Below are 60,948 nucleotides of genomic sequence, written 5' to 3'. Positions count from 1 at the left end.
ATTATTCTTATTCTTAACTATTACAAAAAATTTTGCTCCATTTTGTTGTTTATAGATGTCCACAACTGAAATATCTTCAGGTTGTTATTTCTCACTGTATCCTTTCAGTGAAATAATACAGATTTGATTGTTTAAAACTTAAACTTAATCCCTTTTGCCCTCAGATAGTGTCTTGAGTTCTGCCTGCACACCGCCTGCTTACTAATACATACTGATAACAAAAAGTCCTATAATGAGTGCAAGGAGTGGTATATTACTCTCTTACCTTTTATACTTTCTCATACAGTCAAGGATTTGAGGACCAGCCATGCTCCTGCAAGAGGAACCGCAGCAAGTTCTTTGCTCTACCACGTAACCGCGGGGAGAAGATAAATTTCTGAACTTGTGGTTGCCAGTGTTGCAATGCCAAATGTCCCTGTTTGCATTTGCCACACTGACTGTGTCGCGCAAGCTCAATTCCTCTCAGCATCCAGGTACTCAGCTTTAGGCAAACCACTTTGAAAGATGTTCTTTGCTATTTTTTTAAACACCTTGGATATCTGCTAAGCAGACCAACTCAACAAACAGGTTCTTGTATTTTAATTTGAGTGCTGTGCACACAGGCTGGGTGCTGCCAGTCTGAACACATGCATCTCTGTCCAAGTACCTCCGTGGCTGGCCTTTGTGGACGGCTGTTGTGAGAGGAGAGAGGAAACGCTTGGCCTTATGCCTGAGCAGCGTCTTGGGGGACTATCTGATGCAAACTCCAGGTAATCCTCCATGGCAGCACATCAGTAGGAGGCTATGGTCAGCCCCACCGTGCCAGAGCGGTCCCGCAGGGCAGCCCGCAGCCCAGACTGTCAGGCAGCTCATGGAGATGAGGCAGGTCTGAGGTCAACCTGGAAAGTCAGTCTGCAGGTCGGGGTCAGGATCAGGCCAGTGGTGGTGACCGGGGTCAGACGCAGCCCAGTGATGGCCGTGCAGGTCTGTAGTGACAAGGCGGAGCCAAGGCCAGGCCAGGCAGTCAGTCTGCAGGTCAGGGTTAGAGAGACCCAGGGCTGGGCACGGCCATGGGCACGGGCATATCGATGAGAGCACTGGAGACAAGCGCACCTCCAACACAGCTCAGATGGGGACTGAGGGCCCAGGGCTGATCTGAATTGGGGCTCCTGGGCAGGGCTGGGGTGCAAGCCCCAGGTGAGGCTGGCCAGAGCTGTAAGGGCTTGTTAGCACCCTTGGGGCCCTGAGAACAGCTTCACGGGCAGGTACAACAGCAGCATGATCATAGTGAGTCTAAATGAAGCCAAAGGTCTGCCTCCCCCAGTGTCCTGATCTCCAGGAGTGATGAATAAAGGGAGACCTTCCCCCTTCCCTCAAACATAATTCCTGGGCAAGCAGAGGTGGAGGGGTGTAGGTGCTGTCACTGCTGCTCCTTCTATTGACACTTCCCCAGAGCTTCTGGAAGAAGGAGCATCGTCCAGCGCTGAGACTAGGAGAGAAGCTGAGGAGAGGCAGGTTGATGCATGGGAGAAGCTCAAATCTCACCACCAGTGGTGCCAAGTCCTTGGGGAGCAAATTGCCTTTCATCTCAGGGAGACAGACTGCAATCATCTGCCAGAAAAGCGGGGACCTCTGACTGGCAGCCAGTCCCTCCTCATGTCCTTAGCACAGACCACAGCAATTTCACGCAGGCCAGTGGGCTGCAGCTGGGATCCACGTGAGGAAACGGGATCTGCTCAGATCTACCTTACGCAGTCACCATCAAATTCATTTGAAACCTGTTCAGGATCTTCTCTGCTGGCATACGGACATGGTCTGCACCAGCTTCACATTTTGAAGGGTATTTTATTTTTAATTTGATATTTCAATAGCTTTCTTTACCATGCTTTGTAGCCATACCAGCCTATTTTTAGTCTTTTCCCTCCTGGTGATATAAACTGTTCTGAGCCATTTTAGCAATCTCCGTGCTTCTTACAAGCATGTTATCCTTTTGGCTTATTCATTTTTTAATAAGCTCTTTTGGGAGGAATTTCTTTGCTGCTGTTGTTCTTTTAATTATACCAGATTGAATACATTATAGTCACTCTTATACATAGCTTTTTTAATAGCACGGTTCTGAATGAAGCCCCTCACACATCTCAGCGCTAAACCCAGTCACTTCTTTTATGTTCTCCAACCAGCTGCTCCAAAAATCAAGCCTTTGTGGTATCTAAAATGTAGCAACTACATCATATGCTGATGTGACATTTACTCACTCAATGTGGGGGTAATTGGAGACTCTTCATTATGGTGATGTTTTCTGCCTTGGCAGTGTCTCTGATCTCCTAAAGATATCACTGTCACCACCACTGTTTTTGAAGACTGTTCACTACAGTAGTCCTAATATTCCCCTTTGCCTATTTAGGTGTGAATTTTGTAACTACAGGGGTTCAGCATTACACGTTGGAAGATTAAAATCGTGTAGGCACATTGACACCGAGGTTTCTGTGGCATCCAGCATCATTCCTCCACAAGCACAATTTAGTTGGTTCTTCCTGTGTAATCTGTAGCTTGCTATTGCAACGTCCCACTGATTATCTGCCTTGCACCAATTTCTGATAAGGTTGTTGTCAGTCACAACTGGGTAGTCCAGTTGTTCCACCTTGGCTTTTGATTGCTCGAATTTGTACAGAAGCACATTTGTGGCTGTTACCCAGTTTCGGTACTTTTTAAGCCGGACTTCATTTGCTCATCCGCCCATTTGTCATCTCCTCCTTCTTCAGTTTTGCCAACCTCCATCCCCATCTTTTAACTGAGAGCATTTTAATGACTTAGGGAAGGATGACCCTAAATTTTGTGGGGTTTTGCACATCAGCCTTCTTCACTCGGTGCAAACACTCCCCTGTAACTTGATGAAGGGTTGGCAGCCCGACTCCTTCGCTCTCAGCCCGTGTCCGTATTCCCACGACCCGCTCCTGGCCGCCTGCCTGGGCTCCTGCCAGCGAGAGCCTGCGGCCGCCCCCGGTCCCGAGGGTGAATTGCTTCCTTCGGGCTCGTCTGCGCGGGGGAACGCGCCCCAGCGCAGCCCCGGCCGCGGCTCCCCGGAGCCTCGGCGGAGGGGGCGGGCGAGGACCAGCGGGCAGCGCGGGCAGGGGCGGGCAGGAGGCAGCGCAGGCAGGGCGGGCAGCCAGCGGCGCGGGCAGGCGGCGCAGGCAGCGGGCGGCGCGGCAGCAAAAGTAAGCATGCGGTCCCACATGGTCTAGCGGTTAGGATTCCTGGTTTTCACCCAGGCGGCCCGGGTTCGACTCCCGGTGTGGGAAAGCTTGAATATTTTCTGCTTTCAACCAGTATTTTTTTTTCCCTTCTTATTTGTTAATTCTGCGAGATCCCTTCCACCACCTTACACCGCAGCGCAGGACAACACGAACGACTCCCACCCCCACACCAGACCCTCTGTGTCTCCCCAGGGACGTCTGTTAAGTGAACGCCCTGGTGCTCATCGCAGATTCAGGTGATGACGAAATACAAGCGATGGCTGGCGTTCCGCCCACCGCGCTGCAGTGAGAGCCAGTCTCTCCTGTGGATCAAGCCATCCTGCAAACGGTAAAACTTTTGTTAGGAAATGTGTTACTGAGAGCTTCCCCCAGCCTTCCCGTCAGCGTCAGAGCTGAATCCAGCCAGGCGCATAGCGACCCCACCAGCAGCCCCGCAGAGCTGAAGGTCCACAGCCGGTCAGCCAGGACAGCACTACGACACACCAGGACTGGCACTGGACATGGAGCTTGGGCAGCTGCTTGCCAGTCAAGGTCCCTCATTAGCCACCCCCGCCCAGTCTGTAAGCACCAAGCCCTCCATGTGTTGGGTTCATCCTTCCTCCCACACCACCCCGGCATCAGCCAAGGGCGAGGGGTGTGTTAGTGGAGTAGACAAAAAAAGACACATCCGTGGCCTTCTTCCAGAGCCTGGCTCCATAGGCAAACAATGGGAGAGAAAACCCTTAGGGAAATCCACCAACATGAGCCTAAGCACATACTTAAGTTGCAATCATATGATGAGGGAACAAGGAACACAGAGCTGGTTAGACCTGACCGTTGGCGGCTGACTGGGAGCCGCACTAACGAGCGGCAAGCAATGGCGGTGGGGTGAGGGACATGCAGCCGGTGCGGTGCTACAGTAACGACCACAACAAACCTCATTTTGTTTGTGAGCAAATTATTAATTTTGTTTACAACCAACCTGTACAAAAATGATTAGGTTGGAATAGACCTATTATATTCATGCTTTTTTTTTTTATTTTTAAACAGCTCATTTTTCCTAAATGTCCCAAACTCAATTAAGTTGACCAGTTCAGCTTAGAAAGACTTGGAAACTCTGTGCAAGAGCTTCAGGATCTTTTTAGGCTATTAACATTTCAGGAACTTTGTTAGAAATGACATTAAATGACACAGTAGCCTGGGAGTTTCGCGAAAACAGGTTTTCATTTGCAAATCTGTGGGCCTGAGTTCTTATACCTTAATTAGTTTTTCTATATGCAATAGCAAAATTATCATTTCAGGAGGCAAAGTTTGTTTGGAGCTTCTGTTTACCTTGTTTCAGATTCGTAGGACAAAAAAGAAATAAACCCCCCAGCCATTATTGCTTATCTCTGCTGACTTCAGCAGGAAACCCACTCAATGTTATCGGTACTACATTGAACAATTGGGCAAAACTTACTGCGTATTATTAAAAAGTTAAATACAAATGAGCCATTTTGTGGGCTCCCAGGGGAAACAAAGCACTGTTAATGAGACAAGCGGGTTTTGTTTCGCAAAACACTACTTACTTTCTGAGTTACACCATTCAGCTTCAAGGCTCCAGCAATCTGCGGGGGCTTGGGCCAAAACCTGCACCAGAACGCCATAGCACTACAATTTAAGTTATACTTGGGACTATAATGGCTGAAAAGCTCTCAGTGGTGGCCCACTAAGGGGGGGGTGGGTGTAGTTTCTGGCAGAAGGGTACAGCCGTAACACCTTCAGATGCTGTTACTCTTAAACTTACTGAATCCTGTCAAGCCCTCAGCCAAAGGGAGTAAGCTCAGAGCACAGATGCTGTTAAATCGTCACATCAGAAGAACCAGTCATGAAGGAACACAAACAATTTCACCCCGCTGCCCAATCTATGACCTAACCTGCTCTATCCCTCTCTCCGACAATAAACAGCAAGCTTGAAACAGCAAATCTTTAACACTACCCCACACCATCATCCATTTGGCCCAAGACAAGATGAAAGTATTTCAACAAGGTAAGCATGTGCAGTGCTTGCTCCTGTGCTCTCAGGCTCCAGCATCAGCAGCTCAGGGGCTTCCTGACCCAGACACGACTGACACACATCGTGTGTTTGTCACAACAGTTCCATTCTTTTCACCTGTTGAAAAGGCAACGGGCTTTCCTCCTCTGGCATGAGATCCCCGATGCGATTCTCACTTGGCACTGCCACCCAAGATGTTGTGTTTACGCTAGAAATGTTAGCATAAGGGTCAACTGGGATCCTGAGAAAGGTGTTAAGTTTACTTTTACAGTAAGTGTAAAGTTATTTGATGTAACAGGTGTGGGTAGAAATCTGGACACCAAACGGCCTGTCTGCAACACTCCCATTATTGCAATAACTGTACAGTGCAATAAGCATTTAAAGAGCTAACACAGCTTTTGGACTATAAGCTAAGAGACTAGAAAACCACTTATGGTTACATGGTGCTCAAGAAGGGAAAAAAAATAACACTTTCCTTAGCAAATAACCCTAACCGGAGCAGGGCACCTCCGTGTGGCCAGGACAGAGGCTGGGGTGTACAAGAGAATAAAACCCGGGGAGAGGAGGAGGCGCAGCAAGTTTGCCAAAAGGCAGGGGACCGTGAGAGGGCTGTCCCCGCGCCGGCTCGGTGTCGGGGCCCCGGCCCCCCGCGACACGGCTGCTCCCGAGCGGCGGCGCCGAGCCCGCGGGCCCGCCGCCTGAACGATCCCGCGGGAGGGCGCTGGGCTCTCGGACAGCGGGGACGCCCACCGCCCCGCCCCGCCCCGCCCCGCCCCGGCTCGGGATGGCGCCCAGGCCCGCACGGCTCCGCGCAGGCGCCCGGGGGAGGCGGGCCCGGGCCGGGCGAAGGCGGCAGCACCCCAGCCCTGCCGAGGAGAGGCGGACAGCTCCAGGGCGGCGCAGGATGCGAGTGCCGGCCCCGGCAGAGGCGCGGGCAGCGCTGCCCTCCGCCATGGTGGGGGCGGGAAGCCCACACCGGTCACCTTTGACCTTTCCGCCGCGCCCGGGGCGTGCGTGCGCTCTCGCGAGAGCTCAGAGGCGCGTGACGGCCCCGCCCGCCTGCCCAAGTCTCGCGAGCATTTGAGCCGCCCCTTCCGGGCGCGATGTCTCGCGAGAGGCGGCGGGCGCGGGCGCGCGGGGCCTTGTCTGGCCTGGCTCTCGCGAGAGCCCCTGCGCCGCGCGGTGGGCGCCCCCGTGCCGCGCGCCGAGCTGCCAGCAGCGAGAGGCGGCGGGCGCCATTTCGGGGAGCAGCCGCCGGTGCTAGAGCCGGGGCCCAGCCCGGGTCCGGGGACCGCTCGCCTCGGCTGCGTTGCCCCTCGCCGCCTGCCGCCCCGGGGCCGGCTGAGCGGCGCCGTCCATCTGTGGTCTAGACGCCTGTGGAGGGCTGCGGAGCCCTCGGGCCCATCCCCCACCGCCCGCGCAGCCGGCGCCGGGACCGGGAGCCGCCGCCGCCGCTGCTGGACCTCGGGCGCCCGAACGAGGACAGCGCCCGCCCGCCGCGCAGGTAACTGCCGGCCGCGGGGCCTGGACCCCACCGCTGGGCGAGCCGCGGCCTGCCCCCGGCCTGCGGGCGGCCTGGGAGGCCTGCGCCCCTCCCGCCGCCATGGTCGCCCGGCCCCGTCCGTCGCTGCCAGGGGCCGCCGCTGGCCTACCCGCTGGTGTCCGCCCTGCGTCTTGCTGGGGTCGGGGCGCCCGGCGGGCTGCTCCCGCCCCGAGGCCGTGGCCGGGCCGTGCGGGATTTGGTTGTTCCTGAGGCCACGTAGCGGGCGGATCCGGCTGTCCCCGCCGCGGCGCTGTCCCTCCCCGGGTCCCCCCACGATGGCGCTGTGCCGGGGCTCCGGCCCTGCTGCCGCTACCGCGGCCGGAGCCGGCAGGGCCCGAGCGGAGCGGCGGGGAGCGGCTCCGGCGCTGTTTACGTTGGGAGACGGGGCGGGGAACGAGGGGGGGGGGGGAGCGCCGGGCCGCCGCGGGCGGGCGGCTCTCGGGGCTCGGCAGCCGGCGGGGCGGGCGGCGCCGGGGGCGCGGGGAGTGGAGGCCTCTGGAGAGCGTGGGGCTCGGGGCGGCTCGGCTCGGCTCCAGCCCAGCGGCGTGCTGCGGTCGCCGGGCTCGTCTGGTTCCGATGGCGCGGGGAGCGTGTGGGGGGTTGCGGGTGGGAACCTGCCGAGAGGTGCGTGTTCTCCGAGAGCTGAGCTCCCCTCCCGAGGCCTCGGCGTTCTCCCTGAACTTCCCTGATGCTTTTCCAGGAGGCAAAGCAAGAGTGGAAGTGTCATTGCTTAGAATTTCCAAGGCAAGTGATTTCGAGGAGACGACCTTTTTAAATTCCTTTTATGTAATATAGTAGCAAAAAGAGATGGAATCTGCCTTCAAAATACTGGCTAGATGAGTGGCAGTAGATTTCATGTCCATTTAGGTTTTCTCTAGACCCACAAAGTCTAGTTCAAAGTGTAGTTCATTCCTTGTTTGTTTTGACGTTTTGGGGTGTTGTTTGTTGTTGTTGGGTTTTTTGTTTGTTTTTTCTCTACAGAGATGTCAGGTATATGCAGCTTTTTTGAGCAAGCTGAAAGGCTTTTATGAAAATTATCTTGAGCTTCTTCAGTGTTTAATGAAAGATACTTGAAAATCTGTCATGATTTTCTACTTGTTTGAAATTAATAAGGACTCTTAGTTGTTTTGTTTTGAAGAATAACTTTATATGTAGCATCATTATATGCATTACATGAATTACAAAGTCGATAGTAGGTCTGTGTTATGTGAACAGAAAGTATTCTGATTAAAGCATGGTATTACACCAATGAAAGTGTTTTGTACAGAGTACAGAGGGCACAGATTGCACGGGGTGAGACCAAAGGTCCATGTAACTCAGGATCTTGTCTGTGATAGTGGCCAACGATAAATGGCTGAGAAAGAACAGAAAGACAGGGCAATCGTACAGTGATACTTCTCTCTGCGTGCTCTTAGTCGTCAGCTAGTTGTGGTTCAGGGTCACAAGGCATGTCTTTGTTTAATGAAAAGCTTTTTCTGTAAACTTTAGCGCTTTTTTGTTTTGGGTTTTTTGAACACTGCATGTGGTTTTTTTTCTTTGTTAGCATCCACAGTGCTCTGTAACAGTGAATTCCATGGCTTAATGCCGTGTGAATAAGGACCTTTGTTTTGAACCCCCCAGATGATAGTTCATTCACTCTTATTATTTGGGTGAATGCAGTAATAGTCATTGCCTATTCACTTTTCTATGCCACTCATGACTTGGCTGTTCCTATTATGGTGTCCCCCCCCCTTTGGCCACCCCCTTCAGGATGAAGAATCCCACCCCAGGTGTAGCTGGATATGTTAGCTAAATTACACGTATGAAGATGTAGTTGTGGGTGGGAGATGTCACTGGTGGGAATTTTCTTGTAGAGTCCTGGGTCTGGCCTGGTGCTTTTTCATGGTCCTTAGTCATACTGATGTACTTGCTCATACCAAACACTGGTAGAGCAGTGGTGAATTAAATCATATGCATCTATGTAGATGACTTGAAAAGCTGAATGTAAATACTCTAGTAAAAAGTAAAATTGAGTCATTACACGTAAACTAAGGATGATCATATTTGTAAGTGATAGCACTATAGCCCAAGAGGTAATAACTTGCAAATGAGGTTAGTGTGCCTTGGTTAAGTAATTGAGTATGAACTACCAGTGCTCTGATATTACTAAAGGATTATGTTTTATTCTTGATTGTATTAATGGGCGATGGTTGGATGTGGGTGGGGGAGTGAGTTGAATATTACATGTGGTGCAGCTCTGGTATAATATTCTCAGTTATGAGCTTATGAGTGAACAGCTTAAAGGATCTTGAAATGTTGGAGCCATTTCATTATGCTGGCCAAGTCTGTGGACAGCACAGTTCCTGCAGCAATGCCTGTAACCAAGGTGCAAGAATTAACCTGTGTGATTAAAAAGCCATTTTATGGCACACATGCAGCAAAATCATCACTCTTGGACTGTCTGACTTGGATCTAGAGGTCTGGCCATTTTTGAGTTTAAGAAAGACAAAGGAGAGAAACTGTTGCATTAAGAGATTTGAGGAAGTTGAGTCTCTGTACTTTAGAGAGTCTTGGGAGATTCTTAATAGCATACCTGCATAGGGAAAGGAAATCTAATGTCAAAGGGATTCAGAGTATAGAAAACACAAAATTACATTAGGTGGTTGAAGTGGAAAAATAAGAGGAACAATTTAAAAAAAAAAAAAAAGTTTGTGGTGACTAGTGTTACACAGCATGGTGCATCTTTTTTGCCTGAAACCTCAAGTTCCAGACTGGATGGATCTCGTGTATGATTTAGTAGCATACAATCATAATTGTTTCTTCTGTGGCCCCCATTATGCAGGAGGCCGCGTTTCTTAAAGGACCATAATGTTCACTTTAAGTCTTCAGATCAGTAAATGTGGTGGTAGCAAATGCTAGGAAGCTGTGAACAGATTTGCCTGAGTGTTTGTTCTGTGTTCTTTACGTGTGTCTCTCGGGTCCTTTGGTCAAGCCCTAGTACTTCTCAAGATGGCCACTAGACCTGTGTTTCTGTATCATGAATGATCTGTGCTCTTTGTTTTGAAAGAAATAGGTGAAATAGCTCTGGGGCTTCCATTGATTAATTGTGTTCAATAGCATTTTGTTGTTCGCAGCTGTAATTGCTTTGTGTCACGTTCTTTATCATCTCACTGGGCAAAGCTTCATTCCAGTTCTCGTTGGAAATGTCTTCTGAGTCACTGCTCTGTGAATTTGAGCCAATGCAGTGATGGCCTCTTAAGCAAAAGCCTTTGGAATATAAAACACAAGGGTGTTTTCCATCTCAGGTGGATTTTGCTTCTTCTTTCAGGTGTCCTGAAAAATGGCTGATGATATTGATATTGAAGCAATGCTTGAAGCTCCTTACAAGAAGGTGAGAAAAATGTGCCAGTGAGGTCCTGTTTACCTTAATTTAGCATTATTCATGAAACTACTGCTGAACTGTAAACTAACATCCCTGGAGCCCTCATGATTTATCTTATTGGAGATGCATTACATGTAACTTACAAGTAAATATATACTGTTAATGTAATTATATTGTGCAGTAGTTTCACTTCAGAGTGATGAATAAATGCCCATCTATCTCTCTTTGTAGACTTGCCTAACGATATCTCACCTCTACTCCCATGAATTCACCTTTGATTCCAGTGTGAACTGTCAATCATAAGGTAGTAATTGAGTGACGTATCGCTGTACCGTGGTCCCCTAGGTTTTTTAAAAAAAAAAACAAAACAAACACAACAAAAAACAAACCAAAACAAACAAAAAAAACCAACCCACCCAAAACCAACCAACCAAAAACAAAACAAAAAACCCAAGAAACCAAAAACCTCTCCTAAAATTGCCAGGTCCAGTTTGGTATAGCAACAAGGTGAATGCAGTGGTTTGGGAAAACAGCAGGGTTCCAAGAATAACCTTTTCACCAGTCCCATGGCAAGTAAATATTTGAACAGTCTGCTCAGTGCAAGAAGAGTGAGACTTGCTTTTAATGCAGAAGACTGGTGGCGGTTAATCTTTTAACAGGGCAGATGGAAATCAATTGCTGAGTGAACGAATTTACGGAAATTCTTGGATCCCTGAATAGAATGTTCTTAGCAAGTAAAAGACAGTATCACAGTCTGCGGTGTCATTCTAAAATAAGCTCTTGTATTCTTCTGTCCTAGTTGTTTAATTAAGAAATGTCAACTTCTATGCAAAATTTTTATCAATTAGCGTAGTGATGTCTTCTACCTAAACCAGCAGCAAATGAATACTGTCTTTTTGATTTTCACCAGATGGTGGTGAAGTGTTAACATTATGCATGCTTTAGCACTGGTTTTGCAATAAATGTATATTAAGTTTAAGTCGCTTAGGAATTGTACTTTTGATGTAACTGATGTGATTAAACTGTAAAGCAAGTATATAAATTATATATGAGCTATTGTTAGTTTATTCTGCAGTGTTTATTACAACCGTGTCATGAATTTTGGATGAGCATTTGTAAGTTTTAAGTGGTATATTTAGTTTATGTAATATTTAGCAGTTACGTTAAAATCTTGAAGAGAAATTTGTAAATTGTTATGTTAAAATTCTTGTGTCCTGGTTTAACATGGATATTTTCCATGTAAACAGGTATGGAAATAGGGAATGTTTAGGCTGGACTGGTGGATTATTGATGACTTTCTTGGGAGTCGACGTTACTAAAGCAGTGTGAATCCCTGTTTGCTTCAGGGCGAGATGTGTGACAGAGGTGACATCAAGCTCTTACAACCCTTCAACGAAAATGAGCGAAGATCTCGGGAATGGCATCGGTCACAGGAAATCCATAGTGGCTGGCTGCTAGCGTAGCCACTGGGGCTTAGGCAGAGTTATAGCCTTGGTACTGATCAGAGGGGCACACAAACCTGAAACTTCCTCTTACATTTTATAGAACTAACATTTAACCACTTGAGTGCTGAATTCTACAGGATAACTTGCTCTCTAAACCATGTAAGGAAGTATCTACAATTTAATATACACTTTTAAATGATGTAAGTCTTGTATTTTGTAATTGTATGACTTAAATTTAAGCAGCAAAGTGGTTAAACATGCCTACCTAAATTTTCTAAAGCTTTCCACGTTAAAACTGTAAACAAGTAATTTAGTATTAAAATTTTTGTTTTGTATTTTCTTATTCCTATTCCCATTACCCTTTGACCACTTGAAATGTTTCCGCTTCGTCCTCACGATGTTCTTCTATCAACCCTGCTTAGGATGAGAACAAGTTGAGCAGTGCCAATGGCCACGAAGAACGCAGCAAGAAGTAAGTATTTTCTCAGTTCTCCACATTTGGGGGGAGGTTGCTGATTTTTGTAAACTTGCGAATGCATGTCAGTAGCATTTAGGGAAATAAAATGGAAAAGCTTGATATTTGCAATTGCTGCAACTGTAGAGTTATGAAATTTTCTTTTGTTTACAAATGTAGTTATGCCCTTGTCACTGATGTCATCAAAATTGTGGAAACACTTAATGTTGACATCAGATAAAAATACAGACATATTTAATTTCCTTTTTGTTGCTTTAGCAATGCAACGGATTTTGCATTTTAATAATGTATATGGTGTAGAATTTTGTTATTTGGAATAGTTCAAAGCGTTTAAATATACCAGTGCTGTCTTGAAAAGGTTTAGGGTGTTGGATCCCCTTCCTCTATTCCCCCTTGCCTTTGAAAATGTCTCAATTTTTTATGTCTAATCTAAACTTTATGAAGTTACACTATAACCTTTTTAAAGAAACAAAGTACAAGCCCACCTTCTTCAGGAAGCATAATTCCAGGGTCTGAACACCTGCTGATGACCCAGAATTCTGGAATTAAATCAGAAATTTGAAGAAAAATGCCTTGCATAAGAGTCTCTTAAATACCCTAAATAAATGGAAGGTTTTTAAGTCTGTAAAATAAATTCCTTACCTTACAAGCGTCATTTGGTGATGAGATAGTTGATGTAGAAAGAATAATAATGAATTTGATAGTTGAGTATACAGTAACCAGTGTGTTTTTGTAATATATAGCTAACATAAGAAGTCAGCATGTATGCTGTTGTCATCTTCTGAAATCATATGGATGAAAAGCTGAAGGGATCCCAAGAACATTTCTTTCCAGGTGTATAAATATTTGGGAAAGTGGAAGTCCAATTCCAACATCAGACTTACGTTGGAATCTAATAATCTAAAATTGATTGTACCTTATATCTGTGTTCTAAACAATACTGTTAACATCATTCTCATGCTAAATACTGAGACCCCTAAAACCCCATCAAAAGCAGCGATTCCCAATGTTTTTAAGTTCTGAATTTTTATTGCTTTAAAATATATATATCCGTGGCATGTAAAACCCTGCTTTTGTTTGGATGGCTAGTCTCAAAATATAAACTGGGATCTGAAAGAAAAGCAGTGGTTTTTAAATTTTGGAAGTGGTTCTGACCTTGGTTCATGGTAGAATGATGAGAATACTGGAATGTATTTTAGTTCATTTCCTTAGTTTCTGTAACCTCTCTAAGACTGAAGCAATGGTGTTTGTTATCTTTCTGCCCATGATCCCATTTTCACGTTGGACCTATATGCTCTGAGTTTGTATTTCTAATTCAGAAAAACAGTAAACTAAGTTTAGAAAAAAATTATATTATTGTAAAATAAAAGAAAGTCAAGGTGTTTTGCTACTGTTAGTCTTGCAATGTTATTTGTTCTGTGGAGTTCTACCTCTTTTTCTGCTTTCCTAATCGTACTCTTGATGTCTGTTCAGAAACATTGCTCCTGTGGTATCTTCCCATTTCAATTTTTGAGTTAGCAATTGCTAGAAGGTTAGTTATTCTTGTACTGCAGTTCTCTGATAGTATGAAGCTTTTTGTCCCAGAATTTTGATTTGATACAGCTGTTGTTCCCCTAAATCTTTAAGGAACGAACTACGCCATTTTGTATGTGACTTGTGACAGTGTACTCTGTTGCTGAAGACTAAGGTGTATGTAGGCTTTACAAGACTTCTTGCTTTGCTTATCGATTAAATTGTTTGACGTGTCAGTATCTAGAGGATATGCTTTATCTATTTCAGTTGGACAATACTGGAAGAAGATTCAAACTGTCAGGAAAACTGTAATCCACAGCAAACATCAAGAACTAAAAAAGCAACATTAGATTCAGTGTGCAGCTTTCAATAATTGTCAGATCAAACTAAATTTCTGTTTTAGAAATTGGAAGGATTGATAATCTGCAATTTTACTAGATATCTGTACTGTACGACCAGTTTAATCGTGATTGGAAGGGAGAACGTGGATCTTGACTGTTAGGAGTCCTGCAAGCAAAGAGGGTTCAGTTCACGGTTGGATAGCGAGTAGTTGCTATCTTTACTGAAGGCTAGCTGCAGTTATTAGTTACTGGTACTGGCCAGCATATTGAGCCACAGGTAGTATTTTTTCAGAGCTATTACGATAGTGAGTGTTTGAGGGTTTTAACTTAGGGAGATGTGATGGGTCCTAGGAGAGAGACACTATGCATGCCTAACTGTCACAGACTTCATTACAGTAGGAAGTGTGGTTAAGTGATGTAGATGCAGATTATTCTGGATTTCTGGGTGGTGTCATCTTATCAGAGATTGTGAAGCTTCTGAATACCGGGTTTTGATGCAGCAGCTTCTCTGTCCATACAAAAATATTGGAGAAACTGATGGGCTATTGTAGATAAATAATAAATTAAAAATGCAGTATTCTAGTTTTTAAAACCAAATTACAAAATGTTTCTCTTGAGAGATAGTTTTAATGGGCCTTCCTAGGTGGAGATTGGAGTGCAAAAGCTGCTAGTGGTGATTAGGCTCAGTAAGATGTGTTAGCTGAGAGATTTTTACTTTAGTTATTGAAACTAACTAGAAGTCTTAGTTTATACATGGCCATAGAAAGTAACAGGGGTGAACTTTTTTAAAAAGGGGTGGTGGTGGCATACAAAGTTTTTAAGTGTATGAGTGACCGCTTTGAAAAAAGATGGTGTATGTAATCAGAAGGCCCAAAAGGAGGAGAGGAAAAATTCAATAGCAAAAGCTGTTTTGAATTTCAGAAGTTTAGCAGCAAAGTTGGTTATTCCCAAAAATTAGTTTGAGGTAAATTACTGTTTTAAGTAATTGCTTGAGCATCTGTTTAATGTGTGCTTTATGTATACATACATATATATTTTATAAACTAGGAGAGTAAGTTTTTATGGTCCAAGACTGAAATAGAGGGGAAAAAAAATTGTGAATAACACAAAAGTAGTCTGCCAAGAACGGAACAGTGGCTCACTGGTTTTCAAATATGAGGTATAATTAACTTACAGATGTTAAAAGTTTACATTTTCTAAGTAAATGGTTAAAATTATAAAGATCTGCAGTTTGCCCCAAACCTGTAAGAGATGTGGACTTAGAAAAGCAAGTGGCTTTAGAGTGGGAGTAGCAGGTAGGAAGCAAAACTCTTAGGCAGTGTGTTAAGACTGATGGCAGGCAGCATCAAGAGAAAACAACCTTCCTTTCCCTCAGACTTGCCTCTTCCTTTCTATTTTTGTTGTGTTTTGTTTTACTGTGCTGTAAAAATATAATTTATTCTTAGCATCTTGATGGTGTGTTTAAAGTATGTTTGAAAGACACGTGAAGTACTGCAATTAGTATGTACTAGATCTAATGCAGGAAATATTTTTTTCAGTCCTTTTACTCTTCCTGGAAGCATTCCTTAGAGAATACAGGATTTAAAATAAAAAAGTGCTTTGGAGCACTTTATGCTGCTCATGATAAATTTTAAGAGATTGCTGACATGCTTAAGCACCCATTTAACAAAAGAAACTTGTATAAATACCAACAGGTAGAAACTTTTTCCTATCAGTGTCTGTGACGTCAGGTTAGAGGAACTGTGGAACGTGAGGTAAATAATAACACTGAGCTACATGTGTAACCAAAGTTGTCTTTTTCTTTCTCAGGAGAAAAAAGAGCAAGAGCCGAAGTCGAAGCCATGATAGGAAGAGGAGCAGAAGTAAGGAACGCAAACGGAGCCGAGATCGGGAAAGGAAAAAGAGCAGAAGCCGGGAAAGGAAGCGGAGCAGAAGCAAAGAACGCAGACGCAGCCGTTCCAGAAGTAGAGATCGCAGATTCAGAGGCCGCTATAGAAGTCCCTAGTAGGTTATTTATGTAGAGTTGCATGTGTGCTGCTTCAGTGTATGATGTGGAAGCTTAAATGCTTTCTGTGCTCTCTATGCTCTCTAGAAAGCACTCTATGCTTTCTAAATTGGTCACTCATCTCAAAAAAGAGGGTAGGAGGTTAAGGTTGAAGAGTGTCAATAAATATGGAGTGAAAAAGGAGGACAGTAACATATCCAGTTCCTCCTGCTAGTTTTCATTCTTATCCGAACACAGAAAGATGCAAAAGCGAGTGAAAGAATGCGTACAACTGACTGGAAAACAAAGCTTATCACAAAATTAAAACAACGAGCAAGTTTTCTGCATGTCCTAAGTATCTTCAGTATATGAACCTGATGGTTTGTCAAAAAATGAATAGTAGTCTATGACTTTGGTTACAGGCTCATAAAACCTTTTGCTTGTATTACTAAAGGTATTTACTGGGTTGCTCCTCTTAAAACACTTACTGCATAAACACTTCCTGTGTTTATGCATTCAAACTGGAAGCATCTTGTCTTAGTAATGCCCATGCATTGCGTATTTGCCCTGCTTTTTCTCAAACTTGTTTAGAGGTTGTGGGGGAATTCTTCAGTTCCTCTCAGATCTTTGGCTTGATAGAACTTCTGCTATAGTTAGTTCCTGACAGTTGTAAATCACTTCTCAAACCATTTTTTCATTGGTATTTATTCTGTTTGTGCTGTTTTGTATTCCTGCCCTCCCCTTTGCTCCATCGTCTCTTTTTGCCTTCAAAGAAGCAGAAAAACAGTGAGAACTGGGCTGTGTGCTTGGCTTTCATTGATTACCTGAGGCTATTGTTTGTGTCTGCTTTTGTCTGGGTCTCATCTCAACTGTTGTCAAATCTCAGAATGCAAGATCATGTCAGAAGCAGGCATTTGAAAAGGATGCATTTTTTTGATCATGGCATGTAATGTCACCTGCGATGGAGAAATCTCTGTCAAGATGTTTCAGAAGACAATGTTTACCTTCCGATAAATTGGAGGCTTGTACAGTTTTCTGCACATGATTTTTTTCCTACATGGCTGGGTCCCAATCCAGGGAATGCATTCTTTTTGGTACTCTCGGAACGCGAACAAAAAATGCCTGAGGTCTCAGGGTCTCATTTTGTACTAAGTCACCTGGATGTTGGCATTTTCATAATGAAAACATACTGCAACTACTGGCTCTGCTAAGATGCAGTGGCATCCTGTGCTTCCATCAGCCTGTGTACTTGGGGATCGCAGAGCTTATCAGCCCTGCTTTTACTTTGTCTCAAGTGTCAGGCCTGTCAGAGCCTCTGTAAAGCTGCTCTGGGCTTCAGCTCTGAAGATTTCAGCTGTGCGCAGTTGGCGTGTTTTCTACAGCTCTTTGGCAACTGTAAGATTACAGTAGCTAGTTGGGTTGTGCCAGTGCCACATTTGTGGCTCCAGACTGCCTCATAAACAGAGGACCTTGATCAAGATCTTCAGCCTTCCGTATGTGGAGCCTGCCAGTCTTCTCACCTCCAATATGGTGGAGAGGATGTCCTTCATCTCATCACTTGGCTGGGAGTTGTTGCCATTCTCCTAGCTGTGTTGGAGGGTTTTGTTCTTTTGTTTTTCTTGTCATCACTGGGTGAGAAGGTTCTTCACCTGGAGAAATTTGGGAGTTTCAGTGTTCTGGTCTTCCAAAATAATTTCCTGAAGTAGAGGTTGAAAGTATGGACATTAGTACAATAACCCATGCCTGTTTTAATGCATCAAGATATGTTGTGCCAGGAAGGTAAATGATTGCGAGGGGTCTTTTTCTTTGTTCTGAAGTTCTATAGCTGCTCTGTGCAATTTCTCTGGTATTGAGAGACAGTGAACAAAAAGGTGAGATAATCTAGTATCCCCTGAGGATACGAGGTTGTGCTTATTGATGTGGCAGTGTTGTGTTCCGTGCTTCAGTTGCCGAATTGTTGCTTTCATTTAACCAAGTAGAATTTTAGTGTTTAAAATAGTTTAGTGGAAGACTGGTATAGGGCAACTACGTGCATCCCAGAGGCGTTGGTACTGACTGTTGTGTAGCTAGCAGTTGGCTGTTGTTCACTTGTAGGTCATAGATGATGCTGTTGAAGTGATACATATGCTAACATGATTCCAAAACTCTAGTTTTGGCTCAGAAGGTGTGAAAGAGAAGGACCTCAGAAGATAGGGGAGGGAAGACCTCTTTATTTCCTGTTCACAAGTCTTCAGTGCAGAGACTCACCTTCAAAAGCTGTATAACAGGAGCTGACTGTTAGGGAGACACAAGTTCTGGAGATGAAGCCTCCTGCACCACCAGCCTCCTTTGGATCAGATACCTTTGGATCTACCAACAATGGTGCTTCCATATGAAGAAACAGTCTCTGTAGCAGTGCTGTCAGCTCAGCGTTTCAAAAGTAACTACCAGAATGCTCTTGCTGGCTGGAGAATTTGAATCTGGAATCTCACCTTGTGGGGCTGTTCAGCCAGTTCTGAGTTGGTGTTACTGCAGGCAGTGTTGTAGCTGACTGCAACATCTAGGTCAAAATGCTTTGTGGCTTTTTTTTTAATTTTAATTTTTACTCTTCTTCCTCCTTGTGATCTTTCTCATTTGCTTTATAAAGGCCCCTTTTCAAGCTGATATCTCTAAACTGAGATGTTTTTGCTGCTGGAGGTGATGTGGAGGCGTCTCTGCAATAGTGAAAAGAGAAAGTCTAGTATAGGTATTTCTGAAGGAAGAGTATGCCACAGAGAACTTGAGAACTTTGTCATCTTTAAGCATGAGATAGTGATTAAATGTTTAAATTTTTTTGCAATTGGGTGACTGCCTTGCATTGCTTAGTGTTAACAGGGTTTTTTAATATTATCCTTCTCGCATATCTTGCCCTTTAGGTGTTTTACAGTTATATTATTAGGTCTCTTAGGAGAAAGAATTTGACCAAGTATTCTTGCTTAGGCATCTGTCTGACAAATCCCAGCTACTGCTAACATACAGTAGAAGTCACTTAGACTGTCCTGTTGCTATTCTGGAACAAAGAATTTGGGCAAAGCTGCTGGGAAAACAGAGTTATTACACGAGGACTGAAAGTTCATCATGATTCTCCTGGACTTCGTTAGCCAAAGCTTGCCTTGTCTGAGACTTTTGTTGGACTCTTGGATATGACCGCGCAGGTGAAAACTGATGTTTTACTGGCTATCTTCTAACCTGACTATTGTTCTTGGGCCACGTGGCACCATGTACGTTTAGGAAAACATGTGCCTAGCTGTGCTTTGGCTAGACACAGGACTTAGTGCATTTGGCTTATGAAGAAGGTAACCCCTAGACATAAAGATAAATTGCTTGTGACTTGGTGCTTCCATACGTGATAGCAGGAACCGGGCAACAATTGCAAAGAGTTCTTACGCAGTAGGAGGAAAGAAGAAAATTCCCTTGAGATCTACAGCTTTACAAGCAAGCTTTCATAGAAAAATCCAAAGAAATGCATCCTGCAGAACGCTGTTGAGAAAGGATCTTCAGAAGGTAACTTGGGCCATCATCTTGCCTCAGGCAGCTTTCTGTTCAGTCCATTCCGGTGTTCCGTTACTGCTTTGGTTTGCTGGGGTTTTTTTAATGTTTCTCCCAGGTAGTAACGTAAAGAAGATACTACTTGTTTGTCAAAAGTGAAAATGGAAAAGACATTTTTTGGAGTTGTGGTTGTGGCCCCCCCCCCCCCGTTGTGCATGTATTTGAAAACTGTTATTGTGTATCTTCTCAGTTTTTTTTCATTAGGTTTAGACAAACACTTAAAACATTTCTTTCACTGTTTCCTTAGAAACTCATGGTCTTGATTATTGACCATCATTTAGTTGGTCTGTATGTTAATATTCTAGAGTCACTGTAATTGGTTTGTCTTGTTGCATTTGAATTGCAATTAAGAACACCATGTTCTACATCAGGAGGTGTGAAGATGCAAGGTAATCCCATCTCTGATAAGAAGCCAGCCTCTGGAATTAATACCAACATTTCCAGATGCAGCTTTTGGCAGTATGTGTCATAGACATTGGAGAACCTGAATGGATGCTCTCAGCAGTCATTTGCCTGAACTTGAGTAGGAAATGGAGTAATTTATCCTAGGCAAAAAAAAGTCTGCTTTTCATCAATAGTGATCTCATCTCAACATGTGCCTGGTTTTTATGTCTTATTTTCTCCTAATAAGTAGTTTCTAAATGGTCTGTTTTTTTTCCAGTGTTATTCAGGGCCATATTTCCCTTGCTTTAACCTGGCCAGCACAGTTTTGGATCTTGGCCCACTACTTCCACCTGTGTCATGACATGTTTAAAAATGGGCATCCTCCTCCTTGTTGTGGATGCTGAGTTTAACTGTAAACATTACTGCTCCACTGAGTAGCAAGAAGATGTTTATCAGACAAATTGGTTGGCTAAATGGATTTAATGAAAGACTATGTAATGTCTTCAGACTGCCATGTCTTTCAGGGTGTTTTCACATCAATTTATAGCCACAGCAGAAAGAATCAATTCTGTGCAGATGGAAAGACAAACCCCCTAGCATTCGGTCTGTGCAGCAGTGCCTCTGCCATTCAGTGGATATACAGGAGGAATGTTAACAGGTGGTGTTCTTTGCCTTGTATCTACAAGGAGATCAAGTTCAGGGAGAACATGATAGGGCGAATCTTACTATTTGTGTCACAGTCTGTTACCCTGTGCCACAATAACTAGCAAGAGGACTGTCCTTAACATGGAAGCAATGGGCAGATTGCCATTTCTTCTAACAGCCTCTGTGAAGCCTGGAGAACTAAAATTAGCTTCAGCCAAGAGATTGGATTTCTTCTGTGGTGACATGTCTATATAAGGTTAACTGCTGGCTTAAATGGTTCTGTGTTTTGATGTCCATTAAGAACTTTACTTAAAGGAAGCTGCATTTACATGTTTGTAGCACTTTAGTGGCTGGAGCTGAGGCAACATTAGCGAATGTGTCCCTTGCAGATGTCTGCAGGGGGCTACTTTGGTTTCCACTTGCACCTTAAATTTCATGAAACTTTGAGTTTTAAAATGTTACACAAATAGTCCCGCCAGCACCATTTTGCTCAAAACTCTGAGGCTGAGTTCCAGGCCATTAAGGTACTGCTTTGCAGTCATCAGTGGGTAGAATATGCACGTGGACAAAAAAACATGTAAAGAAGATTACAACAGTAACTGTAGCTCGGAATATTTTGCACATACAAATGTGCCGTGTCTGGCTGGCTCATGATTCAGTTCTTCCTTGGAGTCCTTTATATTCTGGGATTTTGTGATGCAGATGAAACTGAGCAGGGATCACATTCTGTGCCTTATGGTTTGGAGTGCTGCACGTAGCTTATGCATGCTATGGGTTCTGCTAATTGAAAATGTTTACAGGTTCAGGTGCAGGGGTGGGTGAGCACTTGCAATGTAATGTGAGTACAGACAGGAGATCTTGATTTCAGGTACTCTGGTGAGTAATGTCCGTCTTTGCTTTTGCCGTAGTTCTGGTCCAAAATTCAACAGTGCCATCAGAGGGAAGATTGGTCTGCCTCACAGCATCAAATTAAGGTTTCTGAATTTTCTCTACTTTTTATTGCATTGTTAATAGGTTTTGTTTAAAATCAGACTGGTGTATTTGAAGGTTTTCTTATAATCTTGTTGATCTTTCTATAGCAGACGACGTTCCAGAAGCAAAAGTCCCTTCAGAAAAGACAAGAGCCCTGTTAGGTAGGAATTTTTACACACATTTGTTTTTTTTTCTTGTCCCATTGAAGTTGGAAAAGTAATGGTGAAATAATGCCTGACTACTTGCTCTCCAGCTTATACTCACAAGTAATGCTGGAATTCATTCAGAAAGCCCATGAGAGGAGAGCATTGAAAATATGTTGCTTTCTCCCCATGTCATAAACTATCTCTCCACAACCCCCCCCAAAGAGCGTACAATTGTAAATAATGACAGTTTGCAAAGCATGTGTTGCTTTGCTTTTTGTGTTTCTGTATTCTCAATCTTTTTCCTGTTAATTGTGATTTAAATTAGCTAGCTTTTCTGCTAAATCTTACTTGATAATCTTTAAGTATGGAATGGAAAAGTACTGTACAAATGCTTCTTTTTCCTATTCAGTATGTATTGATGTTATTTGTAGAGAAGACAGGTACCTTTGAAATCCAGGAGGTGCTTATCCATTCTTAGGCTTCTCATTTAAGGGAATTGGATTTAGATAGCTGCTAATGAGATTATTCTCTAAATTAATGCAGTTAAATTTAACCAGTCTTGCTTTCTTTTTTAATTATTGGCAAACTCTTACTGAGATACTTTCGTTTAAATTTTTCTTGTGTATTCTCAGTGATTTTTTTTTTTAAATATTTATAAAAATATAAATACCTTTTACATGTCTGGAAACTCAGTCCAGGATCCAGCATGCCAATTCTGTCAGGTACTTAAGTACAAGTCAGATTTTTGTAGATTTGAAGCTTTAACACCTTGAAAGTGGTGCATCTAATTTCAGCTAGTGATCAGTATCAAAATAAAATTAATCTAGTGCTTCTGGTGTCAAGGATGAGGGTAAATATTCACTATTAATACTTTTTTATGGGTTAACAAGCTGAAACTATAAAATGAGGACTGGGAATTCTGTTTGTTTACTTGTTAGTATTGTTCATGCAGTGGCTGTAGTGACTCCAAAGTGACTGGGTAGATGCAAGATTTTAGTTTGCAAAGCCACAAAAAAAGTTCGTACTACTTGTCTGAGAGTTCAGACAGCTAGTCTGTGCTAATTAATCCCACTTTCCTTTGTTTCCCTGTTTTATCTTGTCTTTTTGACTGCAAGCTCCCTAGTGCTACTGTTACCTGTTCTGGACAGTAGCAGAATGGCACCTGTCTTTAGTTGGGGTTTATGTACTTAATATACAATTTTCCAGTCGTATTTAATGCTTACAGTTGAAAGGATGTTCAGTCATGTTAAAGGAGTTGTTGTTATTGTTGTTTTATGTATTCCTTTCAGTTCCTGAGCCTGCCTTTTTTAATATGGCAGGTGTTTTTTTCTGAAGTACTGATTATTTAAAGTTTCAGGCATGGTCCAGAGATGAGTTAGCTTAATTCAGATTATTTTTTAACTGAACTTTCCTCTTTCCAGAGAACCTATTGATAACCTCACCCCTGAAGAGAGGGATGCTCGAACAGTATTCTGCATGCAGCTGGCTGCAAGAATTCGACCGAGAGACCTGGAAGAATTTTTCTCTACAGTAGGGAAGGTAATTAGTAGGGAGGCTAAAATGATTCTGAATACTTCCTCAAGCTGTCCTAGTACAGGATTGATATTCTGCAGAATTGTAAGCAAGTGGCTTTCTGGAGCTTCCTATACAAGTGAAAGGGGGGATGAGTGATGACCAGCTAATTCTTAAAGGCTCTGAACATGAAAACGTAATTTATCAGGAGTTCATTGTTCAGCATGTGATGTGATGCAAAACATGGCAATACAATTTTGATTCAAACAACTTCGTTTTCCAGAAGTTTTAGTCTTTTGCAGATAGGTATGCCAGATATAGTGTAATTTAAAAATTAGCTTAACTTTTGATTTTGAAAAACTATTTGTTCATCAGCTGTAAGGTTCTGGCTTAAAACATTACAGTGCTGCAAGTATTCTATTACCCCTGTTCCTGTAGCATAGTACGTTTGACTTTGAATGGAAGCTTTTAAAGGTAGCTTGCTTCTGGGATATGTTTGTTAAGATAGCTTTATGCTACTATAGATTTGCAGCATAATTACAAAGCAATTGACTTGGCAAATAATTGTCTGGTTATTAATACCTTTGAGAAATGGACTGCATTAGGTTTTTTCCTTTATCTCTAACAGCATTTCTATACTTGCCTTTCAGGTTCGTGATGTACGAATGATTTCGGATAGAAATTCCAGGCGTTCAAAGGGAATTGCTTACGTAGAATTTGTTGATGTTAGTTCAGTGCCTCTGGCAATAGGACTAACTGGACAGAGAGTCTTGGGTGTACCGATCATAGTACAAGCATCACAGGTAAGGAGTTGTAAACCTCATTTTTATTCATGTTGAGCAGTGCCTCTTTTATCTTGCTGGAAAACTTAATGTTTGAAAATTTGGCTACCATTGAAGGTTTGGAAAACCTTAACAAGAATGATTATTTAAGCTAATTGTAAATGGACCTTTGTTTGTCATAGTTGACAGGCACATTAAAGCAATTCAAAGTGATATAAATGCATTTTGAAAATACAGATGTTAAGAAAGTAGTAATAATGAAACTGTAATAGTGTTACAGAATTGTAGTATATATTATGTATGCTTTCCAGCATGTGTAAAAAGTAAAGTGTTAATTTACTAGATACAAGCCAGAATTCTCTATGAAGTTGTTCGATTTGAAGGCTTTTGGAAGCTGTGTGTCTCTGCTTGGTCATGGTCTTGGATTTTGTAGATTTTAAAGGTAAAGTCTGATGGATAGTGTGCAGATTATGAAACAGCTTCTATTATGTGGTGAATCTGCTAGTTTTAATATGGTAGGTGTATACTGCTTATGCTAGTTTTTTTTATTAAATTCTTACAGAAGGTGAGTTTTTCTTTTTTCCTTTTCTTAGGCAGAGAAAAACAGAGCAGCAGCAATGGCAAATAATCTGCAGAAGGGCAGTGCTGGTCCTATGAGGCTCTATGTGGGATCATTGCACTTCAACATAACTGAAGATATGCTTCGAGGAATTTTTGAGCCGTTTGGCAGGGTAAATTTTAATTTGGCATGTTGTGTTACGGTAGTTTATTGGAAAAACCTGGATTAGTTATAGAGCACTCACAGCTTCTGGAAATAATTCATCTGTACACCTGCAAAACATTTGTTTCTTCTCACTCTTCTGTGTCTGTACATCCACAAGGTGTTAGATATATAGTTAGTATTGGAGAACAAATGAGAACCTTGATTTGTGATGTGGTCCAGTGATTTTGAATGGGAGGTCTTACGAAGGAAAGCTGAGAATTCAATGAGTACCTAAAATTACAAAACAAAAACAAAACAAAAGAAATCCCAATGTTACATCCTGCTTCTGCAGTTTGTAAATATTCCCCCCACTCCAGTTATGAATGGGGGCCCTATTTCACAGGTTAAAGCACAAAGCGCAGAATCAAGTCTGTGTTCTGTTCAATGTGAGTGTAGTAGTTTCATCTGTTTCTGAGGATTTTGACTTAAGTTTTAGCTCATGTTACTACCATGAACTAGTGTTGTGTCCCATACAGCCCTGACCCAGGCCCCTTTTCACTCCTGATCAGGCCCCAGTTTGCAGCATGGTAATATGTTTTTGTAGAGTGTGTTATGGAAGTGAGCAGATTGAATCTGAAGTTTCCAGTGGAATCATAATAAATGTTTAGCCATACTGTGGTAACTAAGGTATCATGGGTATATCATTATTAGATAGGGAAAAAGTAATTTACTTAATTTTTTAAACTTTTTTCCATTAAGCAACATATTATCAAGCCCATTGATGTTTTTTAATACTATCTTTGGATGTTAACCCTGCCTCATACATACCGTAGCAGTGCTTTTCAGATGCTTTATTCAGATTCAGTATGTGTATCCCTTTATTCTGTTGTTCAAAAGCCTGGAAAATTGCAGCAATTTATTAAATTTTAATCCACATGGCTGTTCTTGTTTTGTTTTCCCTCAAGGTCTGGCAGTAGGATTAATGTAGTTTAGGAGGCTTACATGTAGAGCTGTGAAGGTTTTTCCTTCTCTTGATTCCATATACTCCAGTCTTAAGCTTGCTTCTTCCTCTTACTTCCGTGTTGCTGTCTCTTCCAAACACCCATTTTATGGCTCATGGATGACTTACTAATACGTCTTAAATTCAGCAACTGTAAACTTCTAGGAGTTCCTATATACCAGTAATTATTTAAAATATGCACCTTTTTCTTAAAGCCCCTTGTCAAAGTCATGCAAACTGCTTTTCTTGCCTTGTAAAATGGAGTTTCTCAGCGTATGAGATGCCATGACTAAATGTTTCAGTTAGGATTTGATGATGTCTGCATGCTCATTGTCTGCCAGAATGTTGCATCAGGACCAAACCTCTGCCAGTAGTTGGACTCAAAGGATAAATTGTACATCATCCTTATGTTTACCTGCTTCTATTTTAGTATCAAAGTACGTATCTAGCTGCCCATACACTTGAGGAAGGAATGAGGAACTGATTAAAAAAAAAAATAGTGGTTTCACATTCGTGTATGTATATTTGGCAAGGTTGTATTCAGGTTTTGTTCTGATATCTTGCGGTTTGTTCCAAAATGTCTGATAATAAATAGCTTTATTCTTATTTTTAGATTGAAAGCATTCAGCTGATGATGGATAGTGAAACTGGACGCTCAAAAGGATATGGATTTATTACGGTATGACTAGAGTTGCCAGACTACTTAGACAATTTCTGAGTGTAACCATGTAGTAGTACAGATTACTGTGCAATCTGTTAAGTCTCATCTTGGAAATGTCGTGTTGCAGGACATGCAGCAATGGCCTTTTTCTTTGTTTCTGCCAGTTCTCTGGGGGTATTGTGGTTGAACAATGCACACGTTTAGAATGGAATAGTATACTTTGTGGTCAGTGCCTGGTAAAGCAATGCTGTCTTCTGCAGGCAAAGATACTAGTAAAGACTGGCATTTTGACAGTGCTGTGAAAATGATTGAATTTGAGCTTTTTAGGGGAGATAAAATTTTAGAGGCTAAAACTTTCAGTTGAAAACATTTTTCCTCTTTACCTTCAGATACATAATTTTGTGAACTTGAGTTTCTTGACTGGCCTGGCAATTTGTCATGGAAAAAAAAAAAGTCAGCTGAGACCTCTGGCACTTGGAGACAAATGAAACCAAACTATATAGCTAATACTTGATGGTTTTAACACTGACAAAATATTTGTATATTTAATTTGATGTTACAGCATAAAGCAGAACTTCTGTTAGGAATAGCCAGTAAATGCATGGCAGTTAGAAGGTTACAAAGGAAGTGACTGTCATTCTTGGAAAGTGCTGAAAGAGAACTGCAGCCATGATTTCTGTTGATTGCAATATCTCGATGCTCTAGCTTCAACAATAATATATATTTAAGCATATTCTTATCTAAATATGAGAAAGTGAATATCCAAACTTGTGTGTGTTCGGTTTAAATGGAAAATACGGAGCACATTTAAGTGAACTTGTAGCTATTGTTCTCTTAAATTTAGTGTTTCTCATGTTTACGTAACTGGATATTGCATACAGTAGAAACGTTGCTGAATCCTGTAGGCAGTATTACTGAATTTATATTTTTCCGATCTACAGTTCTCAGACTCTGAGTGTGCCAAAAAGGCCTTGGAACAACTCAATGGATTTGAGCTGGCTGGTAGGCCAATGAAAGTTGGACATGTAACTGAGCGCACTGATGCTTCCAGTGCTAGTTCATTTTTGGACAGTGATGAGTTGGAACGGACTGGAATTGACTTGGGAACAACTGGTCGCCTTCAGTTGATGGCAAGACTTGCAGAAGGTATGTGTGATGATTAACAGGAAATGTGTGAAAATACAGAAGTTCACAAAATTTGAATTGATATGCCCCACAGAATATTATGCTATAAATGCATGGAATGGTATTTTTAAGCTTTTGACAACAGTAAGATTTCTGATACTTCTGTTGCTGCATCCCTAACTGAGTGAAAAGTGCTTGCTAGAAGGTACGTTCGTATTCTGTTGTAGGTACTGGTTTGCAGATTCCCCCGGCCGCACAGCAGGCTTTGCAGATGAGTGGATCTTTGGCATTTGGAGCTGTGGCAGGTAAGAAATGGCGACCTATTTATTTTTCAAAAATGCTTTATGCTTGGTAATTTTGAGACAAGAGGTACTTAACTACATTTTGTGATCTTTTAAAATGAGAACATAGGTATTCCAGCATGTTTTACAAACTGCAATAACGTTGCAAATCCATGAGCAAATAAACAGTGACAGTGTATGACAGCTTTGGTGGGCATGATTCACTTTGCATTATTTTTGGCAAATCTGTTGTAGTTCACTTAACTCATCCCAAGCCTTCATCTCTTTATCTTTACTATTCCCTGTACTAATGGGGACTTATATGTTCTACTGCAGTGTAAATGTTGACTGTTAAAAAGGGCAGGCTCATAATTGGAAGGGGAGTGACACTTCTGAAAAAAACAGAGCTGTACCAGGAGCAAGAAGGTTACTAGGACTCTATGGGGGACATGGCAACTAGGACTGCAGTAGTGTTAGGTTTATACGCTGTATGTCCTGGTGAGGAAGGACACTGTACATCAGGGAATTTATGTTGCTTGGAATTGGTTACAGTTTGTATGTTCTGCAAGTGGCTATGTTGGAAGAGTTACTGAGACTTTATTTTGTTGTGAGAGGGAATGAGGCTGAGGATATGATTGCTGCTGCTAGTTCATAGCTGGCCTGAACAACAACCTGTTCAAGAGGGCTTCAGAACTAAAGCAATGAGTAACCTCCCGCAGGAGATGAGGAATTTACAGAGTGGCATTTCTTGTTATTTTTTATTAATAAAAGAACAAAAGGCATGAAACTGCCAGAGCAGTAGAAGAGACTTTAATGTCACAAATAACTAGATGCTGGACTGTGTGAGAAATGTCAAGAAATCAACAAAGAACAGGTGGCATTGTTTTGTTTGTCTTCCAGCAGAATTTGTGACAGAAGTGATTCAGACTTAAGATATACCTGAATCATGTTACTGAAGTTCAGGTGCAGTTTTGAGAAGACTCTGCACATGGAACTATAGACAGTTGCTAAAATAATATAATAGGGTTTTTCTATAGATACGCCCTTGGAAGGAAAAGGAACTGGCTAGTGAATGAAAAATGTGGGTTGAAGAATAAGGCTTTTTTTCTATTTGAGAAGAAAAAGACACAGTGGTGAGGAAAAAGCATATCTAGTTCAGAAAGATAAGGAAAGGTAAACAACACTAAAATTAGATCACCTTTAATGTAGGTGATAAAGTGGTGTGACAACAGTATTGCTTGGAAACAGGCATAGTCAATGAGAAATGAGAGAAATATTTTTAAGAAACACCAATCCTTTCTGCTCCCCCATATTTGAAACGAACAAAGAAATCCAAACTCCCCAAATCAGGAACATGGCCAAAAACATCTGACACAGCTGAACTGTTAGGATAGCATGGAATCAGTATGAGACAACATGGCTGTGGAGGAATAAATAAGGCTGAATACAAGTTTTTGAAGAATATGCATGTTTAGTAACTGTAGAAATAAAAGTGGTAGGAGTAGCATTGTTTATTCCACTTGTATTGTACAAAAGGAATGATGCAGACATGTGCAACTTACGTAACTTTGGAAAAGGGTAAAGCTTTTTGCTACCGTAGAGTCATGAGCTGTCCCCAAAGTGAGATTTGGTTATGGATTAAAGATCTCTTTACTCTTGTTAGAGAAAATTACTACCAGGAATTATGTCATTATGGGAGACTTTAACTTCCCTGATACAGATTGGAGAAGAATTGCTAGTAATAATGGTGGGGCCCAGATATTCCTGGATGTGATATCCGACAAATTTCTTCATCAAACACTCACTGACTCATGAAGAGGGGATGCTATTTTAAACTCTATTTGGTAAGTAATGAAGATGTTGCGGATGAGAATAGAAATGACCATTGACTTGAGGGATCATGAGTTGCTCAAGTTTAAGTGGAAGGATAAACAAAACAGGTCTGTAACTAAGGCTTCTGATTTCAAAAGCGGTGGTTGAAGAAACAAGGCAATAAAGTCATCTGGTCTAAGCAACTTGGGTGTTTGAACAGGCAGGATGTAAAAAGTTACTTCAATTCCAAATTGCTAATGCTATATTGGATCTGTATTCCACAGAAAGAAGAAACAGTCCTGTTAGAAATGGGCTCCACACCAAACTGGGTGATTAACTACCTCAAAAGAAATAAGGAATAAGTACAGTGCCTATGAAGAATGAGAAAAAGGACTGATAATAAAACAATATTTTTAGTTTGGGAAAGAGATAACATGAGAATTACCTGCCAAAGTCAGATGGAGTTAGATGTTGTAAAAGACATGAAAGCATAGATGAGGATTTACCAGCTCTTGAAGAGAACAAAAAGGAAGCAGGGCTGAGGTTGAATGAAAAAATACTCCAAAGATGTTTCAAAAGAATCTCATTGCCTCAGTTTGTAGTGAGGACACTGGTCATGAAGTTTGGAATTTGAGGAAGGTAAGCTAGGAATATAGATTAAAAAAAAGAAAATTATTCACAAGGTAGAAGCAAAGCTAAAAGTAAGAGCTGAATGTACTCAGTTCAGAGTAGTAAGAAAGCTCCCATCAAATTAGTGAGGGAGTAGGTACATGAAATATGAGGTCTGATATCTGGTATTGCCAATAAATATTTTAAGTCTGTGATACAATATATAGCTGGAACATCTAATTCTAAATTACCTACACTTAAAAGGAAGGAAGAAGAACATAATCTGGCTGGTTTCCAGTCCTTTTACTCTGACTTCACTTCTCTCCTTCAGAAGTCATACTAAAGATGGGTAAACTGGAGAATATTATTGAAGTATAGCATGCTTTCAGAGAAACTGCATTTAAAGACTAACAATCTATGATAAAACTGACTTTCCTAGACAGAGGAGCAGTAGTAGAACTCTTCTTTCTAAACTTTTGACTTGTGTCATTTGGAAGTTATTAAACTAGACAAGTGGGAAGTACAAGATGTGTAAAGAAGTGGGCTCAGAGAAAGAGGGATTGTTTTTCAGGTGAAAGCTGGGAAGGTTAGCGGCTGTTGTTGAAGCCAAAGTTCAGGTGTTGGGCTGATCTTGTTTAATATTTACATGAATAACAATGGTCAACAGGAGTAGGAGTGAGGTGCTGTCAGTAAGGGATTCTTGGGGTGTTGTACATTGTTCACCTGTTCAGGATTGAAGCAAATTCTAGTTATATAGCCTGGGACCTTAGCACTGTGTTGTGGTTTAACTCCAGTTGTCAGCTAAGCACCACGCAGCCACTCGCTCACCCTCCCCGCCTCCAGTGGGATGGGGGAGAGAATTGAGGAAAAAAAAGTAAAATGTGTGGGTTGAGATAAAGACAGTTTTAATAGGACAGCAGAGGAAGAAGAAATAATAATAATAATGATAAAAATAACAAAGCAAGTGATGCACAATGCAGTTGCTCACCACCCACTGACCGATGCCCAGCCCATCCCTGAGCAGTGATCACTGCCCCCCGGCCAGGTCTCCCCAGTTTATACACCGAGCATGATGTCATATGGTATGGAATAGCCCTTTGGCCAGTCTGGGTCAGCTCTCCTGGCTGTGCCTGCTCCCAGCTTCTTGTGCACCTGGCAGAGCATGGGAAGCTGAAAAGCCCTTGACTAGGATAAACCCTACTTAACAACAACTAAAACATCAGTTTTATGTTATCAACATTATTCTCATACTAAATCCAAAACACAGCACTATACCAGCTACTTGGAAGAAAATTAACTCTATTCTGGCCGAAACCAGAACACAATGAAAGATGGCTGAGGAGGAGGAAAATATCTAAATACTCCAGTTCATCAGTGAGTGAATATGAACTGTTGACATGATGCGTTTTTGAAAGGGCAACTATGTTTCTAGAGGTAGCATACTTTAGCATCTGAGATGTAACATACACATTCGTGAAGGGTTCTGACCACCCATATTCAAGATGGGTTGAATCAAACTAAAATATGGAAGCTAAAGAATAAGTTTTGTGGGAGACCTGAGAACTTGGACGTTATTCCCATGGAGAAAATCCCATCAGGAAAAACAATTGAAGCTAAACAGTTGTAGCTGTGTACTTTCTGTTCTCTGGTAAATTCTGTCTGAAAATCTGAAACCTAAAATAACTGTAAGGCTATAGAACATTCTTCTAATACTTTGTGGGACAAAACATTCCCTACTTTTGGGAAGGAACTATCTGTTCATGAAAATGATGGAGATAGTGTGCTACAACAGAGGGATGAATAGGTGTTATCATCCCAGACCTCTATTTCATCTGCTGTTCTGTTGTAAGCAGTTACTTAGAAAACTGGGGAATACTTGGCAGGTTTTTGTTTATTTAAAGCTAGCTGTGTTTGAAAACAAACACAAAATGCTTTGATATATATTTCTGTATTTCTGCTTTCTCTGTACTAAGCATGTACTTCTTAGTCATGCTAAACTCACTACTCTTGCAGATCATATAAACAGAACATACTGGAAAAAGTTACTTTGATCTTAACGTGACAGATGTATTAATTTTAGTTTCCACCTAGTATTTAAAACTGCGTGTACAGAAGAATAAGAGTTGATGATGAATTTCTAAATTCTGAGTGAATTTAGAAGTGAGAGGAGAGGACCATTCTTCAGTCATAAGCAACAAGAAAATTCGGTTAGTTGGTGAAAGATTTGGGGGACAGGTGGTTATGTTTCAGAGGTGGTAGATAATTAACCTATGAAACTTGTTGCCACAAGATACTGTTAGCTGATCTTCCTATATTTAGAACAGATTTGACTCTCAGCCCTAGACAGAATTGGAACTGGTGATCTGTGCCACATTTGGTGCAGGTGGCCTGGAGCATTCGGCTGTACAGCCCCAGGCTGACCGACATTTGGTGAGTTCAGCTGTACATGATGTATATGTGCAATTGTGTCAGAATTGTAGAGGGAGAAGTCTCTGTCCTCATCTAACTAGAGTGATTTTTAAACACATTTGTTTACAAAAAAGTTTGGGTAATAATTAACTAGGTAATCAGTTATAAATTTGGCCAAATCCATACAGTTTCTGCAGAGAATACAGGCTAAGACAGTATTCCCCATTATGGTATTTCTCACTTTATGGAGTTGAAGATTTCTTTGTGTCAGATCCAGATGGAAAAGATGCTAAACGTAGCCAATTCTTGTTACAGCTCAGCCTTCAGAGCTTGCTCCTTCCACCTCTTATTTTTCAATATGGTTCCCAGTATGTGTTCTTCTGTGGAAGTCACTTGGGAAGGCACTTGAGGAAGACTTCTCTTCAGGGCTCTCACTGTCTAATACTTTGAGGGGGGGAAAAAAAAAAAAATCACTTCTGTTGGTCCCCGAGTTGTGGAGGAGAGTTTATTAGAAAGGGGAAAAGTACGTTGATACCTGATACCTTCAGGTATTCCCAGCTAGGCTTGGAAGCTTACTTGGGATCTATCACTTCACTGCTTTCTAAACAAGTGAATTAAGATGACGGTTAACTTGAGTATTTCTAACTCCTTGTGTTAGTGTGAATGAAATTGGAACATAAGTGAAGAGGCTTATGCTTGCATTTCTTGCATTCTGAAGTTTTCTGTTGGTTTAAAGATGTTGAGTATTGGAGTCATACGCTTGGAAGTGGTCAAAGTCTGCATTTGTCTGTTCCCATTACTTCAGATTGGGACAGCTATATGTTATTAAAAAAGTAATTAGTGTTTTCTTGAAAAATATTCTGAACACTTGAAAATGTTTTGAGTTTGAAAAATACCAAAGTAACTTGTGTCAGGACATCTATATGGAAAGATAACAGATGAAATATCACCTCATTCTACTTGAAGTTAAATTTGATAACTGGTTTCAGAATGTCACATTTGTGTAACTGTGTGCTTAAATGCTTTCTATTAGTAAAGATGCCAAACTTCTAATGCCTGTAAGAACTGCTGTAATTATTTTCTCATGGAACAAAGTACGTCTTATAAAGAGTTCAAGAACAGCAAAGGCAAGGTGGAAACAGTACATTGAATTAAAGGACATGGTCATGTCTTTCCTTTTAAGGTATTGTTTCTCTCTGAAATATGCTTACCTTTGTGGTTATGGAATCTCTATCAAGTACAGAATATTCCAGCTGAAAAGCTGAAATTAGTGAAACTACTTACAACTAGAAAGGGACAGTGAGAGTGGGTTGAGGTACTTGAACAAGCTCTTAACCACAAAAATAGAAGCTAAACAACCTGGCTGGCAGGTAATGATACAATAATGCTAGCAAGCATACTAATTAACTTCTGTATATTTTTCTTTAGATTTGCAAACGAGACTGTCTCAGCAGAATGAAGGTAAACTAGCATTTGACATTACTTCTCACCAGTAGGTTTTGTTACAAATGGCTATAAGTTAAATGCTGCTGGTGCAGAGTTTGCCAGGAGCCTGAAAAATTGTATTGTATTAGTGCGTGTAGGAATCATACTGTGTATTGATTATTGACTGAAAATAACAGAATGTATGTTAAACACTTCGCCTTTTCTTCATAGTGTTTCCTCAGTGTTGGTAACACTCCCCAGCCATATGTTAGTCCTAGAAAATGTGTGGGTTTGTGTTTTGGTGTGGGTTTAGGTGTGGTTGGGTGTGGGGCTTTTTTCTGCCTTAGAGGAAGGGACTAGAGGGGTCATTTGAGAATCAGGAGTTTGGGGTTACTGTCCCTGGATTAGTCATCTTACTCTGACTGCGCAACCCTTAATGTCTGAATTTGTAGAGAGAAAGGCGGCTGTTATTTCAGCTAAATTAACAGAAGCTTACAGCCTATGGAAAGGGCAGCCTATAGGACGGTGCTTATCTTTAATAAGATGTACTGTGATGATGAGAAACAACAAATGAGTAATGATTTCATAGTTACTGGGAAAGAGTATAGATCTATTCTACAGTTAAAATGTTTATAATTTTAGTTATCAAATATTTCCTACATTATGTGTTTCCAAGGGACAAAAGTACGGATATATTTTTTTGAAGGATAATTCAACGTGCTTAAAATACATTTTGAGACTTCTTCAAGATGTCTGTCACTTCCTGTGAAGTCAGATGGGGTGGTCCCACTCCATCCGGAGCTGCTGCTTGGCTTCCACGGGGAGAAATAAATTAAAGGTGCTGCTGGCATACATCTCGGGCAGAATTTTTAGATGCATGTGAAGATGCATATATCTGCATTTAAATGTTTAAATTGAAAATCTGCCAAAATTGATGTACAGGGTTATCTTTTCACTTTTCAGCTTCAACTGTTCATCTGTGCTATTTTCTGTATCGATCAATTTAAAATTTCTCTATCATACATAGTGTCTAGTTACGAGTTCTGCTTTCCTGCCTTCAATTTTCTGTTTAGTTAGAACTGTTGCTGATGTTGCTGAATGTTGGGATTTTAAAGAATAGATAGAAGATACTCACATGGAGCCATGCATAGTGGGTTCTTAGATTTGTTACTGTTTTGGTTTTTTTTTTTCCCCCCATTAAAACAGTTCTGGCTGCAGCTGCTTCTGTACAACCGCTTGCAACACAGTGCTTCCAGCTTTCCAACATGTTTAATCCTCAAACGTAAGTGATTTATCCTTGTCTGTTTCGTGTTTGTTGATTACTAACATCTGAGAAAGGAATCAGACTGTTGCAGAGGTTTTTTTGATGGGTTTTGGGGGTGGATTTCATACGAGTGATAACAATTCCATCTCTGTCCTCTTCTTCCTCAACCCCCTACAGTGAAGAAGAAGCTGGCTGGGATACAGAAATCAAAGATGATGTGATTGAGGAATGTAACAAACATGGAGGAGTTATCCACATCTATGTAGACAAAAACTCAGCTCAGGTATGCCCAGTTCCAAGGAGACACTGAGCAGGTTTTAGGAGTTTTGTTGCTTTGTAGTGTATAGAGGGAGCATTACAAATACTTCCCCCCCGCCCCGAATAGAAGTTTCTTGCAGTTTTTGCAGGATGTAGGTGGTTCCCTCCTTTTTTGGAGTCATTGTGTGTAACTTGAATGCAGGTATGAGAGCAGTTTTCTAGTGCTGCAGTCTGCTCTTATAGATTTACAGAGCTGAAGTTACTGTGGAGATACAGGCTGAACAGTGGTGGCCTCTTTTAATTCTGGCATTTGGCTTTTCCCTTAAGCTGTGCATTTCCCAAAAGCCAGGGACTTCCAGTTTCCTCAGTTTCTAGAGAATGCAGGCTTTAGCACAAAGGATGCCCTGTTCCAGCAGACTTGAGATGTACAGTTAAATGTGTGCCTAATCCCATGCTTGCAAACAGTTGTGTTCACTAGTAATGTTGAAGTCTTGCAGTGGGCAGTAGGAGTGCCTAGAGTTATAACAGGGAGGAGAAGAAAAAGGGCTACTGATGCAGACTTAATTACAGGCTGATGCCTGTTTGAGGGACTCTCAGCCTGCATCTTAAAAAGGCTAATGCGTTTTTCTTCTGTGTTCACTTTGTTTACACAGTCCCCAGACTGTTTATCTCTTCCTCCCTATTTCAGCTCTTAGAATATAAACTGTGGAAGGTCTGTAAAGAGATTTGGCCTTCTTTGAACCCCTTTTATATAGAATTCACAGCCCAAACTGAAGTACAGTTTTCAAACGCTCTCATAGTCAGATTAATTTCTAACCATCGGACTCTGGGAATGTCCTGTTATGTTCCATTCCGTTGTGCGAGGCTGAAATGTACACTACCGTCCCTGTCAGTATTGCTTAGATGGGATTGTTCTGCCCTGGTAATGCACCTGGCACTCACAAACCTCTGTTATCATTGTGCTGCTTCTTTCTACAGAAGACTCTTGTCACCTGAAACCCTTTCACGTGGGTTGCTGAGATGTTAGATCAGAGATAAGCTGCAGTCTAGTACAAAAAACAACACAAAACCTTTCCTAGCATTTTGTTATCTTCAAGATCACTGCTGTGTTGGACTACTGGGTTGATGGGCGGCAGAAACCTTTCCCACAATCCATTAGTCTGTTAGTATCTTAGAGAAAACAGTGTCCTTCAACAGCTGGGAAAAGAAAAAACCCAACAACAAAAAAAACCACCCCCACACAACCCTCAAAAAAACCCACCACCCCTAAACCCCAAAAAATGCAGCAACCCTCAACATACCTCACATAAGTTCTGAGCACATAGAGCTGCAAATCTGGCTCACGTTAGCAAGTGGATTTAAAAGGAAAAACTAGAGCTACTATATCATGAGCCAGCTGTTTGTTACATGAAATCCATTTTGTCACAGTATCACAGTGATGAACCAGATACAAAATACCTACTGGTATTTAAAAATACTGTATTTGAACATAAGTTTCCACTGTGCTGTTCTGTTTTCCAGGCTTAGATTCTGGTCACATTATCTTTTACGTGTTTTCATCTCCCGTCTTTCCCAGACAGCCAGGCTTCCCAGACTAAGGGCTGTCAGTAATCAGCCATGAAGATGTGATTTGTTGTGGGTGAAAAGATTACAGTCCCAACTGAGCACATGGTCTCATGTACCGCACCAGTCTAGACTGTGGTGTGTTAAGGAAAAATAAAGCTTTATGTTGCTGTATCTCGTTTCAAGGTTTAAGCAGCTTGGATGCCTATGCAGGGGGAGGCTGAGAACAAAACTGTGTGCGTTAATTGCTTAGTGCCTTAAACATCAGCCCCTGATCTCACGTTTCCCCTGTGAGAAGCAGTGAGTTAGATCAGTGGGAAGAGTTAGTACAGGCTGGCAAAGGGTGCTAGAGGGAAGGCTGGGTTCTGATTCTTAATATATTCTTTTCCTGTAAAATCTGTTTCAGCGAGAATCTAATCTGGTTTAGGAATTACTGGTAGTAGTCTATTTTTAAGCAGGCTGCCAGAAAAATGCATACCCATTACTGTGGGCGTTTGTATGTCTTGCAGTTGTTGAATGTGAATATTGCAGTACTCTGGATTAGGCTGGTTTAGTGCTTAATTTGCAGATAGAAAACTTCAGGCATCTCTGGCAAAGTTAAAAGATCAGTCTGTCATCTACGTTATTCTCAATATCAGCTTAGGCTCTTCTTGCCCTGCTGTGATGGGTTTTTTCCCTTCGTCTCAGCCCTTGTTCAAGTCAAGACAGACAGATGCTGAAGTTCATGTAGGACATTTTTTACAGTACCAGTCTTCCTTGAAGTGCTGAACATCCTTCCTGCCCTGGGGAATGGCGAATGCTTAATCCCTTTGAAAACCAGACTGTGAACTTGCATATCTAGTTAAGCATTTGTGGCTAAAGTTGGTGATGTACAGAACTTGATGGCTGGCGTGCAGTAGAGGTAGCCAAACTCCTCCCGCTTTTCTGTTTCGCATGAGATTTGTAATCAGGAACCATTAGATACTCTCTTGAAGGGTTATCATGAGCAAGTAGGCAATCCATTACTTGTTGATTTCAGATCAAGCTCACGTTTGGTCTGTTGTGCAAAATCCTATTTAGAAAAGTTTCATGCTAAGATAACTGTTAAGTATGGTAAGGCATGTCAGTAAAAACTGTAAAAAAAAAAAAAAAAAACCAAAAAAAAAACACCCTCCGTTTTCTCATGCTCATTCTGCATTATCAGTTGATACCAGTAGGAACATAGTGAGGCAGGTTTGCCTCAGTCACAACCATGCGAAGGAAGTGTCTTGAAAACAGATGATGTGGGACGTTTCTCAAGCCTCTAATGGACTGTAACATGTCTGTATTACAGGGCAACGTGTATGTCAAATGTCCTTCAATTGCTGCTGCCATTGCAGCTGTAAATGCGTTGCATGGGAGGTGGTTTGCAGGTGAGTGGACTTCATGTAGAAACCTACATTTATTCATTAATTACAGAAATGACCAAATACTGATTTTTTTTTTTTTAAATCTTCTGATTAGGTAAAATGATTACAGCAGCGTATGTACCTCTTCCAACGTACCATAGTCTTTTCCCAGATTCTATGACTGCAACCCAACTACTGGTTCCTGTTCGACGATGAAGATGGATTTAGTCAGTTTTGTACATAGTTATTTTTTGGAGGAAGATTGAGTTATCTTTTATTTAGATAAAACTAAAGGAGAGGATTTAATGTCATTTTGTGTACACTTCCTGCTACCTTTAAAAATAAAATGAAGTAAGCAGAAATGCAGTGTGTTCATTCTCCCTAACTAGCATTTCCACTGTATACAAAGCTGTTGACTTCTTGTTCTGCCTTGTAATTCTTGTACATTTACTAAGGTGATCTGTAGGAACTGAGAAGTAGCTCATAGAAAACAAGTTCTCTGTAAAAGGCAGATGGGACATAATGACATTTTTAATGTTTCACAAGCCTTTCTTTTAATGCAGCAATTACATTTTACATTTCACTAAATGTAGGTGATCTGCTAAAGGTTAATATCGGAGATAAGACTTTATGAAGGGACATATTTAGTGTTTTGTATAAATGGAAAATTCAAAAGGCTACTGAAAGCTGATTCTAGACAGCCACTCAGCTTGCTTTGTGATGAATAATTGGTAAGAATAGAAGGATTGAAGGGTTTTATTTCTTGATGGTAACTTTTGATTAATGTATCTGTAAAAGTTTCTTTGTAAATACTGTGTGAGGTGTGTCTAAGTTTCCAAACAAAACGATCTCTGCATTTCCAGATAAGTTTCTATGTATGCAGTGTGGCACAGTTGAAGGATTTCAGCCGAGTCTGAAAATCGGTAGGAAATACAGAAACATGTTTTGTTCTGGTTGCATATAATCTTTGCTCTTTTTAAGCTCTGTGAGCTCTGAAATATATTTTTGGGTTACTTCAGTGTGTTTGACAAGACAGCTTGATATTTCTATCAAACAAAGACTTTCATATTGCAACAATCTTTGTAAGAACCACTCAAATAAAATTCTCTTAAAAAGGCCTCCATGAAGCTTTATTTCTCCACTCTCCTAATGTGACTTAACCAGTGTGTGCTGCAGACAGGAGGTGAGTGATAGATGCTTTGAAATGGGAGATGTTTGGAATGTTTCTCCTCCAGGAGAAAATGCAGGAGCTGGTTCCTGCTGTTTGAACCCTCCGTGTACTGCAGCTGTGGCTGCTAAGGGCCTGTGGTTTTCTCACTGCCTGGGCAGTGGGCAGCTCTTGCCCTTTCTCAGGCCTGTGGCAGATTAATTCTGCAGATAACTTGCCCCCTGCTCACCTCTGCCCCCATCTTTCACAAATGGTTGTGAATTGTGGAGATGTAGGAGGAATTTATGTTGGCTTTTAGTCTGATTTCTGTAGGGAAGCCTGCCCAAGTGGATTTGCCGTCTTATACCCCTTTCCCACCTCCCTGTCATTTTTAACTGCTGGCTGATAAAAGCTGTGTTTGACAAAGGTGTAGAGAGTACATTCCACCCTGGTGGGTGAAAATGGGCTGGGCAGGGATGCTGCCAGTGCTCGGAGACCTGGTGCTGCTGCTCGGGGTGGATGTCACTGTGGCTGAGCTGCAGCATGGTGAGAGACTGTCTTCAGCAGTCCACGAGGGAGCCATGGCAGAAAATGGGACTGGGCAACTGGAGGTACAAAGGCAAATGTGGGGAGGAGCCAGGAATGTACTGCAGGAGGGTGCCTTAGGAGTACGTGACAGAGCTGAGGAAAGCCAAGCAAAGCTGCTCTCTACTTTTGCTTCACCTTATTTTTTTAGTTGCCAGTATTAATCCACCAGTACCAGCTGAAGTAAAACTTGAGCTGTTCCAGAGTAGCTGTGTTGCTTGACTGGGTGGTTGTTGGCAGAGTTTCTCTCTTGGTGGTTACTGAGCTGCATGGCAGAAGGCAGAGCAGGCTTTTAGTGGCAGATTTGTCTTCCTTAAAAACTGGGGAAACAGCACTTCTATTGGGTAAAGGCTGTACAGGTGCTGTTTCAGGTTCTGTTGCTTCTAACCTGTCCTATCCATAAACAGAAATAAAGGAGGAACAAAGATAAGCCTTGTTTCAAAAGGCAAATAACAGGAGATTGCAGCACTAAACTAGTCATAGTTCAGCTGTAGGCAGTACTACAGAGGCTGGTGACTGGTAGGGAGCAATCCCTGTTCTCCCTGGGACACACTGAGCACCTTGTAGACCCATTAAGGCAGAGTGCAGGAAAAGTCTACTGGTGGAGCACTGTTTCTGGTAGCATAGCTCCTTCCCTTGGCAAGGGAATGAAAAAAGCCACTGCAAGTTCCTATCGCTGGAGGCAGCTGCAGCCACCGCTTCTGTCCTTCCCTTCTCTGGAAGGACTGCGCAGGGGAGTGCACCTCGCCTCACCGGGGGTGTCGGACTGGACCCTTCAGAGCTGTGGAAGAGGCAGGGTAGCCCAGCTGTGCTGTTCTGGTAATGCAGTAACTTGCAGCACAGCAGTCCTGAGGGGAGAGCTTTAGGAAAGGCACTGCTCGAGACCTGACAAGGAGGTTCCATCTCCCAGGTCTGGTGTTGAAGTAATCCTTGCGACTCATCACAAACTACCTTTAGCTGTCATGTGACAGGAGCCGTTTTCCATTTTACAGCAATTTAACAATTTCCAGCTCTAGTAGCATGGCTGTACCTGTAACTGTTCTGTGCTGTTCCCTGACGGCTTCCTGCACCCACATGCTGCCAGGCTGGCTGGAAGAAGGTGCCCGAGCTGCTGTAGTCTGCCCTCAGTTACAGCAGGACTTGCCCAAGTCCTTCTGGGGTCCCTCACTCTCCGTGAGGGCGTTTGCCCTGTATTACCTGGAACTCAGAAATGGGGCCAGCTTCAACCCACCTATTTTTGCAAGATGAGAGAAATTTGATAGTTGATCTGAATTAGCCACAGAGTAACTCTCCTAGACTTGGGAATACAGGAATGCAATGGTGCGGCTCGACATCAACACATCAGGAACGTGAGCTGCCCAAGTACCAAAGGGAGAAATGCGCGCGTTGCACTTATGCCTGTGAAACAGGAACTTTAATGTAGTACAAAGGGTTATTAATTCTCGTCATCATGGAGTAAGAGATAGGAGGAAAGTAGAAATTTGGTAAAAAGCATGTTTGCAATCAGCAGAGCAAGGAGGATGGTGCTTCACCATTTCATGAAGAGCTCTCACTTCCAGGTATCTAAAGATTTTATTATGGTACAGAGGAGGAATGGCTGGACGGGGCACTCCGGGTTGAAACCCACGCTCCAGGTTAGCAGCGGATTCCCATACCAATAGCCATGAATGTCCCAAACGTCCCACCACTTTGCATCATCGTTTTGCCAACTCCACCCATCAGCTCTCGTCCTCTCATGCCAATCCTGAGATAAAGAAAAACACAGGAATTATATAAAAGCTGAAGCCTGACAGGTAAGACATGCAGCAGAAAACACCTGATACAACCAGCTAATGGTTGCCTGAGTGCCCAAGTCAAACACCTCCTCTTCAGTCTAAATTTAAAGTGACACCACCTGCCTCCACAAGGAGACAGGCAGTGCCCCATGCCTGAGCTACTGCAAACAAAAATGGAGCTGTTCTCTTTGGAGCACTTGAGTAACCCCTGCCAAAGGCCCATGTGTATTTTTTCCTGCAGCAGTACCAGCTGATGCTGTACCCTCCTGCCACACCATTAGCAGGAACAGCTTTACCTGCTAGTGCCCCAAACACCCTTAATTTGGGGAAAAACAATTGTGCTGTCCAAGTATTGACTTACCAGAGAATAAAAAGGGTCTGAGCTGTTGTACTACCATCCTGTCTGGCTGCAGTGGCAGTATTTTTAATCCCATGAACTTAAAACTATGTTGTACACTGACTTCCTATTTACCAGTGACACTGTATTTTTACCATGAGAAAAACCTGAAAGGTCTACAAGTTTCCAGAGGCATTTCTGTTCTCCAGTTCCTATTTACCTCAGGTCAGAACAAAACAAAAAGAACTGTTCCTTCTCGGGAAGCTCTTCTAATATTTGACTTTTAAGTGCTGCTGTGACTGTAGGCTCTAAGGAATTTCAAGCACTTGATTTTTAAAACATGGAGATTTTCCCTCAGAAATGGTACAGCAGAGGTAACGTAGCTGTGTCATTCAAATACGACAGAACCACTGTCACTGCTTCTTCCAAATACCCTAAATCCGTATTTTTTGCTAGCAATGTACCACTTACAAATACTCTCCAGGATCTGAGAGAGATCAGAAAACTTTTTGAACTGTCTGATTAGACTTTGTGCCTTTTCCTCCTTTTAGGCTCACTATCAAGTCATCGCCCATGTTTAATCACAGATTAAAAAAACCTCAAGCAGAAGGAGGTTTGCAAAATATGAAAGTGCTTATTTCAGTAATTCCTTTTCATGGGTGACGTGTGCCAAAACCAGTCAGTCAGCAGTGCAAGAGCTAACTTGGAGCAGCGAGCATTGTTTGTTTCCGTGCCAGCATGCCGGGGAGCGCCAGGGGGAGGTGGACTGTTGTCCCTCTCTGATTCACAGTGGGATTGTGCCAGTGCCAGCCACAGCTTTGCCTACACCCTTGCAATGGGGACTTAGGGTCAGTGCAGTAATTGCCTCCGATGGGATGCCCAAAGCAACCACGATCCAGATACCCGGAGCGTGCAGAGTACCTCAGGAGGCTTTAGAGCAAGGAGAGGGCTGCACATGTATCAGCACAGACAATTCATCCAGCTCGTCCTGGAGCTGATCTTCCACAGCCTCAGCTTCCCAGTGCAACCTCCCTTATGAGTGGCAGGAAAAGGTCTGCGAAACTGCGACCTCCTCGTATGCAGCTGACCTAGAGGTGATGCCCCACCATCACCAGACTTTCCCACTTGAGGCCGGGGCTGACAGCAGGCTCTTGAACTGTGGCTAGTCCAGAGCCACTGGCAAAGTTTCACCTATGTGAGACGACACAGGAGCAGACCCGTACCTCTTCCCAATCCCAGAGCGGTAGCATTTCTCTCTGGCCATCGCTCTGTCACAACCTGTCTGCGGAAGCCATTTCCTTGGCATACCTGAGGCAGGAAAACGTGCCGAACAGTGCTCCTGCTGCCATGCCCACTGCAAAGCCCATCATGAAACCCATCTTTACTCTGTCAAAGCAGCTGGGCTGTGATTGCCCGTATGGGCCTACGGTCACAGGCATCTAGAAAAGAAAGCACAAAAAACCCACATGGATAGACTGTTTTGTCTAACACGCTTCTATACCGAAACTGTGCTAGAGAGCAGGCCCGCATGTTTCGCCCTCAGCAAGCCCCTGTGAGCACCGCTGTGTCCCCAGGGCTGTTTCAGGACATCGCTCAGCGCTCTTCAGCTCCCAGTGAGCAGCGCACGTTGTCGCCTGGCAAAGTCCCCGCTGCCGGGCCCGTCCTCCCGAGCGGCCACCGGCCTCGAAGCCAGAAGAGCGGGGCAGCGAATCTGCCCTTCAGGAGCCCAAGGCGAAGGCTCATGCCGCGGCCCGCCCCAGCAGCTACCCCGGGAGGGGCGGCCTCCGCCTCCCGCCCGGCGCCAGGCCTCGCACCAGGGCCCTCAGCGCCCACTTCGCCCGCGGGTGCTTCCGACGCGACGCGACGCGACGCGCCCCTCCCCCGGGCGGCCCGGGCCTCCGCCGCAGCCCCCCGGGCCCGCTCTGGGGGCGAGGGCCGCCGCCGCCCCGCCCGTACCTCGCTCCCCCCGGCTGCGCCGCGCCCTCCGCCGCTGCCCGCTCCGCCCTCCGCTTCCGGCGCGCGCCGTGACGTAGCCGGAAGGGGCGGACAGCCCCGGACCCCCCCGCGGCCATGCTGCTGTGGCGGCGCTTAGTGGCCCCGCGGGCGGCCCCCGCCCCCCGGCGGCTCTCGGCGGCCCCGCCGCGACCGGCATCGGGACAGGGACCGGCACCGGGTAAGGCCGCGGGGGGCGGCGGCGGCGGAGCCGGAGCCCGAGGCGCGGGCGGGCTCGGCCGGCGGAGTGCGGTCCCGCCACTCCCGCCGCCGCCTGACGGCGGCTCGTCCTCCCTCCCTTCAGGGCGAAGCGGCGATGGAGGTGGCGCCCTGCGGCCGCTCTACATGGACGTCCAGGCCACCACCCCGCTGGTGAGGGCCGGGCCTCGCCGGGGCTGCGCTCTGTCCCGGCCTCTCGCGTTCTCGGGTCGCGGCGCCGGAGCCCCCGGGCTGCCCGTGCGCTGCAGCTGCTGCCTCGGCCCCGAGTCCGTGGTTTCCCCCCAAAGAACAACAGGGGGAAGGGGAGAAGTAGACTTTGTTTCTGTTCTCTTTTTTCTGGAGCGCTCGCCTGTTTCCCGAGTTGGAGGCTCTCCCTACGCTCCTGGGATGGCCCTGGATAAAGCAGCGTCGCTGAACGTTAGCTGTAACGCCAGGCGCGTTTATCTGGGGCACAGGGGACCTGGGTCATCCTCCGAAGGGCCACCTCATCGCTGCCGCCGCCCCCGGGGTGTGCAGGGGCTCGGTGCCTCCGTTCGCGTTCTGCGGGCGCGCTGCAGGGCGGGAGCAGTGGCAGAGCCGCGCTGGGGCTCGCGCCGAACTCTGTGGGGGTGGCTGTTGCTTTGAGGAACAGCCAGAAATTCATTTAACCAAAATACTCACCTGTGTAATTTTTCCCGACTTTTTAAGACATTGTATGTCTTCTGCTCAGAAAATCCTGTTCTTCTGTGATCATCTTGATGCAGACCAAGGTTATGTGCGAGGGCGCAGAATGTAATTGCCGGGTACTCATATTTGCCGGAGGCTATGTTGTATATAACGTGCAATAACCTTGAGTTTTTGAGATCTGGCCTGAGCTAAGTGTAGACACTGCAGCAGAAGTGCTGCTAATCCTGGGGCATAGGGAGCGGGGGTGTGTGTAGAGGGGACAGAGATGCTTTTCCTTCTGTATTTCTAAGGCTGGGTGGTTTGTACCCTGCAGGATCCCAGAGTCCTGGACAGCATGCTCCCGTACCTGACAGCCTACTATGGCAACCCGCACTCCAGGACCCACGCCTATGGCTGGGAGAGTGAGGCTGCCATGGAGAAGGCGAGGCAGGTGAGTCTTCGGCTCTCCACAGTCACAGTGGTTTTGCTGCTGGGGAGGAAATTCAGTGTCAAAAGAAAATCAAAAGCAGTGATAAAACTGTTGTAGTTAGTTAGTTCTCTGTAGGCTGGATTTGGCAGCTTCCTCTTTGCTTAGCTGTGATTTAGCAGATTTATTACAAGAAAAAATAGTGAGATTGGAGCAACTGAAATGGCAGAAACCAATACTTTAGGCAAAGGTGCCTCGGGATTTTTGGTTTCCTGAGCTCACTACAGCATGCTGCTATAGTAATCAGGCTAACTCCATATTTTATCATTTTCCTAATCTTAGGTATGGGTCTTTGCCATTTTTTTTGGAAGTAACGTGTACTGGGTTATTGTCTACTTAACTCTTATGTTCTTTTATGATGGCTAATGCTTAATACCACTACTGCTAATGACTATGAATTCCTTATGTATTTTATATTAATGCAGATATTTAGACTATTGTACCTGTAGCATAACTTTGTCAGATAATAGCCTTTCGAGGCTCAAGGGAATATTCTTGAAAACATTTTACATGTGTTTTGCTGTGTTGAATTAATTGTCTTTTGTCTTAACAAATCAAATTTGTATTTCTTTTTAAACAGCAAGTTGCAGATTTAATAGGAGCTGATTCAAGGGAAATTATATTTACCAGTGGTGCAACAGAATCAAATAATATGGCAATTAAGGTAAAAGGTTTATACTGATAACTATTTATTATGTTAAAATTATGCTCTTAAGAACTGTATGCATGTTTCAACAGTTTAAATGTTAATATGTTGGCTTAGTTAGCAAATATTTGCATTCCTAGATTTAATCCTTGTGATATTCTGCTACAGAAATGCAGGAAATACTGGGATGTTTTGGTGCCCAGGACATGGTTTTGAGGACGGATTATAATATTCAATGTTTATCTTACATGCGCTAGATACAATCCTTCTGCTTACGTAATTAAAATCTTTTTCATGAAATATAGTGGAGATGCTGATTACAAACTTTTTTCTGACTAAGACTAGGTAGTGTTTTAACCTTTAATATGTGGTTGTTCAGACTTCTCATTGTATATGACTCCATTGCAAATGTTTTTAAAAAAGTATTTCTGTTAGTAGTGTCTAGAACTTAGTTAACATTTTCACAGGCTTTTTAAAAAGTGAGATGCTTTGAAAAATGAGTGCTGATGGAAATACGTCCTGTGAATTACATGTCAGTACCTTTTAGATTCATGACTTGGGGCAAACATAATGAATTGTATCTAAATAGTAATTTCTCGTTTCCAATCATTTTGTGTAAAGCTTGCTTTCTTCAGTGGCCTAACGGCAAATTTCTTGTTCATGGATTGTGCCTGACAGGGTGTTGCAAGGTTCTATAAATCCAGAAAAAAGCATATCATTACTACGCAAACAGAGCACAAGTGCGTGTTGGATTCTTGCCGTTCCTTGGAGACAGAAGGTTTTCGGGTCACGTATCTACCTGTTAAAAAAAATGGGCTCATAGATTTGAAGGTAGGTTGTTCACTGACAGAAAGTGAAAATAGAAGAGGTTTTTGCTTCAAATTGATGTTCAAGAGGACCTTGTGTCCTCTCAATGATAAAGAGCAAAAGATGATAAATATCACAAGGTAGAATGAGAGTCACAGTCAAATCTCTGTCACAGTTGGAGAAGGATTTTCTGTTCTGTCTGGTGCTCTAGACTTTTTCTCAACCAAAACATCCATCTCTCATCCCACTGTTCACCTCCTGTCATTCATACCCATGGAGGTGGAGCTGTTGCATACCCTATAGAGAGCCCAGTACATGGCTAGGATGGACCTGGCTTTGATACAGGAGGTAGTTGTGAAATTTCATGACCTGAGCTACTCACGGCATCAGACACAGTGATTACAATACTCCCTCCTGATTGCTGTCCGTGAACTGACCCTTCTGGGTGTACTGGCCGCAGTCCTGGGATTTAGAAGTTGTACATGCTTATTTCATTGTTTGTGTCCTGTAATACAGGACAGCATCAGTTTTATTTCTACCCCTGTCATCTGGCCTGGAGAGATGTGTGTGTCTGCGGTGGGGTAGAGGGATCAGGCCTGCAGGCGCGGCAGTGTTAGTCATGTTCTCTGAGAACTTTGCTGGTAGACTCCTTTGCATGACATTTTCTTGTATATTGTGCAGTTCCTTTATAGCCAACACACTTTGTCTAGATGTGGCTTAAGCTGTTTTGTGGGTGGTTAATTCATTAAAGAAAATAGTTCAGAGGAACGTATGAGGCATAGCAAAAGCCTGTTCTGACTTGATTTAATCAAGTCAGGTGGCACAGTGCATACCAGGGTTAGGATATGTAGAAACGCAATTGATCACGCTCCTCTTCCTACAGGAATTTCGTGTTCACATGGATTAGTGCTTTCACCAGGATTGTTTGTCAGAACCCAAGGGGTTTGTTGGAAATGTGCTAGCTAGGGGGCTGGTGGTTAAGATTTGCTAGCAAATCGAAGGTGTGCACAGGAATCTTGCTTCTGTTCTTAGTCACAACTTCTGTCTGTTTGAATATTTCACCAGGAATTGGAGGCTGCGTTCCAGCCAGATACAAGTTTGGTTTCTGTAATGACTGTGAATAATGAAATAGGAGTAAAGCAGCCAATTCATGACATTGGTAAGTACGCCGCGGCTTCCAGAGGCCAGCTAATGTTGCTTCTGCTTCATTTTACTTAATATTTTCACAGCCAAGTGCTACTGATGCAAAAGATTAGATGTAGTATAATTAAGGAATAAATAATAATGCTGTCTCAAATAAAAACTTAGTTTAAAAGGGAAATGAGGATGAAATTCAGTACTTTTACAGTGAGTATTGCAGCAATTATAGCCTTGTAGTACAGATCAGCTGCAGTGTTTCTAGTTTCATTCTGAATTGTTCAATGGATGAAAAAATAGCACGGAATAAGTGGCCAAATTGAGTTTGCATACTCTAATGGTTTACTGAGCACTTGTAGTGTTTAAGAGGAGATATGTGCAGAATTTGGGATGGGAGGGGATGGTGAGCACGAAACTTTACATGCCCTTTCCCCCCTCAGTATTGCCATATACAGTCATGAACAATTGGTTTGGAGGTCAAAAGGCTGCTGAAGAGCCAGGTTTCTGGAACAGGAGGCAGGGAGAGAGTGAGCCAGGCTCTGAGCAGGCAGATGGAGGGACAGGGACATCAAAGCAGTCTGGCAAAGCAGGTGCAGGGAGAGCTGGAGAACCAGGGTCGTTGGAGCAGACAGAGTGAGTGGGTGGCCCACATATGCAGCTCCCTGAATCCTGTGGTGTTATCCTTGGTAATGTTTTCCATGACAGTGACAAAAACCGCCCCCCCTGCCTCCTTCATATTCAAGGTATCCTTTCATAAGATGTTTTGAGGTTTTTAGACAGTTTTTAGGCTTTGGCCTCTGCCCTGGAGTTTATACTTCATGGTTCTGGAGGGAATTGTTTTCCCAGGCTGTGGTAGGCATCTTATCCTGTTGTGCAGCTGATTTTGCTCTTGCTTAGCTGCTGCATTTTTTTTTTCTTTATTATGCCCAAAGCGGCATTTTCCCCAAGGTTCTTCAGGTTCTGTTTCTTCATTGACAAGTAATTAAACATCAGTGAGTTGCTTATAGGCCTGATGACTCTATTTTCTTCCTGTGCTTTTATTGGCAAGGCCGTTACTGTTGTGCACGCTTAAATGCTAGAGATACCTGGTTCCGAGCTCTGGTTCCCACAGTAGGTTATCATAACACCTTGATAACAGGTCTAATAGGCCAGGACTGGGGCCTTGGGGAGTTAACCCAAGGCCTTGTTAGCATGAGGCCTATGACCTGATATTAGCAGTAGCAGTGCCATTCTTGCTGGACCACAGGACGACAGCTTCTCCTGTGAAAGATAATGCTGAACTTGTGCAAATGAGAGGTCTGGGATGCAGCTGTGCTAGGTACAGATTCTGTGGAAGATGGGTTGTGGGGTTTTTGGTGACAAAAATAAATAATATTTAAGTTCATTGCCCATGAACATTACATTATTTTGTTCCTTAGTGTATTTTAGCTCTTGATGCAAAAACATTGATTACACGCTTGAGTGACTTCCGGTGGGAGTAATCGGCATGTGTGAGGACTAGTGACAATTCTGAGAACGTTTTTGATGCTGAGTATTGCAAAACTTGGAAAATAGAGGAAATGGCCTAAAAATACTTGGCAAGTATAAACTTGAAAGTAAGGCTGGCTTGTACTGGACTGGTGTAGAGAAGAAAAATAATAAAGAAAAAAAATTTTAATTTTGTCCAGCCGTGGAGTCATCCCTGTGCGGAAACTTGGATGTCCCATGCAGCCATTTGTACTTAAACTTGGTAGGTGTGAGTTTGGAAACAATCTCACTTCTTAACAGCAGAAGACTTTAACTTCTCAACTGAAGAAATTCGCTGTAATCTTACCTGCTGACCTGCCTAAACCTGTGCCCGGCTAGGCATCAGCTAGAATAGCTCCTACACAGCTTTAGACACTTTACTGTAAAAGAAACATGACAGCACCCATTTTTTCCTTTGTCACCTCAGAACTGGTCCTTGCTATAAACTGATGCTTTAGATTCATTGTTGGAATCATTGGAATCATAACGATTAGATGAGATAATGTGGCGTTTTTTTGCTTTTGTGTTTTTATTACAGGTGAGATCTGCCGCGCACGTAAGGTTTTCTTCCACACAGATGCTGCACAAGCAATTGGTAAAATTCCTATGGATGTCAACAACATGAAAATTGATCTAATGAGCATCAGTGGCCATAAAATTTATGGGCCCAAAGGTACTTACTGAAGTGCTTTTCTAGAGAATTGTTGTTTCCATGCTTACCTTAAGGTAACTACACAAGGTATGAAGTCAAACCTGTCTGTCATAGTGACTGTTCCTTAAACTGTAGAAAACTATTGTAAGACTGGTATTGGACTGGTTTTGGAGTAGTTCAGGCACTGCTGCCAGACTTAGAGCTGTGATAAGTGGATCTTCAGTGCTGAGGAGTTGTGAGGTGGCTTCACTGAAGGAAGAAACAGTATCTTATAATGGTGGCAGCATTAGGAGGAGCGGCTTTTCAGGAGTCATCTGCTTGGTGTGAAGCAGCGTTGATGCTAAAACGGTTGAAATTAAATCACTGGTTTATAGGGAAAAGTTTAGATCCAAGTATAACTAAGTTGCAACAATGAGATCAAAAGATAACTTTTAGTTTAAATTCTTAGTGATTTTGGTTGTCTTCTAGTTCCAATGGCTTCTTCTCTCCAACCCCATTTGTGTATCTTCTTTGCAGAATGGGGTTTAACATCCGGCTATGGATTTTCTAGTTGACTCCCAAATAGTAAAAGTTCAGCTATTATCACTGTCACAGTCCATTTGGTTTGTAACACTGTATATAGAAAGAGAGAAATCAGGTTTGCTGTATTCTATGTTCTATTTGGAAACAAAAGGCAAAATTATTATTTTTTTCAATATGTCGTCTTTTTCTGTACAAGCTCTCCTCAGAGCTGAAGACATATCTCTGGACGAGGACTAAGTTTTCAACCAATAACTTTGAGCAGGTGACAGACATAAATTTTCAGAACTTCTTATGACCAGAAATTGCAGCCATTCTTCCTGTGGTGACAGTCACTTGTTAGGTATGCCAAGGCACATGAAGACATGGAAATCAGGTTTCTAAGTGAGGAGACCAGAGAGTGAAATTGCCTGGCTGTCAAAACTGGCTCATCTAATCTGCCCATTGGAAATTGGTGCCACCGATGGGTCTCCCTAATGAGAAGAATGGAAGATGACTCCTGTGACTGGTGCTGTCCTGGTAATCCAGGGAAAAGAGTTCTTCTAGAGCTTTCATTTGAAAGTCAGTAAGGGAACATCAATGAATGAAATATTTGCACATAAAAACTTCAATGCAAAGGAATGAACTTCAGCTGTGCACAGGAATTGTGAGAAGTAAGGGAAGTATGGAATCCTGAAGCACATTGGGAGAAACTGAGCTTCTCCCATGGCTGAAGCTCTGGGAGCCTGAATGAAGAAGAACGTGAATGCTGGTAACAAACACCATTTCCTAGAAAATATTGTGCTTCTATATGTGTTCACTACATTTTTCTCCAGCGAGGTGTCCAAATACGTGTTTACTTTGGAAATAAGGAATGTTTCCAAACCTTGGAGTCCCTTTTCATAATGTCAGAACTGTGGATATATACTAAAACGGCTTTCCTTGTTTTCAAGGGGTTGGTGCTATCTATGTTCGCCGTCGCCCACGCGTCAGGCTAGAACCCCTGCAAAGTGGGGGAGGCCAGGAGAGAGGACTGCGGTCTGGGACTGTGCCCACTCCTTTAGCAGTGGGCCTGGGGGCAGCGTGTGAAGTGGCACAGCAAGAGATGGAGGTATGTGGGAGAAGATATTTGTCCTGGATTCCAGAAAATAATATAACACAGCCAGTTAGGTCTTAGATTCCTTAGTCTATTTGTGTCCATGTGCCTGAATTAAATTTGAATCTTGTATTGTAACATTAAGTAAATGTTTTGAGATCTTCAAGGATGTTTTGGAGTAATTGGAAGCTGATTTTCAGCTTTCTTAAGTTTCTTTTTTCTTGAAGTGGTTTGAATGATGGGTTTCTACAAGTTTACGGTTGACAGTTTTAGCAAAATACGGCTTTAAGTGCTTGTACTCATCTCTCCATTCTGCACACATGTATTAGCAGCATCTCTGAAATGGAATAAATCATGTTTATGTAATGTATGTTGAAAAAAAAAAAAAACAACAAACTTCCTAGTCCATTATCATACTTACTAAATGTATACAAGTTCAAGTTTACTGCAGCTTTGCAACTAAAATTTTTTTTTTTCCTAGCTTGGACAGTAAAGTTTATTTGCTAGGTCTGGTGTCTAAGCCTCTGTGTGCTGCTATATCTGTTTGTGGGCGCCAATGCATTCCTTACAGCTGGAATGTAAAAATCCTTTAATATAGTGCCAATGGGATGCATAAGCCAGATATCTGTACACATAGGATCAAGCTTCTTCCTGGGAGACAGAGAGCTGCCACTTGAGCTGGGTGGTTATGGAAGCCTTGTTAGAGGCTGGAGAGCCTGCAGAGCCTGAATTAATTCCGCACAGGCTTCGTATCTGGATTCTCTTCCTTGCCTGGCAGAGTTTTGGCGTTTCTAAACCAAGTAATATTTGAGATAGATAGCCTTGTTTTCATCTAAAGCATTTTCAAGCATGTAAACAAGAATGAATTGCATGTGTGCATCTGGCCGTTTCTGTGCACCGGAGCTGATACCATACCTTACTGCTTTTTTAGCATAAGTGACCTAGTTTTTTAGTCTAGAACAAGACACTGCACGTGGGCAGTTCTCATTGTGTAGGTTATGTGTTGTAAAAGCTGAGTTCACAGTAATTTGGAAGTCTGTGTCTTTATGTAGTACAGTATGAGAGCTCCTAGGGAAATAAGGGGCACTTACCATAATAGATGCCCTTTCTTGTATTGTAAAATGCATCATCTTATGCATCGCCTAACTTGTCTTTAAACACAAAGAACTCGGTGCTTTTATGAAAGCCACTTTGTCAGCTTGTATATATAGATCTTTCTGAATGGCTAGGAATATTTTTGAAGGCTGAGCTAGCTAGGACCAAACTGGTAATTCTCTTTTAAAACAGCCTCTAGAGTAGGCAAAGTTTGACAGTTTCTTTTTAAGTTTCAGATGTGTTCTTTCCGTAGTCTAACCAAACCTAGCTACTTCAGGCTGCTCATGGCTGGTGACACAAAGCAGTCTGAGTGAGGTCAAACTGTACACTGTTTATTATTTTGGTCTCTTTTTCTGGTTTCTTTGCTAGTATGACCATAAGCGAATCTCACAACTGGCAGAACGACTGGTTACAAAAATAATGAGTGAAGTTCCTGATGTGGTTATGAATGGAGATAGAGAGCATCGCTATCCAGGTAACATTAGCAAAATCCTGAGCCCATTAGAACTGTCTAGCTCCTCAGTGTTAATGGCCGTGACTGAATAATGCACTGTAGCTACACATTGTGCAAGTACTGCCATGTGGGGTAGGATTTGCCCTAGATTTCAGTTGATGGAAGGTTTTTTTTCTATTTCATTTATTTGTACATAGGATGCATCAATTTATCTTTTGCATATGTGGAAGGGGAGAGTCTTCTGATGGCTCTGAAAGACGTGGCGCTCTCTTCAGGAAGGTAGGTGGAATGTGTGGGAAGGATAGCAGTATATTTTGGAGAGAAAATAACATCTGCTAATGGAGGTACAAACAAAGGAGTGGTCTCCTCTATGCCCCATATTTGTGTATTCGGTTAATGAGTCAGCCTGGCATTGGTTGCATTCTAAGATGGTGTTTCTCTGAAGTGGCACATTTCAAATGGAGGTCAAATTTATTCATCCTGAAAGAAAAAAAAAAAAAAAAAAAAAAAACCAACCCAACAAAACAAAAAACAAACCACGCAAACAAAACCAGAAAAACCAACCTAGAAATTCCTACCTGCCAGCCTTGCAGACTGGTTACCTGCGATCTGAGTAGCCTTGACTTGTAACTGCCGGTGACACTTTCATTCTAAAGGCTACCAGCATTTGAGCAGCTTCTGTCCTTGAGCAGGATTTCACACACGTGGCAGATCGTAACTAGAACCCAGCGAGGCTGGACAAATATCTGGATTAAATTAGCTCATAGTGCCTGTGTTTAATGCAAAAGGAGAAAGAAAATGGAATACACTTTTATGGAGCTCTGTTGACTCTGCAGGAGTGACGAGTAACGTTTCTGTTACTAAGACAAACTCGATCCTTATGATTAAGTTAATGGAGTGTAAAGATGCGCTCCTTTCCTCACCTTTGAGAACAAAGCAGTCAGCATATCTTAATTAGAAATATGTTGGCACTATAAACAGGAGGAACAGGTCTCCACATGACTGTCTCTGAAGCCGAACACTTCTGTAATTTGAAAATCTCTTGTGAGGCTCTGCTTTGTGCACCAGAGAGCTGTAAACAGCTCTCCAGTTTGTGCTGCATGTTGCTACCTGTGAAAATTGAGTAACAACATGTAACCAGTTTTGCCTACTGCTTCAAGATGGAAGTTCTCTCTACTGACAACTATAACTAGATCATCTTGCTCTGGATTCCTCTGTGCATTGGTTTTCATTTATTTGTTCTGCTGCCAAACAGCAGCTTGTGAAGTCTTTTTTTCTTTTTTAATGTTCCTGTTGTTATGTTACCTTCTCTGGCTAGTTCTGTCTTGGCTCCTTTGTCTTTTTTTCATGGCCTTCACTTCAGCTACCTCTTAGTGTACATTCCCGCGGCTTCTGTTTGGCATTGTGTTTATTCTTACTGCGTTATCTGTGTTCTCTCTTCTAACATCATGCTCCTAATTTATTACTCTCATTCTCTTCTAATGTCTGCCCCTTCCATTCTTTTTCTTCAGCAGCAGAAATACCACTCTTCTTGCTCGTATTTACTGGTGGTTTCTAAGAGACTGGGGAAGCTGATATAGGTTGTTGTTAAGAGTCATAGTAATATTAAATGTCTAAGTGAGCTGTTCTTTGTTGGAGGAGGTTAGTGAAGTGTTAGTTTAGTGTAGCATCTGCAGATGAACAAAAATTTGAAATTTGCCTGCCTTCCCTTTCCCCAGTGCTTGTACATCAGCTTCTTTGGAGCCTTCTTATGTTTTGCGGGCAATCGGAACAGACGAAGACTTGGCTCACTCATCTATAAGGTGCGTGGAGTGGTCTTCCCTAATGCTTCCAAATATTTTTCTTTTCTGTTAAAGGTAGGTGGTGGACTTGTTCCACCCCTCCATATGCATGTTATTCTAGTTCTTTAGTGGTTTTCTTTTGGTTTAGATTCGGCATTGGCCGTTTCACTACAGAGGAAGAAGTAGACTATACAGTGCAGAAGTGCATACAGCATGTTAAGAGGCTGAGGGAAATGAGGTGAGCCATCTTCTTGTTGAACATAAAGACTTCGTAGGTATGATAATCATTTGAAGAGTTGGATTTAGTTGAAAGTTATTGTTTGCTTCAAAAATCTGGTGATGTCTCTGTATATAAGCAAGCAGTGTTGCCAGAGTGGGTAGTGGGCCTGATCTTAACAGTAGTGACAAATTTTTAAAGAAAAAAAACTGATAACAAACCTTCTCCCAGATCCTGCCTTTGTCAGGGAAAGAATACGAGTAGGGCAAGCATGTAGGGCAGTACCTAGAAGTTTCTAAGCCAGAGATGGTATTACTGACTTTATGTATTAATAAGTTGTTTTATTTTGGTGAAACTGAAAGACTCTTGACTCATTTGGACAGTGCCAAATGCGAGGGCTCAGTCTCAAAGAGACACGAATACTTTATGCCTAAAGTGGGAGCAGGAAATGAGGTGGAGCACCTGCCCTCTCGCCTCTTGTATTTCAGGCTGAGGACACAGTGGAAGACTGATCGTCTGAAGCTCACTGTCCTCCAGAAGGGGAAGACAGATAGATAGATAGGTATCTGCTAATTTCTTGTGGAGTCGATGAAAATGTCTGTTTGGTTATTGTTGATGTTGTCCTGTGCATTTTAGATAGCCCTCTTCTTTCTTTACAGCCCCCTGTGGGAAATGGTGCAGGATGGAATTGACCTCAAAAGCATTAAATGGACTCAGCACTGAGAAAACATCGCTATCTATGGACTAGATGTGGATTGAAATGCATTTTCTGTACATTCCTGAACAAATTATGCAGCACTTCTGTTTTTCGACACTTGCAATTTGACTGGAAAACTATCCTTTCTGATTACAAAGTCTAAGAAGCCAAAAATGAAACTAGTCTTTATCCTGGAGAAAGGCAGGATGATATAATACCCATTGCATTTATATTGACACACAGAAATTTATGCTAAAACATAATTTATTTCTAAATGTATTTTCTAATAAGACAATGAAGCCAGTGTGTTACTTCTGGGCCAGTGGAGTCCTAGCAAGAGGTTGCTGCTTCTCAGTGTAAAACATCCCGTGTAGCTGTTCTGTTTGCAGCACAGACCTATTGCCAGGCCTCCTGTTCTTTCTGTTTGAGGCGGGCATCCTGCAACAGCAGCTGGTTTTGTGTTGCTCAAAGGCGTTGTATTGCGAGAAATTCTCGCTTGGCATTTCTAGAGGAAAAGGATGCCTCAGTGTGGCTATGTGCCTTCACAGTTAAGTTGTACGTGCAGTTAAGAACAATTTTTTTTCTGAAACGGAGTACTTTTTGGCTCTTTTTCCTTGGTTTTATCTATTTTTGGGTGATGCTTGTACAGACCAGCATGCACTAACCAAAACATCCTTCTGCGTTAACAGAGTTTATGATACAATGATGATGATGCACTTAGCTGTCCCCTCCACTGTGTTTTTTCCATGCAATTTTTTTCTAAGTAAGGAAAGAAGTCTTGAATGACTGGGGGAGGGGAGTAGGCAGAATATGTCAGCTTCAGTTGCAGTACCAGTTTAGTTGGAACATGACTGGTGGAGGTGGTGGGGAGAGCAGATAAAGTGCAATGTCTTAATGCAGTCTGGGGTTTTTGTTTTGTTGTTCTTTTTTTTCCCCTTCCCCTTCTGATGAGTCCTTTGCTGTTACTCAGAGTTTGCCTGTGGGCTCTTGGCTTCCATCACTTGAGGGAGTCTTGCCCAGTTAAGCCTGGATGTTTTGTCTGGTGATAAGAACGTGGGGCTCTGGAGCTTTCTCTGCGTGGCAGACTGTACTTCTAGAGACTTACACGGGAATCCCTTCCCTGCAAATGCTGGGGGAAAGTGTCTGTTAAAAAGGGTTTGATGAGATTAATTCATATCAATGTTTCTCCTTTCTTACCTTTGTTGATCTTTCCAGTAGGAAACTTCACCCCATATTACAAAGTGCCTTTGTTTCAGTTGCATAAGCAGACAGCTCTCAAATTAGTTTTGTTGATTGATGGATACTGCATTAGCTGCTGAATTTAATATACCCTATAGATAGCACATCTTCAGTTCTGGATGGTATCTACCTCGAGGATGAACCATGTAATGTAAAAGCTGAAGCTAAGTCTCACAAGGTGGATTGTGTTACAGAAGCTTGGGGGTTTTTTTGTTTTGTTTTGTTTGGGTTTTTTGGTTGTGGTGGTTTTTTGTTTTGTTTTGTTTTGTTTTGTTTTTTTTTTTTGTTACCAAGGACAGATTTGGTTGGTTGTAATGCAAAGCTAATCCTCAGTGGCTCTATTTGAAATTATTAGCTTTAGCAGTTTTAATATTGTAGCGCTGGCACCTGCTATTTCATGACAACATTGTTAAAACTACCATATGCATAAATAGGTTTTAGAGGTGTTGTATGTACTATGTTTTGTCCTTGGGCCATACATGTTTTCTGGATTAAGTATGCAATAACACTTTCCCAGCATGTTTTAGAACTGTATGTTTATGAAATTGTTCTTTGTGTTTCACGGATGGTAAAAAATATAGATAAGACTTAAACTTGGCTACTTTCAATCTTTTCGGATCCACCTTTCTGGCTGTACTATGCAGCACAATTAGTAAGCTGCTAAATTGCAGCCTTTCGTTAGAGAACAGAGAAAGATAAACTCCTAAGTTTTCTGTGAACACCGTTCGAAGCTCTTTCTGTCATCAAGTCGACATTTGACTTTTGATGAGTCATTCTTCTGAAACTCAGTGCCTGATCTGAGCTTTTTTTTTTTTTTAAACTCAAACAGCTTAAATTGTGATTATTTTGAGAAAAGGGAGCCCCAAATCTTGAAGATTCTGAGCACCTCTTATGTGCTAAGATTTAACATATAAATTCTACATGTAAAGGTTTGGGCAACTCATTCACACTGTTAACAAATGTTGGTTTGAAAATGCTTATAGGACAAGATGAGGAAAAATGTATAGTGGAGATACTTTTCCCCATTACAGAAAGAAGTAATGCCAAGGATGAAAGTCTAGTTCTAGACCACTGAATGCAGTTAAAGCTTTTTGTATGGGGAAGTAAATTTCTTTGGGAAGAGAGTATTTACAAATGGAACTACCTGTAACTCAGAAGGGAGGGAGCTGTGGGGGGTTTTTTTGGTGATTAATTGGAGCCATCTGCAGGGCATTAAATTAATAATACAAGGTGAGGCTACCAGGAAGGTGAGGATTTAGTGTCACCATTTTGCAAGTGTCCTGAAAATTGAACCAGTGTGACAAACAGGAATAAAATAAACTTCCAGTAGTGCGAGATGGTTAAGTAATAGAAGGGGAGCAAAAAATTGGAGTTGCCTGTTCTGGACTTGAGGAGACAGACAGGAAGAGGGTCAGTTGACAGATTTGTTGACAATGTTATACAGCCAGCCATAAACTTATTGGGGATTTTTTAAAATGATAAATTAACATAAACACTATTGCTCCCAACAAAATACTGCCTCTTATCTTTGATCTTATATCTGCCTGACTGATTGGCTTGCTGTTCTCTGTCTGCTGTGACTTCAGTTATGGTCCAACTGTTATCGGTCAAATTGTTTCTGCTTAGAACATGTATGCCCCGTGCTTTAAAATGATACAGTTTCCCAAAGCTTAGTCCCAGAAAGTTGGCCTAAAAGATCTCTTCTCCACTAAAGACAGTTTTGATTAAATTTCGGGATGGTGAATAAGGTCCTGCACTGGAAGAAAGCAAATGCCAGTTTTTAAAATGGACGAGCTGAGTGCTTGGGAGAACTGAGCACTGACAGCTGTTTTGGATAGACATGAGGAACATCAGAGAAATAAAAAAAGGCTGTTACAAGATGCTCTTATAAGAAGAAAAGTTCATACTAATGAGCAATCAAAGTGGTTTTGTGCTGAGTAGGCATAGTAAAACAAACAAGGTGTTTAATTTACTTTTAAAAAGTAACTATACAGGATCAATAAGGCACATCATAGCTGACTGACAGATTTTAAGTATAGATAGGAACGAGGAGAGTATTTCTGGGAGGCACCTGTGAGGATTATTTCTGTTGAACATTTTTCTAACTGATCTGGAAACAATTAAGACTTGCAGTTGACATGTAGTAATCAGAGAGGAAAATACAAAGTAGTATGAATCATTTAGTAAACTGAGTTTATTCATCCAAGCCACATCCTTGTACAGATGAAGGAATAGGATCAGAAGTTGTGTTTACAGAATGGTATCTCTAGGGTGCTGGAGAAGCAAGGAGCCTGGGATTTGGGGTGATGTTTCCAGACTAATGGTGTAGCAAAAGTATAATGCAAGGAGGAAGACATTTTTATTGTTTTCCTCAAGCTTTACTTTAAAGTGTCCTGTGCAAATTTTTTTTACTAATTGTGTACCTAACACCCTACTTCAGTTTTGGTTCAGGTGGAGGAGACAGATAAATTAGTGCGCTGTCAATAATTTCCTAGTATGTAATAAAGGCAAATCCCATTCTTTTCTAACACCGTTTTTCTCTGCCTTACTTCCACCACATGCATGTTACAGGGGACTGTACTGGACATTGCTAACAATGATCCCTGATCCCTGTCTTTTAACCTGCATACCAGTGTTTTGCTTTCCAGAGACACTTTTCCCCCTGCTGTTGGTACCTAGTTGCATCGTGCTGCCAACTCCTCTTTGGTACCCTTGATCACTTGGCATGCTCCTAATTCTAGTCCAGGATTTTGTTCCCTCTCGTCCACTCTACAAAGAAATCTGCTTCTGTTAATCTTGAGTGAACTAAATAGTCTCTCCCCATGAAAATCTGGGTTTGGCTGAGAAGGTAGTTGGAGACCTGTGGAGGTAATCTGTGTCACAGGCATCTGTTCCAGGCTTTGCTCCAGCTGAGCTTGAGCTGCAGCACAGACCAGAACACTTGTGCAAGGACATGTGCTGGTCTGCAGCAGCTGTCCAGGACATCAGGACTTGCTCTCTAGTGTGCCTTCGTGGAGTCAGTATGGACACAGTCTAGAGGCCTACTGAGGATTATGTAGTTTGGTCCTGTTTTTTTTGCTGGTCCACACAGTAAACATCTTAAGTCTCTCCACCAGATTTTATTTCAGCCACAAAAAGCAACGTGGTGACTCATCACATTGCACAAAACCTGAAAAGTCTTAGTTTTCTTCTGACCTGGAATACTCCAGCACTGCCCTTTGTTATCCTACAACTTCTCTCTGCTGCAGGGTGGCTGGCACAGCCCGGGAAGTGCTGCAGTGGCACAGGGCGAGGCCCTGAGCTGCAGGTGCTCCTGCTGCCCCTCACATACCTTGGGCAAGCAGCTCTCCAGGGGGTCTGGCAAGCCTGGCTGTGGATGCCTTGGGTGACTCCAATCGCCTGCTTCTGGCTGTGCTGAGGGGTGCATGCTGGCAGCTAACCCTGCCTAGTGTCACTAAGGCTATGAAAAGACAAATTACTGGATACTACCTACAGCAATCCAGGAGTGATGTGTAAGCAGATGGCACGCCTAGCAAGACAAAA

At 42.7% G+C, this 60,948-nt stretch overlaps 3 protein-coding genes across 21 annotated transcripts; 2 read left to right on the top strand and 1 right to left on the bottom strand.

Annotated features, from left to right (window-relative positions):
• Nucleotides 1-6,444: 6,444 nt before the first annotated feature.
• RBM39 (RNA binding motif protein 39) lies at nt 6,445-39,501 on the top strand. 17 transcript variants are annotated; one of them, XM_082326319.1, is made up of 19 exons: nt 6,445-6,751; nt 10,098-10,160; nt 10,383-10,455; nt 11,498-11,755; nt 12,019-12,068; nt 15,734-15,928; nt 21,373-21,478; nt 21,584-21,637; nt 23,044-23,161; nt 23,785-23,937; nt 24,510-24,647; nt 26,233-26,298; nt 27,222-27,426; nt 27,633-27,710; nt 33,945-33,977; nt 35,148-35,223; nt 35,383-35,488; nt 38,339-38,417; nt 38,509-39,501. In XM_082326319.1, the coding sequence occupies exons 5-19, from the start codon at nt 12,044-12,046 to the stop codon at nt 38,607-38,609; spliced, it is 1,533 nt and encodes a 510-aa protein (XP_082182445.1). In that variant the 5' UTR covers nt 6,445-6,751; nt 10,098-10,160; nt 10,383-10,455; nt 11,498-11,755; nt 12,019-12,043; the 3' UTR covers nt 38,610-39,501. The 17 variants fall into 17 exon arrangements, with proteins under 17 accessions (XP_082182445.1, XP_082182444.1, XP_082182448.1 ...); XM_082326318.1 differs by having other exon boundaries at nt 11,399-11,755; XM_082326322.1 differs by having other exon boundaries at nt 11,399-11,755; nt 12,019-12,072; nt 15,737-15,928; nt 21,413-21,478.
• Nucleotides 39,502-41,553: 2,052 nt separating this feature from the next.
• Nucleotides 41,554-44,266, bottom strand: ROMO1 (reactive oxygen species modulator 1). Its single transcript, XM_082325780.1, has 3 exons — nt 44,194-44,266; nt 43,546-43,676; nt 41,554-41,869 (listed from the first exon to the last, which is right to left on the bottom strand). Exons 2-3 carry the CDS (start codon nt 43,674-43,676, stop codon nt 41,761-41,763), a joined length of 240 nt encoding a protein of 79 aa, XP_082181906.1. The 5' UTR covers nt 44,194-44,266; the 3' UTR covers nt 41,554-41,760.
• A 37-nt stretch (nt 44,267-44,303) lies between these two features.
• NFS1 (NFS1 cysteine desulfurase) lies at nt 44,304-57,998 on the top strand. 3 transcript variants are annotated; one of them, XM_082326149.1, is made up of 13 exons: nt 44,304-44,410; nt 44,534-44,601; nt 45,428-45,544; nt 46,161-46,244; nt 46,905-47,057; nt 48,099-48,192; nt 50,215-50,349; nt 51,780-51,937; nt 53,387-53,492; nt 53,669-53,750; nt 55,190-55,273; nt 55,401-55,490; nt 56,129-57,998. In XM_082326149.1, the coding sequence occupies exons 1-13, from the start codon at nt 44,308-44,310 to the stop codon at nt 56,190-56,192; spliced, it is 1,338 nt and encodes a 445-aa protein (XP_082182275.1). In that variant the 5' UTR covers nt 44,304-44,307; the 3' UTR covers nt 56,193-57,998. The 3 variants fall into 3 exon arrangements, with proteins under 3 accessions (XP_082182275.1, XP_082182276.1, XP_082182277.1); XM_082326150.1 differs by lacking the exons at nt 44,304-44,410; nt 44,534-44,601 and adding an exon at nt 44,611-45,230; XM_082326151.1 differs by lacking the exons at nt 44,304-44,410; nt 44,534-44,601 and adding an exon at nt 44,612-45,197.
• Nucleotides 57,999-60,948: the final 2,950 nt, after the last annotated feature.

Source organism: Platalea leucorodia (genome assembly GCF_965183815.1).
Source record: "Platalea leucorodia genome assembly, chromosome: 13".
Lineage (NCBI taxonomy): Eukaryota > Metazoa > Chordata > Aves > Pelecaniformes > Threskiornithidae > Platalea > Platalea leucorodia.
This window is presented reverse-complemented; position numbering and strand designations above follow the sequence as displayed.

Bases quoted from the DNA above. Each gene is read 5' to 3' on its own strand.
- ROMO1 (XM_082325780.1), bottom strand. From the start codon at position 43,676: ATGCCTGTGACCGTAGGCCCATACGGGCAATCACAGCCCAGCTGCTTT. The intron at 41,870-43,545 runs GTATGCCAAGGA...TCTTTATCTCAG, and splicing joins GGCACGTTTTCCTGCCTCAG to GATTGGCATGAGAGGACGAG.
- RBM39 (XM_082326307.1), top strand. From the start codon at position 10,110: ATGGCTGATGATATTGATATTGAAGCAATGCTTGAAGCTCCTTACAAG. The intron at 15,929-21,412 runs GTAGGTTATTTA...CTTTTGCCGTAG, and splicing joins GGCCGCTATAGAAGTCCCTA to TTCTGGTCCAAAATTCAACA. The intron at 27,427-27,632 runs GTATGTGTGATG...ATTCTGTTGTAG, and splicing joins GATGGCAAGACTTGCAGAAG to GTACTGGTTTGCAGATTCCC.
- NFS1 (XM_082326149.1), top strand. From the start codon at position 44,308: ATGCTGCTGTGGCGGCGCTTAGTGGCCCCGCGGGCGGCCCCCGCCCCC. The intron at 55,274-55,400 runs GTGCGTGGAGTG...CTTTTGGTTTAG, and splicing joins TTGGCTCACTCATCTATAAG to ATTCGGCATTGGCCGTTTCA. The intron at 55,491-56,128 runs GTGAGCCATCTT...CTTTCTTTACAG, and splicing joins AAGAGGCTGAGGGAAATGAG to CCCCCTGTGGGAAATGGTGC.